The following is a 72,089-nucleotide window of genomic DNA, read 5'->3' as shown; positions in this document are numbered from 1 at the left end:
TAATATGGTTTATCACATTGATAGATTTGCGTATATTGAAGAATCCTTGCATTCCTGGGATAAACCCCACTTGATCATGGTGTATGATCCTTTTAATGTGCTGTTGGGTTCTGTTTGCTAGTATTTTGTTGAGTATTTTTGCATCTATGTTCATCAGTGATATTGGCCTGTAGTTTTCTTTCTTTGTGACATCCTTGTCTGGTTTTGGTATCAAGGTGATGGTGGCCTCGTAGAAGGAATTTGGGAGTGTTCCTCCCTCTGCTATATTTTGGAAGAGTTTGAGAAGGATAGGTGTTAGCTCTTCTCTAAACGTTTGATAGAATTCACCTGTGAAGCCATCTGGTCCTGGGCTTTTGTTTGTTGGAAGATTTTTAATCACAGTTTCAATTTCAGTGCTTGTGATTGGTCTGTTCATATTTTCTATTTCTTCCTGATTCAGTCTTGGCAGGTTGTGCATTTCTAAGAATTTGTCGATTTCTTCCAGGCTGTCCATTTTATTGGCATAGAGTTGCTTGTAGTAATCTCTCATGATTTTTTTTATTTCTGCAGTGTCAGTTGTTACTTCTCCTTTGTCATTTCTAATTCTATTGATTTGAGTCTTCTCCCTTTTTTTCTTGATGAGTCTGGCTAGTGGTTTATCTATTTTGTTTATCTTCTCAAAGAACCAGCTTTTAGTTTTATTGATCTTTGCTATCGTTTCCTTCATTTCTTTTTCATTTATTTCTGATCTGATTTTTATGATTTCTTTCCTTCTGCTAGCTTTGGGGTTTTTTTGTTCTTCTTTCTCTAATTGCTTGAGGTGCAAGGTTAGGTTGTTTATTCGAGATGTTTCCTGCTTCTTAATGTGGGCTTGTATTGCTATAAACTTCCCCCTTAGAACTGCTTTTGCTGCATCCCATAGGTTTTGGGTCGTTGTGTCTCCATTTTCATTTGTTTCTAGGTATTTTTTAATTTCCTCTTTGATTTCTTCAGTGATCACTTCATTATTAAGTAGTGTATTGTTTAGCCTCCATGTGTTTGTATTTTTTACAGATCTTTTCCTGTAATTGATATCTAGTCTCATGGCATTGTGGTCAGAAAAGATACTTGATACAATTTCAATTTTCTTAAATTTACCAAGACTTGATTTGTGACCCAAGATATGATCTTGCTTCTGTTTCTTGGCTGTTGTAAATAATGTTGCCATGAACATGGGAGTGCACATATCTTTTTGAATCAGTGTTTTTGGCTTCTTTGGGTAAATACCCAGGAGTGGAATTGCTGGATCATATCGTAGTTATATTTAAAAATTTTAAGGTACCCTACTGTTTTTCATAGTAGTTGTACCAATTTACATCCCCACTAACAATGTACTAGGGCACCCTTTTCTCCACATCTTCACTGATACTTGTTATTTGTTGTCTTTTTGAAACTAACCATTCCGACAGGTGTCAGGTGGTATCTCATTGTGGTTTTGATTTGCATTTCCCTGATGATTAGTGATGTTGCACATCTTTTCATGTGCTTGTGGCCATCTGTATGTCTTCTTGGGAAAAATGCCTATTTATGTCCTCCACCCATATTTTAATCTGACACATAGGACGTGCCATTTGCAAATATCTTCTGCCATTCCATAGGCTGCCTTGATGCTTTGTTGATGGTTTCATTAGCTGTGCGAGGGTTTTAAGTTTGCTTAGGTCCCATTTGTTTATTTTTGCTTTTGTCTTCCTTGCCTGAGGAGATAGAACCCCCAAAATATTGCTAAGGCCAATGTCAAAGAGCAAACAACCTATGTTTTAAGGTCTTACATTTAGGTTTTTAATCCATTTTGAGTTTATTTTTGTATATGGTGTGCCAAAGTAGTCCAGTTTGAATCTTTTGCAGGTAGCTGTCCAGTATTCCCAGAACCATTTGTTGAAGAGACAGTCTTTTCCCCATTGTAAATATATTCTTGCCTCCTTTATCATAGATTAATTGACCACATAAGTGTGGGATTACTTCTGGTTTCTATATTCTGTTCCATTGATCTATGTGTCTGTTTTTGTGCCAGTATCATACTGTTTTGATGACTGTAGCTTTGTAGTGTAGTTTGAAGTCAGGGATTATGATACATCCAGTTTTGTTCTTTTTTTTTTCAAGTTTACTTTGGCTATTAGGGGGTCTTGTGTGGTTCCATACAAATTTTAGAGTTATTTGTTCTAGTTCTATGAAAAAATGTCATTAGTATTTTGATAGAGATTGCATTATATCTGTAGATTGTTTTGGGTAGTCAGGAGATTGTGACAATATTCTTATAATCCATGAATATGGGATATATTTCCATTTATTTATATCACATTCATTTTCCTTCAACAATGTCTTACAATTAACAGAGTGCAGGTCTTTCATCTCCTTGGTTAAATTTGTTTCTAGGTATTATTATTTTTGATGCAATTTTAAATGAGGTTGTTTTCTTACTTTTTCTGATAATTATTAATGTATAAAATGCAACATTTCTGTGTATTAATCTTTCATCCTGCAACTTTACTAAATTCATTTATTAGTTCTAATAGTTTTTTGGTGGATTCCTTAGGATTTTCTAAATACAATATCATAACATCTGCAAACAGTGACAGTTTTACTTCTTCTCTCCCAATTTGGATACCTTTATTTCTTTTTGTCGTCTTATTGCTGTGACTAGAACTTCCAATACAATGCTAAGCAGAAATGGTGAGAGTGGGTATCCTTGTCTTGTTACTGTTGTTGAAGGGGATGTTTTCAGCTTTTCACCATTGAGTATGATGTTAGTTGTGGGTTTGTCTTAAATGGCCTTTATTATGTTGAGGTATGTTCCCTCTGTATCAACGTTGTCAAGGATTTTTAATCATCAGTGAATGTTGAATTTTGTCAAATGCTTTTTCTGTATCTATTGAGATGATCATGTGATTTTTATTCTTTAATTTGCTAATGTGGTATTGAATATGTCACATTGATTGATTTATGGATATTGCATCATCCTTGCAGTCCTGGAATAAATACCACGTGATCATAATGTATGATCCTTTTTATGTTTGAGAATGATAGATATTATCTCTTCTTTTAAATGTTCAGTAGAGTTCTCCTGTGTAGCTATCTGGTCCTGGATTTTGCTTGTTGAGAGTTTTTGATTATTGATTCAGTTTCAATAGTAACAATGGGTCTGAGTTTTTTTCCTTCAGATATTTTAATTCTTGTTATGGCGTTTTCTTTTTCACTTAAAAAAGACCCTTTAACATTCCTTGTAAGGTAGGTTTAGTAGTGATGAACTCTTAGTTTTTGCTTGTCTGGGAAACTCTTTATCTTCCCTTCAATTCTGAATGATTACCTTGCTGGGTATAGTATCCTAGGTTGTAGGATTTTTCCTTTCAGCACTTAAAATATACTATGTCACTCCCTTCTGGCCTGCAAATTTCTGCTGAAAACTCAGCTGATAGCCTCATGGGAGTTCTGTTGTATGTGACTGTTTGTTTTTCTCTTGCTGTCCTTCAAATTCTCTTTTTATCTCTAACTTTTGCCATTTTAATTATACGTCATGATGTGGGTCTCTTTGGGTTCATATTGTTTGGGACTTTCTGTGCTTCCTGGACCTAAATATCTGTTTCCTTGTTCAAGTTAAGGAGGTTTGCAGTCATCATTTTATCAAATACATTTTCTGCCCTGCCCATCCTCTCTCTTCTCCCTTTGGGACCCCTATAAAGTTGTCTCACAGGTCCCTTAAACTATCCTCATCTAAAAAATTTTATTTCTTTCTGCTGTTCTGATTGGGTGATTTCCACTATTTTACCTTCCAGATTGCTTATGTGTTCTTTCGTATCACCTGATATGCTATTAATGCCTTCTGGTGTATTTTTCATTTAAGTTATTATATTCTTCAGCTTTGATTGGCTCATTTTTACATTTTCTAGTTCTTTGTTGAAGTTCTCACCATGTTCTACTATTCTTTTCCTGAGTTCAGTGAGCACTTTTATTAGTATTGCTTTGGACCCTTTATCAAGGAAATTGCATTTTTCTGGGACTTTATCTTGTTCTTTTACTTGGAACATATTCCTGTGTCTTTTCAATTTGTTTGACTTTCTCTGCCTCTATGAAATTAGGTATAGCTGTTACCTATTCCAGTCTTAAAGGAGTGTCCTTTTGTTGGAGCATCCCTGTGCAGTCTCTGTGTGCCCAGTGACTTTGGTGGGAGAGGTGGATCTGAAGTGACCATGGGCCATGTCTTTTCCCAAGAGAGCCAGAGCCATATGCAGCCAGGGTTTCTCTCCCAGGCTCTGTGGTGGTCACCACCCTATCAGAGGGTGGGGCCAGGACCAAGGGGCTGGAGCAGGAGCCCTGAGGGAGTTGGGCTTCTCCTTGTAGTGATGGCATTCTTCACCTTGGTTGGGGTCTCAGGGCCCGGAAACTCTCTTATGAGCTGTCTCTGCTTTTCCCTGGCATGTGTGTGCATGATGTCAGTGGTGGCCTCTGCCTTAGTGGAGTGCAGTGCTAGAGGAGGAGGGGCTGGAACAGGATCCCAGTGTGGGCTGGGGGGTGCACTGGGGCAGTCCTGGCAAGTAAAGTAGCGCACCAAGCAGTTATCGAACTGATGCCTTTCCTCTGGGACTGGGAGCAGGCAAGTCTGTGCATGCACTCTTCAAGAGCAGTACTGTTTCTTTCAGCCCTTTGGTAAGCCCCCACTGGTTTTCATACCAGCTAAGCAGGCTTGTCTTCCTAGTGCTGGACCCTAGGGCTAGGATGCCTAATAAGGGATTTGAACCCCTCGCTCCTTAGGGATAAGTGGTGATATCCCTTTTCACTTTTTTTTTTTGCGGTACGCGGGCCTCTCGCTGTTGTGGCCTCTCCCATTGCGGAGCACAGGCTCCGGACGCGCAGGCTCAGCGGCCATGGCTCACGGGCCCAGCCGCTCTGCGGCATGTGGGATCTTCCCAGACCGGCGCACTAACCCGTGTCCCCTGCATCGGCAGGCGGACTCTCAACCACTGCGCCACCAGGGAAGCCCCCTTTTCACTTTTGGGTCACCTGATAGGGACGTGGGTCTCAACTAAATCACTTCTCTTCCCCTCCTACTAGACTCCCTGTGGTTCTTTCTTTATAGCCTTGGTTTTAGAAGGGCTGTCCTGCTGGTTTTCATGTTGTTCTCAGGGAGAGCTCTTCTATATACAGTTGCAGTTCTGATGTTTTTGTGGGGGAAGGTAAGCTCAGGGTCTTCCTAGTCTTCCATCTTGATCCCACCTCCACTCCATAAATTATTATTGTTGATAAATCTGTGCTTCTCAAATTGGAGGACACATAGCCTAGGAGGGTGCCCAGGGCAAACTTAATCCGTGTTCTTAAAGCATTAATTTCACTACATGTTAAATAATGTCAAGCATTATTTTTATTAAAACAAACAAAGATGGAGTAAAATTTGTGTGAATTCAAAGATAAAATGAGACATGAAAAGACTTTCAGCCTTGCAATATGCTAATTAGATTTACATTCCAGACCCTCTGAAGTACACACTCTGTTGGGGTTACCTCAGTAGGAAAATAGGGAAAACCTTGCCATAGGTGTTCTTCCCACTTATCCCAGGGTCTGGGGGACCTGCTAAGGCTGCGACAAGAATGATCTGACTCATCCAGCCTTACGAGGCACCTTTCTCTCTGACGTAAAGTCAAGATTTGTACATCAACCGGTTATTGAGAGATGCTGATGGGATGATGAAGAGATCTCAGGAAGTTCCCGTGTCCCTAGACATTGACCTATCAAGCCTTCCAAGAGCCTTAAATTTTCAACATAATTATAAAATTTCAAAGCAGATTTCCAGAGAGAAATATTCCAATTTGCTAATTTCACAGATTAGGAATCCAAGGACCTAAGAAGTGGAGTGATTTGCTGCAAGTCACTTAGCAATATCAAAATAGAATCAAAATGGATTTTAGTTTCCTTGTCCCTGGTCCAAAGCTATTTCCTCTTTGTTTATCTGAAAGTAAGCAATTGTGCTACTGAGGAAGGAGATGTCAAACACACACACACTAACAGCCAAAGCAGAGGAGCCAGGAACAAGGGCATAAACGAATGGGTTTATATAAGGTCAATTTGTGGGAGGGGGGATGTGCAACACGGGGAGCTGTTCGGAAGACAGACCTTGCCCCACCCCTACCAACCTCCCTCAGCAGCCTGGAAGTCTGGAATTGCCAGGGGGTGGGATTCCAAAGGGCTCTGGGTATCAGTAACTGTGATGATAAAGAATAGCAATGCTGAGAGGGAGAGGACCTTCCAGAAAGGGAGAGGAAGAGCGTGGCAAGCCGAACGTGTTCTCAAAGAAGAAATGAAGCCAACTCCCAGCCCCCCTCCTCTGTCTATGAAGTTCCCCAGGGCCTCAAACTCAATTCCTCCCCAGCTTCTTTGCAAAACTAAAGTAAACACACTGAGCACCGTTTACCAGAAGCAGCCAGTGATGCCCCAAGGAGCAGTATCCCCGAACTTGTAACGCTGTCTGCAGAGAAAATGCTGACGCGGTGTTTGAAACCTAGAGTTCAGGGGAGAGAGCAACTGGGCCAGAAAACTAATGAACAGGTATAGCAGTGTTTCAGCGTGAGTCTCCAGCAAGGACAGCACTTTCCGGCACCACCCTGAGATCAGTAATTAGAACTGACATCTAAGAATCACAGTCTCCAGATCTTCCTAAAATGATAAAAGAGCCCAAGGTGACCATGTATTCTGATCCTGGTTTCCAACTATTTGCATTGAGTTGATGGTCTTTTATGGAAAACTTACTACTATTACTAATAATAGCAGCCATGTGTACTTCACTCTGTACCAGGCACTGTTCTTAAGCTTTTACTTTCATTTAACAAATCCTCAGCACAATCTCATGAGATAGATGCTATTATTATTTTCATTATACAAATAAAAAATTGAAGCTCAGAGAATATAAATAACTTGCCCAAAGTTGGTGGCTGGTCAGTAGTAGGACTGAGATTCCATTTTTAAAGTTTGTGTTCTTAACCTGTACCTTCTAGCCAGGAGTCCAGGCAGCAGGGCATCGGTGGGAACTACACAGCATGTAATGGGAACAAGAGGCAAAGCCCCAAACCTGGGCAAGGGAGTCAAGGAAGAGTTCCTGTGCAGAGATGCCCACTTACTCATCTGAATGAGGAGGAAAAATTAGGTTGACAGTGAGTGGGACCCTGCAGAGGGAGCAGCAGGTACCATGACCTGTAGGGGGAGAAGTCTGGAGCATTTTCAGGTAAATGAGTCCATTTCAATATGATTGGAATGTAGAATTTGAAAGCAAAGAGGGAAAATGTGAGGCTGAACAAGTAAACAGGGACCAATCCCCAAGGGGCCTTTAGTTGCCTTAACGTGGGGTGTGGGTGCTCTCTTTCTAATCCTTCATTTAGAATAAATGGATAATTTTAGATGATTTTGCTTTCTTTCCTGCACAGCATATGGAGATAGAATCGTTGACAAATTTGTCCAGCATTGGTAAGCAGTTTATCAGCATGTTGGCATTCTAGACTCTTGTCTCGTTCCAGTGTCGTCTTCAGAAAAACCTTGAAGGAGAAAAATGTTTTCTCTGGCCACCCTCTGTTTCTCTTAATGATTATTTCTGCATTGTCAAGATTACTTCTCTTTCAGATCCTGTTTCAGTCGTAACAGCCCATGAAATAAGTTTAATAGTTGCACTGGATTGATTCTCAGATGTGTAGCCCAGAGAAGCAATGCCAGGTTGACGTGGTTAAGAGCATAGAGTACAGAAACAGACAAGGACTGTCTTCAGACCTAGCCTTTATCACTTCCCTGCTGGAGAACATTAGGCAAAGGCCTTACAAAAGGAAGTGAAAATAGCACCTACTTCTTAGCCTTAGATGATTAAATGCTTAGTTGTATGTGTACGCCTTTGGACAGAGTCTGGCCCATAACAAGTAGGTAGTAAACATCAGCTGTCATTGATATTTGTCCTAGAGAGATGGAGAGTGTGGTATTGGCAAAGTGTTGTGGAAATATAGAAAAAGGAGCAATTTATTGGGAAAGAGAAATTTTCAGGAAAGATGCCACAGAAGATTTGGCATTTTCTACTTTTTTTTTTTTTTTTTGGAGAAAAGACAGTGGTAATACCATCTTTCTTTCCCCCTCAGCATCAGAACAAGTAACCCTTGCCTCTGGAGGAGGCATTTTTTTGCAAACTTCTTGAAAGACAGTTCTAACCTGTAGATCACCAGGTCAAGCCATCTCTGGTGCAAAGACTCAGGACATCATTTATCTGAATCATGTCCTAAAGAAGTTGATGTGTGCTCCTATTTTAAGAAAATCTCATTAATAAAAATCTAAACTTAATAAGCCACAAGCCATATTGTAGCATAATTATTTACTTTATAAAATTCGTAACAAGTTTGTTTTTTTTTAAATAACAGACTCTCCTTGAATGTTAATTTCCAGCATCTTGATTTGTACTTTTCATTGAACTGAAAAGACATCAGCTGTGGAATTTGAATTGCTCAGCTGTGTGGCACCGAGCAACGGGCTCACATTATTTCTAATTTTTACAACAGCTGTGAAATGTGCGATGTATTATTATCTATGTCTTGGAGTTAAAGAAACCAAGACTCAGAGAAGTTTTCATTAGTTGTCTTAGGTTACAAAACCAGTACATCATAGATCTTGGCTTAAAAACTAGGTTCCAGGGCCCATGCTCGTCTCTATGTGATACAGCTTCCAAGGACATAGGTTTAAACATTCTCCAGTAGGAAGCATCATTTACCTGTTACTATAATCTCTCCCTTGAGAAATCAGAAGAGGGCTTTAAATCAGAAGAGGCTTTCAGGTTCTCATTTGTTTGTGCAGAGCCGCCTTGCTGCTTTTGGTCCTCTCTTTAACTTTGGTAGCGACACAGCCATTAGCTTTGCTTCCCTTTCCTACCTAACTCAGCTTTCCACCTCATTTGACAAGAAGCCAGCTTGATGATGGAATTCTCTACTTTCCAAAACATAAGATGCTGAGTGGAAATTTTACTCAATAACCCAATCCTTTAAACTTGAATTAAGCCTATTTCCAGCCTCTGTCTAAATTTGGAACTGACAACTTAATTGGTTGTCCAAGTAGAGGAGGAGAGAGAATACTCTCTCTGACTAGGTTAGGACTTAGGACTAGAATCCTTTTAACACTGGCAGCAAAGACAAATCTCCAAAGTATAAACTGCTCTAGATATAGTAAAGTTGTTCCGTGATGCTCTCAGTTTGGGGGGATCACTTCTGGAGATCATATTTCAGGCATTCATGGGTTAATCCCAATCATTCTTTTCCTTTGTGGTTGATATTGCTGAACCTTTGCCTTGAATCCATTCAACAAATCATTACCTTAACTGCTACCCCCAAGAGAATAAATTCCTAAGATTTTGTCCAGCCTTATCTCTTCTTCCAGATCATGCTGTTCTCGATCTGTCCAACTAAGATGGAGTTACTTCCACACTGCCTAACAGATTACCGAGAGTTGGACACTGTCTGGCAAAACTTCACTATTAGATTCCATGTTTCCTTCAGGCAATAGACTACTGAAAAGCAGTGTTTGTGTGTGTGTGTGTGTGTGTGTGTGTGTGTGTGTGTGTGTTTGCATGTGTACATATATTTATTTGACTGCAGCCCAACAGGTCAGGAGGTCTACTTGGACCTCAACAACACACGTCTCTAAGAAAGGATGAGGAAAACAATGGAAAACAAAACTCAGAATCAATACAAGCTCTCAATCTTGGGAATGTGTAAAATAACCAAGAAATTTTTTGCCTCCTCTCCAAATTAGTCCTCCTAATGATGAAGCTTATGTGGAAGGAACACCAGCAAAGATAAACAAAAATGGCAAACTGAAAGGGGCTTCAGAGATTACCTAACCCACTTACCTTCCTTATTGGTGATTTTACTGAGATTCAGATAGATGAATTTCCCAAGGTCATAGAGGTAGTCAGAAAACCAGTAGTCTCTGATATTTAGCCTATGGCTCTATCCATCAGGATCTAGGTCACGTGTTCACTTTCTGTGGTCTAAATCTGTCATAATTCACTATGATATTCCTTGTTTCTTATAGTCACAGAAGTTAGAAATTACACTCAAGCATAGAGTCCGTGAGAGGCATGGATGCATCAACACAGTAGAAAAATAAGAGGTTGTACAGAGTGGGAGATCATATTCTGGAAATTAGAATGTTTTCTTGTCTTTTAAACTTCTACTATACTTAGATTGGGTGTTTAGGAGCTTTTAAAATATAGTTTTATGAGCAAATTTTTGGTGAATGGATAACATGGTACCTAGAGATGAGAAAACTATTATGGTAGAGTTGAGATCGGTTCACTTCATCCAGTGACCTGCACATTCCTATGTTCACAGATAGACCAAGAAATTTCCTTTTTGCTTTCTCCTTGACTGTCTTGCCGTCCATTTATCACATCTCATGTATGAGAAATCTGTAGATATTAAGTGGCTTCTAATTTCTAGGTTTTTTCCCTCATTCAAATCCGTGTTTCCTGCAGGGGAGATATTTCCTGCAGGGAAGATATCATAGATATTGGACATGCCAGACATAGAACGGAGGTCTAGGAGTCTGTGTTGATGGTGGGTCTTTCTCAGCGGGCTGTGCTGAGTAGCTTGCTCCTGTCAGCGCTGGCATCTTTATAGATGTTTTGTGCCACCCCTGGTCAATTAAAAAATGGATCTAATATCCCAATTCCCCTTGGCTTTGCTTCAGCCTGTCAGAGCTGTTAACGTTTGTCTTTTTCTAGCTCTCTATGAGCAGGGCTGGTCTTAACAAAATTTTAAGGTTGGAAAAGTTGGTCTTGACCTATATCTCCCCTTTCTGTGCTCTTTCATCATTCTTGGCTTTCCCCTGTCACATCTCTGCAGGAACAAGATCTTCAATGAGCTATGAGTTCATATCTAAAGCACTATTTCTTTATTCCATTCATCCAACAGTTTTTTATCGAGCACCTACTATGTTCAAGGAATTAGATATTTGCCTACCATATTCATAATTTCTGTCATAGGCTCGTATTCCTTGTACGCCTTGTCATATCGCCTCCAAAATAATTCCTTGTACGCCTTGTCATATCGCCTCCAAAATAATTTAATATTTTTCTTTGTAACCAATTCACTCTTTACTTAAATTTATATCAAAAGTAGAGTTTGGAGTTTGTGTTACTCACCACGAAGGCAAATGTGCTGACTCTGTCTTCCACATCAAACCCAGCAGACGCTAGAGAAGTTATTGTTCACGTGAGGAATGTGGAGCTTCTCTTAGCAAGTGGCACAAAACTGTATACATTCCTCAGGAGGCTTAAAGTCTGAGTTTCTTTTTAAGTGGAAGAAATGGCACCCTGGAACAACTTGGAAGGGTGGAGGGTCCCAGGTACACTGTTATCTCTCTCTTTCAGGTTGCCTTGAGAAGCCCAGGCTGGAAGTCATGACCTGGTAGGGCATTCTCTTGGCTGTAGCTGAGTGCAGTTCCAACATAGTAATGCAAAATCTGGACGGCACCCACCATGTTCCCAGAGCCCTAAAAAGAAAGGGGTTGGAATAAACATCTACACACTGCCTCAACACCCTACCTTGGATCATTAGATCTGCCCCATGTGTAGCGTGATCAAGAAGGCTATGATAAAATCTAGGCATGATTGAGTCACATAAAGTTGACCCAGAGCCCTGATGGGATACGTGTTTATCCATCCAACGGTTATTTATGGAATGGCTGCTCTACGCCAGGCATTGTTCTAAGTGCTGCAGGTATTAGTAAAGAGTACAAATTTACCACCCCCAGGGATTTACATTCTAAAGGAAATAGATAATAAATGTGTGATAGTTGGATAATTGACCGTGAGCACTTTCTCCTGTGCTCTCTCTTCAGCATGGGCCAGACAAGTGCCGCAAAACGTGAGTATCTCTGGATAAAAGACAGCTTGGGCTGATGTGACAAATGATGTCAAGGGAGAGAATGTAGGTCCCAGAAAAGAGTAGAAATGGTTAAGCAGATTATATCAATAGACAACCTACCTAGGATATAGTTCCCTTCCTTTTAAATCACAGCTAGAAGAACAAGGCTAGGGTTAGATGTCACCCTTCCCAGAGGCAAAGATTATAATTTGAGGGAGCTGACCTTGTAAAAGAAATATCAATAAGACAATAATAAAATTAAAAAGTTTGCACAAAATATTTGATGACAATAATACAAGGCAACAACAACAAATACATAGTAGAGAAAGCAGAGCTACTGGAGCAGAAAAAGCAGGAATTTTGAATAAGCACAATACATATCCTTAGGGAAATAAGGAAATTTATTGCAAACATGAAAAAAGGGCAGATATTTTAAAAGAAGAACCATTTAGAGATATTGGATGTGAAACGATGTAATTATTTTAATAAAGGGTTTTATAAAAAATTTAAATAGCAAAATAGCTACAAAGAATTAATTAATGGGCTGGAAAATCGTGTTGAGAAGATTATCCAGATCAAGGGGATGGCATAAATAGAATGTATCTGAAAAAAACTCAGAGAGATAGAAGATCAAATTACAGTGCGAACATTCTAGAAAGAAACATTTGAAAAGACAATGTAGGAAGGTAATCTTTGAAGAAAAAGTGAGTGTTATCCAGAACTAAAGAAAGACACGTGACCTTAGATTAAAAATGGTTTCAGAGGGTGAAGGAGCACACAATAAACAGATAAAGAAATAAAACCACACATCCAGACACAGCAGAGTGTTATTTAATGAATGGCTTCCACAGTGGAAAAACAAATCACCTATAAAGCCACAGGTAAAACGTAGTACATCAGATTTCTCAGAATCAACAAGACGATGAGATCATGTATTGTTGGGGGGCTGGAGAAGGAACAGATTCTAGATTATCCAGAAAACAGATAGTTCAGATGATTGGGCAAAATAAAAATCTTTCACCTTATCACTCACAGACCTCAACTAAAGTAATTTTTTTAAATAAATTTATTTATTATTTTATTTATTTATTTTTGGCTATGTTGGATCTTCGTTGCTGTGCACAGGCTTTCTCTAGTTGTGGCGAGCAGGGGCTACTCTTCTTTGCAGTGTGCGGGCTTCTCATTGTGGTGGCTTCTCTTGTTGCAGAGCACGGACTCTAGGCGTGTGGGCTTCAGTAGTTGTGGCACATGGGCTCGGTAGTTGTGGCTCGTGGGCTCTAGAGCACAGGCTCAGCAGCTGGGGCCCACAGGCTTAGCTGCTCTGCAGCGTGTGGTATCTTCCCAGACCAGGGCTCGAACCTGTGTCTCCTGCATTGGCAGGCAGATTCTTAACCACTGCACCACCAGGGAAGCCATAAAGTATCTTTTTTAGCGTATTCCCTACAAAATTATGTTAGTCCACAAGGAAGCAATGATTATAAAAAGCAGGAATAAATAAGGGCATTAATAAATATTATTTGTTTTAATAAACAGTGATTAAAGGAAATATATATCCACAACACCTAATCTACAACTTAATGTCACATGAAAACTGGTGAGGTGAATTGTAGTAGAGAACAGAGGGAGTTAAAAGTCGGCCAAGGTTCTTATCATATGAGAGAGGGACACATAGGTATTAAAGAAATTGACGCATTGGCCAGGGAAAGAGAAATATATGCTTTAATAAGAGAATTGTAACCATCAGAAAATGCAATGAAATGCATAAGTTTAAACAAGCAATGGGGAATAAAAGGAGGGAAGGACAGAAGGAAAAAAATAAGAATTGATTAATCTAAGCAATAAAAATTGTTCCTAGGGCTTCCCTGGTGGCGCAGTGGTTGCGAGTCCACCTGCTGATGCAGGGGACACGGGTTCATTCCCTGGTCTGGGAAGATCCCACATGCCGCGGAGCGGCTGGGCCCATGAGCCATGGCGTCCGGAGCCTGTGCTCCGCAATGGGAGGGGCCACAGCAGTGAGAGGTCCGCGTACCACAGGGGAAAAAAAAAAAAAAAATTGTTCCTAGACACAAACCAGAAAGATAGTGGAAATCAATCCAAATTCACACATAGGTATTATAGTAAATAAAATGGATTAAAGACAGATATTTGGAAACATAGAGTCAGAAAAGTTTAAAAGTCCAGTATATCCTTTTCTTTTTTCTTTTACTTAAAACTAGACAGAAAGAGTGAAAATAAAGATAAGATATGGGAAAAGAGATAGTAGACAAACATGAAACATGAAAATAAAGCTGGAATAATTGCACTTTTGATATCAAATAAAATGGAATTAAAAAGTATACACACGCCTATATATTATGCATACATCTGAGTTAGAAAGCAGCATAGAACACAGATTGGCACAGCTCAATAGAAAAGATAGTTGTAATTATCATTAATATTTTTATTATAAGACAAATTATAGACAAATCTCCTAAGCAGAACAATTCCAAATAATCTGTGTAAATATTCTGCCTTTAAGGAGAAGGAGTATAACTCTCTACCTTTAAGTGTGAGAGCTTGTAATGACTTCCTTGCAAAGAGTACAGTATGGAGAAGGGGGCAAAGTGTAACTTGACAGTGGAGAAACTGACAAATATTAACTACCTCAGTCAGGTGATCAAGATTCATATCAGCAGATGAAAGTGGCACGTTGCCCTTGTGATCTTCCTCTCCCAAATCTAGAACCTCAGGTTAATCATGAGAAAAACACCAGACAGCTCCAAACTGAGCAACATTCTATTGATAACAAAATACCTGGCTAGTACCTTTCAAAAGCTGGTCAAGGTAACCGGAAATAATGAAAGTATGAGAAACTGTCAAGGCCAAGAGAAGCCTGAGGGAACTTGATGGTTAACTGTCATATGGAACTCTAGGCAGGATCCTAGAATAAAAAAAATAGTCATTGGGTAAAAACTAAGGACATCTGAATGATGTCTGAACTTTATTTAATCGTAATTTACCAACATTCATTCATTAATTGTAACAAATGTACCATGCCAATGTAAGTTGTTAATAATAGGGATACTGGTTGTTGGGTGTATTGGATCACCCTGTCTTATCTTCACAATTTTTCTGTAAATCTAAAAGTCTTTTAAAATTGTTCATAAATGTTATCTAAAAGTGCTAGCTAACAGGTTTTTTTGTTTTGTTTTTGTTTTGTTTTGTTTCGTTCTGTTTTTTTTTTTAAGGATCATAGTCCTAAATGTAAGAGCTAAGTCTATAAACATTTAGAAGAAAACATGGGAGTAATTCTTGGTTAGACAATGGTTTCTAGATATGACACTGAAAATATTAGCCACAAAAGAAAAAAAATACACCAAAATTAAAAACTTATGTATTACAAACTATACATCAAGAAACTGAAGAAACAACCCACCAGAAATAAGGAAGTGTTAACAAATGATATATATCTGATAAGGGAATTCCATCCAGAATATATAAAAACTTGTACAACTCAATAATAAAAAGAAAACTCAATTGAAAAATGAGTCAAGGATCTAAATAGACATTTCTTTAAGGAAATAGACATTTCTTTAAAGAAAATATACAGCCAACATTTATATCATTAATCGTTAGAGAAATGAAGATGAAAACCACATTGAATTCACTTCACATCCACCAGTTGTGGCTAAAATAAAATGTTGTCTAGGATAGGGAGATTGGAAACCTATATATTATTATTATTTTTAGTCTATAATCCATGATTTTACACTACTATGTATAAAATAAATAACTAATGAGAACCTGCTGTATAGCACAGGGAAATCTACTCAGTGCTCTGCAGTGACCTAAATGGGAAGGAAATCCAAAAAAGAGGGGATATATGTATACATATAGCTGATTCACTTTGCTGTACAGCAGAAAATAACACAACATTGTAAAGCAATTATACCCCAATAAAAAAAAAAAAGGAAACCTGTATATCGTTGATGGGATTGTAAAATGATGCCGCTGCTTTGGAAGTTCCTGAGTTTAGCCATTCATTAAAATGTCAAACATAGAGTTACCATATAATCCAGCTGCTCCACTCTTACGTATTATATACCTATGAGAAATGAAAACACATGTTCACACAAAAACTTGTAAATCAGTGTTCATAGTAGCATTATTCATAAGAGCTAAAATACAGAAACAACAGCAGCCAATGTCTACCAACTGATGAATGGGTAAAAAATGTGGCATACCCGTACAATGGAATATTATTTGGCAATAATAAGAAATACTGATAATGCTACAACATGGATAAATCTTGAAAATATTATCCTAAGTGAAAGAAGCTAGACGTAAAAGACAACATACTGTATGGTTCCATTTATATGAAACGTCCAGTATAGGAAAACTCATAGACACTTAAAATAGATTAGTGGTTGCCAAAGGTTGGTGGTAGGAGAAAAAGAGGAGTAGCTTCCAATGGGTACAGGTTTTTGGGGGGTTAAGAAAAATGTTCTAACTTAGTCGTGCTGATTGTACAAATCGTGAATAAACTAAAAACCATAGAAGTGTGAACTTTAAAGGAGTGAATTTTATGATTTGTAATTACATTAGAAAATTTGAAGACCATAAATACCACGCTTGTTTGAGAAAACAGAGCACATTTCTTCTTTGGCACACGTGAATCATTCTTCAGAACCAACGATGTATCAGACCACAGAGGACTTTCAATAGATTCAAAGACTCAGCACCTCACATTATAGTCTTTGACCACCATGCTGTAAAATTAGAAATGAATAACCAAAGAACACAGTGTTCCCATGTGAATGGGAGCTATAATAATCGTGCCTCTAAATAACTCATGGGTTAAAAAGGAAATAAACAGGGAAATTGTAAACTATTACAGCCAAATAAAATGAAAGTGTATTTCAAAATGTATGATGTGCTCCTAGAGAGTAACAAGAAGGAAATGTATAGCTTTGAGTGTAATTATCAGAAAACGAGTGAGGCTGGAGATACACGAGGATCAATTCAATAAGCTAGAAAAATAGAAACAGAACACATTTCAAGCAACAAAAAGAAATGAAATAATAAAAATGAGGCCAGAAATTGTGGAGTACAGGACAACAGAATAATTTTTAAAGTTCTCTGAAAAATGAAATGTAGCAAATAAACATATGGCTAAACAGAAGAAACAAAATAAGCAAATTAAAAAGAAAAAATGTGAAAATCTATAAAATATAGCAGATTGTATAAAAGCACAAAATGTAATGAACAATTATATGCTAACAGATTGGGTAACCTAGATTAAGCAATACATTTTTAGAAAAACACGGTGTCAAAATACAAGAAAATATAGTAAAACATGCAAGAACAATAGCCATCAAAAAATTGAAATGGGAGTAAAATCAAATGCATCCCTGCACTCATACTTCCTCCCCATCCATCATACATTTTCTTGCTCGTTTCTTGGGCTACTGGTTCTTCTCCCTCCACTTGCCAGATTGCTCCTTGCCTGATCTTTTTTAATAGCAAGTAGGATTACAACCCACCTTGCTTATCACTATGAGCTAGCTTCCTAGAGGTTTAAGTGAAGTTCATAATCTTTGGCTTATTCTTTGCCTAATCATTTTAAACTATAGTTCTGGGATAGGTTACCTCTCAAAGCCTTTGCCCATCTTTTTCCCTCTCCCTGGAATGCCTCTTTTAACTTTTCCACCGTCTTCTATTTCCTATCTTTTAGAACTCAGCTCCAGTATTATCTTTTCCTGGAAGAGAGAACTCACCCCCCATCTACCTGAATTTTACTCGCTTTGCACTCCTGATGCAATCTGCACATAAGTAAGTAGCATTTGCTCTCATAAATGTAAAACCAGCATCACTTGCTGTAAAGAGAAGGTAGGTGAAAAAAATATTTTTCAACATTTTATTTTAAATGGGTGCTGCAGCCTGCTCTTGACTCTCTGCCTGAGATCTATTCTCAGTTTATTAAAAGGATATTACCACCTGTTGGACAAGGAGTAAAAAAGCAAGCATTAAACCAAGATTTTTCTCTTTAATGTTACAGAAAGACTGAGAGAGAAAATTATAAATGGAATAATTGCCTTAATTTCACTGGACATCATATTATGTCTCATACATAGGCGAACAGAGATTTGCCTAAGATAGTATTTCTGCCCTCGGGGAGTTCCTGTAAGGTGCCAGCTTTGCTATGGTATTTGTATTCACTTGTGAGGCTTTTAAAGGCAAAAAAAAAAAAAAAAAAAGAAGCAAAAACGACAATATGGACTGCCCAAAAAATCATGGGCGAATTTCAGTCAGGAGGGAGCCAGTTGAGGGCGAGTGGTGCCACTTAATGTGTACCTTGCAAACAGGTTGTTGGCTTCCCGCTCCTGCAATTGTTGCTGGCTGTTGATTCATGATTGTGGATAGCGCAGCACCTCTAAAGTCACCATGTGAGAGCGAACTTGCTCCGGCAAGTTTAATACTGAACAGAGATGAACTTGGTTGATCTGCCCAGGCAGGCATTGTTCTTATTTTTCTTCCGGACTCCATGCAGGTCTCTCATGAAGTTGAACACTTGCTGAAGAGAATTATCATTTCCAATGAATGGTGTGTGTATGTGTATGTGTGTGTGTAATTTATTTATGGATTTTTTTAAGCTATATAACATGTAAACTTAAGCATGCATTACGTTTTGAGGTTCCTACATTTCTTTTGATGGTAAAAATTAGTTTTAAAGAAATCGTTGAAATACACTTGATTTTCAGATCAAAAGCACCTCCAAATGTTATCATCTTTCAGACATGATAGATTGGTTACTCCCATTTAAGTTCAGGTGATTTCTCATTACTATATGGAACATTGATTTTACAGAAGCTCTAAACCTTAATAAGATAAAAATTTTGGCAAAATATTTCCTTGCGCTCAAGTATCTCTTTAATCTGAAAAGAAGTTTAATTAAACCTCTAAGCCACTAAGAAACTAAAGTAGTCAAACATTAAATCAGATGGCCTGTCTTGACAAATGATAAAATCTCAAAGTTAAAAACCCATAGAAGTCATCAACATGGTGTGGTAGAAAGAAGGTGAATCACAATTGTGGAATTATTTCCATGGACCCTACCCTTCATAAGCAGGATCAGGATATAGAAGCCCAGAATGCATATTTAATGTCCAAGGTCAAGCAGATATAAATGGTGGAACAGAAACCAGGATGTACATCTGTCTGTCTCTAATACGTTTTTGCAGTGCCACACTGCTAATTTCATCCAGTGGTAACTTCAAAGTTGGAGCTGGAGATCTTGCTCTCCTTAACAAACTGCATGGGACATAAAACATAATTCACCCATTCTAAGTTCAGTGAACTCTGACAGTGTACTCAGTATTGTAACCACCTCTATAAATCAGAATGTAGCTGTAAGCACCAACATTCCAGTAATTACCTTAAATAAAAGTATCAAAATACACCAGTCAGAAGACAGAGATAGGCAGAGTAGAGTTTTAAAAATGACCCCACTATTAAGCACTTATTTTTTAAAAACTCACTTTAAATTCAACAACATAGATGGGTTAAAAATAAAAGAATGGAAAAAAGGTGCACTGTGCAAATATTAATTAAAAATTAAGGAATGATGTTTAATGTTTAATTAAAAACTAAACAATGGTGAAATATCTGAAAAAGTAGGAAAGGCAAGGGAATAATACAAATTTAGAGCAAAGACAATAGAGAAAAAGAGAGTTATTACATAATGATAAAAGGACAAATCAATAGAATGATATCTATCCTAAATGTGTACACATCAAACAATGGAGCCTCAAAATACATGAAACAAAGACAGAGGGACCTCCCTGGTGGTCCAGTGGTTAAGACACTGGGCTCCCAATGCAGGGGGTGCCGGTTCGATCCTTGGTCGGGGAGCTAAGATCCCGCAGGCTGCACGGCATGGCCAAAAATAAGTAAATAAAATTTTTTTAAAAAGAGCTGACAGATAACCTTTCTGGCTTTATCTATAGCTAATTCACTTAACTATATCTATATCAGGTATCCTTCCTTTTTGCCTTTTTACTAGTTTCTAAACTTCTCAAGCAATTACATAATTTTATGCAACAGTATTTTTTAAAATTTATGTTGTTCCCTCTATTTTTTATTGAAGCATAGTTGACGTATAATATTATATTACTTACTGTTGGATAACGTAGTGATCTGAAAATCACATTTTGAAATAATTGCCATGACAAGTCTACTAACTGTCACCATACAAATTTACTACGGTATTATTTACTATATTCCTTATGCTGTATATTACATCACTGTGACTTACTTATTTTATAACTGAGATTTGTATCTCTTAATCCCCTTGACCTATTTCACCAAGTTCCCCAACTCATTTCCCCTCTGGCAAATATCAGTTTGCTTTCTGTACTTATAAGTATGTTTTGTTTTATATATTCTACATACAAGTGAAATCATACAATACTTGTCTTTCTCTGTCAAACTTATTTCACTTAGCATAATACCCTTTAGGTCCATCCATGTTGTTGCAAATGGCACAATTTCATTCTTTTTATGGCTGAGAGATGTTCCATTGTGTATACATACCACATCTTCTTTATCCATTTATCAATGGGCACATATGTTGCTTCCTTATCTTTGCTATTGTGAATAATGTTACAGTGAACATAGGAGTACATATACCTTTTTGAGTTAGTGTTTTTGCTTTCTTCTGGTAAATACCCAGAAGTGGAATTGCTGGATTTTAAAGTAGCTCTATTTTTAATTTTTTGAAGAATCTTCATACTGTTTTCCATAATGTCTGCACCAATGTACATTCCCACCAGCAGTGCCTGAGTTTTCCCTTTTCTCCACATCCTCAGCAACACTTGTTGTTTGTTGTCTTTGTGATGATAGCCGTTCTGACAGGTGGGAGGCAATAAATCATTGTGGTTTTGATTTCCGTTTCCCTGGTGATTACTGATGTTGGGCGTCTTTTCATGTGTCTGTTGGCCATCTGTATGTCTTCTTTGGAAAAATGTCTATTCAGATCTTCTGCCCATTTTTAAATTGGGTTGTTTGTTTTTTTGATATAGAGTTGTATGAGCTGTTTATATATGTTGGATATTAACCCTTTATCAGACATATTATTTGCAACATCTTCTCCCATTCAGTAGGTTATCTTTTCGTTTTGTTGATAGTTTCCTTTACTGTGCAAATAGCTTTTTAGTTTGATGTAGTTCCTTATTTATTTTGCTTTTGCTCCCCTTGCATGAGGTGACATTTCCAAAAAGATATTGCTAACACCAATGTCAAAGAGGTTGCTGCCTGTGTTTCTTCTAGGAGTTTTATTATTTCGGGCCTTAATCTTTCTTTAATCTTTTTAAGTTCATTTTTGTATATAGTGTAAGAAAATGGTCTAGTTTCATCCTTTTGCATGTAGCTATCCAGTTTTCCCAAAATTATTAAATGAAGAGACTGTCCTTTCCCCATTGTATACTTTTGCCTCCTTTGTTGAATATTAATTGACCACATATTTCTGGGCTCTCTATTCTGTTCCATTGATCTGTGTCTGTTTTTGTGCCACTACCATTACTGTTTTGATGACTGTAGCTTTGTAGTATAGTTTGAAATCAAGGAGCATGATACTTCCAGCTTTGTTCTTTGTCAAGATTGCTTTGTCTCTCTAGGGTCTTCTGTCGTTCCATAGAAAATTTAGGATAATTTGTTCTAGTTCTATGAAAAATATCATTGGTATTATGGTAGGGATTGCATTAAATCTGTAGACTGTTTGGGTAGTATGGACATTTTAACAATATTAATTCTTCCAATTCATGAGCATGGTACATCTTTCCACTTATTTGTGTGATCTTAATCTCTTTCATTAATATCTTATGGTTTCCAGAGTATAGGTCTGTCATTTCTTTGGTTAAATCTATTCTTTGGTATTTTATTCTTTTCAATGCAATTACAAATGGGATCATTTTCTTGCTTTCTCTTTCTGATAGATCATTATTAGTGTATACGAACACCACAGATATCTCTATATTGATCTTGTATCTTGCAACTTTACTGAATTCATTTAATAGTTGTGATAGTTTATTGGTGGAATCCATAGGGTTTTTTAAATGTGTAGTATCATGTCATCTGCAAACAGTGACAGTTTTACTTCTTCCTTTCCAATTTGTATGCCTTTTATTTCTTTTTCTTGTATGATCGCTGTGTCTAGGACTTCCAATGGTATGTTGAATAAAAGTGGTGAGAGTTGGGATCCTTTTCTTGTTACTGATTTTAGAAGAAATGCTTTCAGTGTTTCATCATTGAGTATGATATTAACTGTGGGTTTGTCATATGTGGCCTTTATTATGTTGAGGTATGTTCACACTAAGCCCACTTTTTGAGAATTTTTATCATGAATGGATGTTGAATTTTGTCAAAAGTTTTTTCTGCCTCTATTGAGATGATCATATGATTTTTTATCCTTCATTTTGTTAATGTTGTATATCACATTGATTTGCAGATATTGAACCACCCTTGCATCTTTAGGATAAATCTCTTGATCATAAATCATACTTGATCATGATGTGTGAGCCATTTAATGTATTGTTGAATGTGGTTTGCTAATATTTTGTTTAAGATTTTTGCATCTTTATGTTCATTAGGGATGTTGGCCTGTAATTTCCTGTCTTTGGTTTTGGTATCATGGTAATGCTGGCCTTGTAGAATGAGTTTGGAATAATTTTTTCCTTTTCAACTTTTTTGGAATAGTTTGTGAAGGATAAGTATTAACTCTTCTTTAAATGTTTGGTAAAATTCCCATGTGAAGCCATCTGGTCCTTGACTTTTGTCTATTGGAAGTTTTTTGATTACTTATTCAATTTCATTACTAGTAACCTGTCTTTTCAGATTTTCTGTTTCTTCTTGATTCCAGTCTTGGAAGATTGTATATTTCTAAGAATTTATCCATTTTACTCTATGTTGTCCAAATTTTTGGTGTATAATTTTTCATAGTAATCTCTTATCCATTATATTTCTCTGGTGTTGGTTTTCTCTCTCATTTATAATTTTATTTATTTGGACCCTCTCTCTTTTTTTTTCTTGATGAAGCTGGCTAAAGGTTTATTAATTTTGTTTATCTTTTAAATAACCAGCACTTAGTTTCATTGTTATTTTCTATATTTTTTAGTCACTATTTAATCTATTTCCACTCTGATCTTTTTTATTTCCTTCCTCCTACTAACTTTGAGCTTTGTTTGTTCTTCTTTTTCTAGTTCCTTTAGGTGTATTTATTTGGGATTTTTCTTGTTTCCTGAGATAAGCCTGTATTGCTATAAGTTTCCCTCCTAGAACTGCTTTTGCTCTGTCCCATAGATATTGGAGCATTGTTTCCATTTTTTATTTTTCACATAGGATTTTAAAATTTTATCTCTGATTTCTTCAGTGACCCAGTAGTTGTTTAATAACATGTTGTTTAGACTCCATAGGCTTATGATTTTTCCATTTTTTCTCTTCTAGTTCTTTTCCAGTCTCATACCCTTGTGGTCAGAGAAGATGCCTGATAAGAATTCAGTCTTGTTAAATGTATCGAGACTTGTTTTGTGGCCTAACATATGGTCTTTCCTGGGGAATGTTTCATGTGCACTTGAAAACAATGTGTATCCTGCTGTTTTGGGATGGAGTGTCCTGTATATATCTATTAAGTGTATCTGGTCTAGTGTGGCATTTAATGATATTGTTTCCTTTTTGATATTCTGTCTGGATGATCTGTCCATTGATGTAAGTGGGGTGTTAAATTTCCCTACTATTAATGTATTGTATTACATCAATTTCGCCATTTATGTCTGTTAATATTTACTTTATACGTTTAGGTTCTCCTATGTTGGGAACAAATATATTTACAAATGTTATATCTTCTTGTTACCTTTATCATTATGTAATGTCTTTCTTTGTCTCTTTTTACAGTCTTTATTTTAAACTCTATTTGTCTGATATTAGTATTGCTATCCCTGCTTTCTTTGTGTTTTTTATCCATTAAGCCACCCTCTGTCTTTTCATTGGAGTGTTTAGTCCATTTATATTTAAAGTAATTATTGATAGGTGTGAACTTATTGCCCTCTCCTTAATTGTCATCTGGTTATTTATGTTGTTCTTTCCTTTTCCTTTCTTCTTATCTTGCTCTGTTCCCTTTTGATTTGATGACTTTATTGTTATGTTTGCACATCTTTTTCTTTATTTTTTTGTGTGTCTATTATTGGTTTTTGGTTTGTGGTTACCATGAGGTTCTTATACAACAACCTATGTATATAGAAATCTATTTTCAGTTGATGGTCACATAAGTTTGAACACATTCTAAAGGCATTACTTCTTTATTACCACTCTGTCATGTTTAATATTTTTGACATCATCTTTTACATCTTTTTTATTTTGTGTATCTGTTAAGTAATTATATCTATCTATATATATATAGATAGATAGATAGAGAGATAGAGGGATAGATAGATCTATCTATCTATCTATCTATAGACAGGATTTTACTAGTTCTTTCCTTTAACATTCATATTAGCTACACAGGTAGTTGATCCACTATTTTTATTATATTTTTACATTTACTGGTGACTCATTTCTTTCATAATTTTCATATTTCTACCTATGTTTTTTTCTGTTTAAACAAGTCCTTTTGACATCTCTTGTAGGGTCAGTTTAGTAATGCTGAAATACCTTAGCTTTTGCTTGTTTGGGAAGCTCTTTATCTGTACTTCAATTCTGAATGATAACCTTCCCAGATAGAGTATTCCTGATTGTAAGTTTTTTTCCTTTCAGTACTTTGAATATGTCCTGCCACTCCCTCTGGCATCTTAAGTTTACACTGAAAAGTCAGCTGATAGTTTTATGAGGGCTCCCCTATATGTAATTAGTTTCTTTTTTCTTGCTGCTTTTAAGATCCTCTCTTTAACTTTTGACATTTTTAATTATAATATATTTTGGTATGAGTCTCTTTGGGTTATCTTGTTTGGGACTGTCTGTGCTCCCTGGACTTGAATATGTTTCCTTTACCATGTTAGGAAAGTTTTCAACCACTTTTTGCTTCAAATAGGTTTTCTGTCTCTTTTTCTCTCTCTTCTCCTTCTGGGATGTGAGTGTTAGTACACTTGATATTGTACAAGAGGTCCCTTAAACTATCCTTATTTTTTGGTTTCTTTTTTCTTTTTGCTGTTCTGATTGGGTGATATACCCTAGCCTGTCTTCCAGAGTGCTGATGCTTTCTTCTGCACCATCTAATCTTCTGTTGGTTCCCTCTAGTGTATTTTTCTTTTCCATTATTGTATTCTTTACCTCTGATCGGTTCTCTTTTTTATTTGCTATCTCTTTGTTGAAGTTCTCACTGGTTCTTCCATTCTGCTCCTGAGTTCAGTGAGTATCCTTATGGCCATTATTTTGAACTCCTTATTTGACAGGTTGCTTATCTCTGTTTCATTTACTTCTTTTTCTAAAGTTTTGACAAGTTATGTTTTTGGAACATATTCCTTTGTCTCCTCATTTTGCCTAACTCTCTGTGTTTGTTTCTGTGTCTTAGGTAAATCAGCTATGCCTCCTGGTCTTGAAAGAGTAGCTTTGTGTAGAAGATGTCCTGTGGTCCTCAGAAGTGTAGTTCCCCCTGGTCACCAGAGCCAGCTGCTCTAGGAATGCCCCTGTGTGTACTGTGTGTGTGCTCTTGTGGACAGGCCATGCTTGCTGTGGGTGTGCTAGTGTGTGAGGTTGGCACCCAGTGTGGCTGGCTGTAAGGCCCTGTTGCAACTATTGTGGGTGGTTGGGTGTAAGGAGCTAGCCCCTGGGGCAAGAGCTGCTTTGGGAGGGTGCAGGTGCTGGCCATGGCCATCCACTGGGTTTGGCCATGTTGGGGAACTACTTTGGAGGGTCTCCAGGGCTGGCCTATATTTCCCACAATGACTTTCAAGGGAGGGGGCTCTTTAGAGGTGCTCTGGTGGTAGCTAAGCATTCCTGCTGGGACTGGTGGGACAGGGGGCTTCTTTGGAGAATTGTGCTAGCTGTGTCAGGTCCACAGGTGAATCTGGGGCAGAGTAAGTGGTGATAATACGTTAGATGGGGAGAGTCAGAAATGGTGCTTGCCAGTGCAAGGCCAGCTAGAGGGTGAGCCTCAAATATACAAAAAAATCAAAGTTCCAATAGATCCCTGACTCTCAGGTATATGCTCTAAAATTATTTAACAAATCTCCTTCATGTAAGACTTAGGTTAAAAAAAAAAAAATTCAGAGAAAACTTCTAACTCTCTCACCCGAGAATATGTCTGTGAAAGGAGCCAGATTTGAAAAACGCTGTCCCAAATGATTTTTCAGACTGCTGCCTCTGCCCTGAGACTTGGGGAGTGACTTTCTGCATGCGCCCTTTTAGAGTAGAGTCTTGGTTTCCTACAGTGCTCTGGCTCTCTCAGATGTAAGTCCCTCTGGTTTTCAAAGCTAAATGTTATGGGGCCTCATCTTCCCAGTGCAGGTCTCTTAGGGTGAGAGGCCCAAGGTGGGATTCAGAATCTCAGCGGGGACTGCTTATGTTATGCCCTCCCTCCCACTTTTGGGTCACAGTGCTGGGGTATAGATCCCGGCCAGACTGTGTCTCTGGCCCTTCTACCTGTCTCAGTGTGGTTTTTCCTTTTTATCTTTGGTTGGTTGTGGAAAATCTTTTCTGCTAGTCTTCAGATCATTCTCAGAGATAGTTTCTCTACATGTAGTCAGAATTTTGGTGTGTTTGGGGGAGGAGACAAGCCCATGATCTTCCTATTCTGCCATCTTGTCCCACCCTTACTCTATTCCCTCTATTTTTTATTTATTTATTTATTTTTTTGAGGTACGCGGGCCTCTCACTGCTGTGGCCTCTCCCGTTGTGGAGCACAGGCTCCAGACGCGCAGGCTCAGCGGCCATGGCTCACGGGCCTAGTTGCTCCGCGGCATGTGGGATCTTCCCGGACCGGGGCACGAACCCGTGTCCCCTGCATCGGCAGGCAGACTCTCAACCGCTGCGCCACCAGGGAAGCCCCCTATTCCCTCTATTTTGAACACCCATCATCTTTCAATATCCAAATGAAATACAATTTTAATATTTCTCTGTACAATTTACCAATGCCAGCAACAGGTGTATTTGTTCTTTGCTTTGTTGTGAATGTACTTTATGTGTGACCCTACTGAGTAACTGTAATTAGCCTGTTATTTTACAGGCATCTGCTTTGGGAGGGATGCTTTTCTGCTTGACTGTGAGCAGTTCCTGAAGAAACGGGAGCTGTGTCCTATTTTTTTTTGTGCTCCCTAGGACATAACATCAATATTATTTGTTAAATTTAATAATCTTGATTTTGTTGTTTTGCAATATCTAGGAATGTTCTCTGAAATCTTAAATATAAAAGTTATTTTCAGTGCTGTTTATCAGTGTTGCAGGTTGCGTGTCTTGGAAGCAGATGCTTGAGGGGATCTTTGGCAGGTGTTTCTTACATTGTTCACCATGTGCTAGACTCCTTTACCTCTAAGCCAGTGTTTCTGAACTGAGTTTATCCCAAGTCTCCTAGGATGAATCTATAGTTGGTTTTCTGCTACAGCCCAACAACCAAATTATTTTGTTGATGTTGACTTTATAGAGTTTATATCATGAAATCAATAGATATTAATACTTTGAATGTGCTTTTTGAAACTACATGCATCCCCTGGTCACCATCCCCACCCCGCCTCATCCCGTCTTGAGAGTCACTGCTGTGAACCTGTGTTCTCAATCTTGACAACTCAGAGATCTCATAGGAAATGTTCAACAATTCTGTGAAAGTTTTGAAAACCTAACTTGAGAAATTTCACATGAAAGGTTTAAGCATGTTGGCCTTCATTAGCCACAGGGATCAGAGGTACAAGTTCAGATGCTGTGATCATATGGTGACGCTGTTATATAAAATGGTCATCCTGGTAATCATGAACAAGTGTGTACTAATTTGATTTAGATCATCAACAAAAGTAAAATGCAAAATTTAAAACATTCAGAGAAAACTTCCAACTCTCTCACCCGAGAATATGTCTGTGAAAAGAGCCAGATTTGAAAAGTGCTGTCCCAAATGATTTTCTCTTCTTTTTTCTTCACTTTTTGAAGACTTAGGAATCTCTGACTATGAAGTTTGTTCTAGAATTGCAAGATTAAGTTAATTTCCTTCTGCAGTCTCTAGTGGGAATGGTTAATTTCTTTTCTAATAAAGAAGTATAGGTAATGAAAGAAAACAATAAAAAGAAGGAGTTTGATGTGCAAAGTATTTATTAGGAATCAGTAACATCGGAAGGGAGAAGGATGTGGATCTGCAATGATGTGTTACAAGAGCCTTCACTAACTGGTCAGGGTTCGCTCCAGAACTGTCCCCTTTTGAGCTGAAATGGCTGGGTCTTCTGCTCAGTCAGTCATCTGGATGTGGGCTGATTCCAGAAGGGGATGACTTTGGGTGAGGCAACTCTGCAGGTGAAGCACATGCTACAGGAGTTGATAGCTGGAGGCTGTCTGCCCTCAGGTAGAGTGACAAGTCTTTCTTGGAAGGGGGATTTGGGTGGCACATCTCCAGGTCTGCCACAATTAGTAACAGTAGCTAATATTTATTGTTCACCATATGCAGGAATACTAAAAAAAAGCCTTTTATGCACATCATCTCATTAAGTCTCACCTTCTCCCCCTAAAGTAGGTATGATTATTCTTCCTATTGTACAGATGAGACAACAGACTAAGAGCGGGTAATTGGCTTGTTGCAAGTCACACCACGACTTTAAGTGGTAGAACCTAGATGATAATGTAGGCAGTCTGACTCCAAAGCGGAAGCATTTAACCACAGTGGTATCCTGTGAGATATACACGGTACTTAACTGCGACTCCTTGAATCTTAATAATCAACATACAATGAATACTTTTCTATTAAGGAAAAAAGGAATGTCCACTTGCCTCACTTTCTAAATACATGCGGTATATTTTATTTAGCAGAGCCTTATTGTCTGTTTGTTTGAGCCAAGTGTGGTGTAGCCTGATATAAGAAGGATTTCCTTTCCTGTCTCCTGCAAATTCCATAAATGGATATGTCACTGGACCAACATTTGAGGTAAGTCACGAGTTAGTCCCACCTGCCTGCCATGTTTGTATTAATGTAACACACTGCTAGAAGTGCTGAGAAGCTGTGGGAAGCCAAAGTATGGCCATCAGCATTTCTAGGCTGTCCAATTTATAAACTTCCAGGAACTCAGATAAAAGTACAGCAGTCACAAAGTTGCTTTCAGCTGAGAGCTTTTCAAGATAATAATTCACCTTTAGATTTCTGTGCAGCTATAGGTAACAGCATCAATTAGCACTGACAAATTCAGTGGTGGACCTCATTTTCCCTCATTTATCTTTCGATAGATCTTTATTAAATAACCAAATAACTTCGAACAGGTGTGATTTAAAAAAAAACTTTCCTTGTCCTTCTCAATCTTATATGTCTATTGACAAGGTAATAAAATATATGTGTATTTTTTTATTTTACAGATTTCCAGTGATTTGATATGCATTATCTTTTTTCTATGGATAACATAAATAAAATAAAGATAGACTGTCCCAGTTATTATTAGAGGTGATAATTTGCAGTCTAAGTGTGTTGCCATGGATACCTAAGAACCTCCCCCACCAAAGACTCAGGCCTGGGAGTCAGGCCCTAATCCTGAGGTACTTTTCAATAGCACCAGCTGTCCAGAGCCTGAAAGGCGTGGCAAATTACACCATTATTAGAGTGAAATGGTATGGCTAAGCTAATTATTTGTGGGCTTTAGACACAGGTGTTCATGAAAGACTGAACGTGCACTCCTAATCAAGTCTGATTGGGCCAGAACAACAGCCCAGCATGGGACTATCAAACAATTGTTTATAGTGTCTTTCATTTAAATAATAAAAGAGACCACTGTAGGCCTTCTGTTCAGTACAGTTTTTAATGTTGCTCTGAGTTTGTCATTACAGGTAATCATATTTGGTGTTTCCCTTTGACTTAGTTCAGTCATGGAGATCTGTTTTCTAATAATAATTTACTTGATAGTCACACAATAATTTGATGTATTACACCCATTCCATGACAGTTTTGAGTTAATGCTGCCTTTAGTGAATGTACCTTAATTTTACAGAACTGAAGACTAGAACTTTATTACATTGTGTTTTGGCTATTTACTCATTCAGAGAGTCATTAATTCCCTGCGTATTTCCATTTTGTTATCTGTAACACTTCTCTGATAATTTTTGTGCTCATAATATAGTAGCAAGATTCAAAAGTATACTTAAAAATTTCCCTCTCTTAATAGTGTTTGATTCATCTAAAATTTGAGTATCATCAGTTGGCAAAATGCATGTTTGGTGGCAAATGTTATATGGATTCATTGTAGCTTGATATTGTACTAAGTATGATAAATCACTCTGCTTAACAAAGCAGACCCAAATTTCCCTATCTTTGCTTTTTTAAAATAATGAAAAGTATACTTCTTTGAAGTGCATAGACCATAAAGGAGTTTACATTCAATAGTTTAAAAACAACACTTATAGAAGTAACATAATGACATAGTAGATTCATTACCCTGACACTATTTAAGGAGTCAGTTGGCCTACTTTAGTTACTATTGCTAATACAGCCCATGGGTATTTTATTTAACTATTATTATTTTTGCGGTACATGGGCCTCTCACTGTTGTGGCCTCTCCTGTTGCGGAGTACAGGCTCCAGACACGCAGGCTCAGCGGCCATGGGTCACGGGCCCAGCCGCTCCGCAGCATGTAGGATCTTCCCGGACCGGGGCACGGACCCATGTCCCCTGCGTCGGCTGGCGGACTCTCAACCACTGCGCCACCAGGGAAGCCCCCATGGGTATATTAGAAAGTGATACGGTTAGCACTGCAACATAATAGTGCTGGAAGAGCAAGTTGGTATTTTGTTTTATTTTCATTCCACATTCTCACAAATGCTTGTAAATTCATAAAATGTGAAAACATACTTCTTTAGAGAAGTAGCCTCTGCTATCACAATTGGATGAAAATGTACTTACCCACTCTCTGGAAGCAGAGAGTGAACTATTAAGAGAGACAGATGATCTCACAAATGTGTCTATGTGCAGATCAATATGATGGAGCCTACCAAGAGTATAGATATATTTTCAGATGATTAAGAGCACCAAGTTTTATCTCTGAATCCATTCAGTTAGGGTATTCTTCCTCCATACATGGGAGGAAAGTGGAAGTTGGTAGTTTCTGGAAATGATTATGTAGCATATAAGGACAGTGAGTAGTAGCTTTTAAAATATCTTATGCAAAGGCACAAGACTTCCTATACACAGGTAGAAAGCGAATATATCACTTACCTACCCAGATCAGTAAGTATTACACACAAGGAAGAGTATTCTCAGAGGCCATTGGAGGGAAACCTTGGCAGTGGCCACAATGAACGTGCAATGATTGTATGAATTATCACTCAGTTAAAATTTAACAATCATCTTCCAAACACCTACCATGCTTACAACTCTTCAAGAGGAAGGACTGGCCTTAGACACAGTTAGGTGGCTACCAGCCATATTTGTTCTTATATTTTCATCTAATAAAATATATGTTTCTGCTTTCATCTCTCATAATACGGGGACAAAACTGTATCTCGACTTTTTGTGACCCTAGGGAGGGAGAAAAAGCCTACTCATTTTTTGTGAGAGTAACATCCCTAGTGAAGGGTGATTCAAGATCGCTGACTATGAAAAGGAGTTTTGTGAACACATGTATCAATTAGGAGTAGCAAACTCCCAAACTCTTATGGGCAAAACACTTAAGATTATTTGTGTCCATATAACATGCTCATGTAAGGTGAGCAAGTGATTCTGCTCATTTTAGTCTTTAGGGGCCCAGGCTGATGGAGGCTGCATCTTGATTCCTGCTTCTTTAATCACCATAGTAGAAGGCAGGTAAATCATAACTGGCCCTTAAGGTTTATGTGCTAGTGACACAAGATACTTCTGCTTACTTTATATTAGCCCAACAAATCACATGGCCAAGCTTAAATTCAAAGGGCAGTGTTCAGAAAGCAGACAGCAGAGAAACATTTAGTGATCACAAATAATTCCTGCTACAGCACCCTCTAAATCACTTGTTGCAAGTGAATTCTTGACAGACTAGAACAGCTCAAGAGCTACATACTTAACTAGTTCCTAATTAAAATGGGAATTCATCCAAAAGAGAGTAGGAAAAGAAATTGTATCAAGATATTAGACATGTATTATCTACCCTTTCTTTATCAAACAGCATGACAGAAATACAAAAAATATATATATATTACATGTAGAATGGGGAGAAAGTTTCTTGGGAAAATTCTTAATTGCAAATATCTATATTAGAAACAAGAAAGTTTAAAATTAAATTATTTAAACCTTTAACTAAGGAAATGAGAAGGAATATTATAAAACAGTATCTGAAAGAAAGCAATTAAAATATATTTAGAATAGTAATAATGAAATTGAAAATACTTAACCAGTAAATTTAATCTGTTAAGAAATCTAGTTCATTTAACACATCAGTAAAATAGAAAAGCCACTGGTAACTGTGATCAAGTAAAAAAGGAAAAAAACTGTGATACACAATAAATATTAGCTATGAGAATAAGTACATATATAGACATAAATACAGAGACAGAAAATTTAAAACTATCAGAGAATAATATGTACAAATCTATGCCTCTAAAAACTGTCAGTTACTTAAATTAACTCTTGAAAAGATAGAAAAACTGAAACTATGGGAAAAAAATGAAAAGATAGTTGACACATAACATTTTATTAGTTTTAGGTGTACAGCATAATGATTTGCTACATGTATACATTGTGAAATGATCAGCACAATAAGTTTAGTTAACGTCTATTACCACACCTAGTTACAATGTTTTATTCCTTATGATGAGAACTTTCAAGATTTCCTCTCTCAGCAACTTTCAAATATACAATACAGTATTTGTTAAGTATAGTCATCATGCTGTAGGTTACAACTCCAAGACTCATTTATCTGATAACTGGAAGTTTGAAACTTTTGACCATCTTTACCCATTTCACTCACCTCCTCCACCCCCAACTCTGGCAACCACCAATCTGTTCTTTGTATCCATGAGGGTTTTGTTTTTGTTTTTGGATTCCATATATAAATGCAATCATGTAGTATTTGTCTTTCCCTGTTTGGCATATTTCACTTATCATAATGTCCTCAAGGACTATCCACATGGTTGCAAATAGCAAGATTTCATTAACTTTTATGGCTGAATAATATTCCATTGTTTATATATGCCACATTTTTAAAACCATTTCTCCACCTGTGAACACTTAGGTTGTTTCCATGTCTTGGCTATTGAAAATAATGCTGCAATGTACATGGGGGTGTATATATCTTTCTGAGATAGTGATTTTGGATTTTTGGAGGGTAAAACCCCAAATTGCTGGAGCTTGTGGTGGCTCTCTTTTTAATTTTTTGAGGAACTTCCATACTGTTTTGCATAGTGGCTTCACCAATTTACATTCCTTCCAACAGTACACAAGGAGTCCCTTTTCTCCACATCCTCATCAACACTTGTTATTTCTTGTCTTTTTGGTAATAGCCAGGGGTGAGGTGCTACCTCATTGTGGTTCTGATTTAAATTTTCTTGATGATAAGTAATATTGAACCACTTTTCATGGACCTATTGGCCATCTGTATGTCTTCTTTGGAAAAGTGTCTATTCAGATTCTCTGCCCATCTTTTAATTGGATTTTTTTTCTATTGAGTTGTATGAATTCTTTATATATTTTAGATATTAACCCCTTATCAGATATATGATTTGCCAATATTTTCTTCCATTACATAGATTGTCTTTTCATTTCGTTGATGGTTTCCTTTGCTATGCTGAAGCTTATGTAACTCCACTTGTTTATCTTGCCTTTGTTGTGTTTGCCTTTGGTGTAAAATCCAAAATATCATTGCCAATATCAGTGTCAAGGAGCCTACCCCTTATGTCTTTATCTAGGATTTTTATGGTTTCAGGTCTTACATTCAGGTCCTCCATCCATTTTGAGTTGATTATCGTGTATGGTATAAGAGAGTGATTCAATTTCATTCTTCTGCATGTGGCTGTCTGGTTTTCTCAGCACCATTTGTTGAAGAGACTGTCCTTTCCCTGTTGTACTACTTGATTCATTTATTGTAAATTAATTGACCATATATGTGTGGGTTTATTTCTGGCTTTCTATCCTGTTCCATTGATCTATGTGTCTGTTTTTTGTGCCAATACCATAGAGTTTAGATTACTGTAGCTTTGTAATATAATTTGAAATCAGGAAGCACGATCCCTCCAGTTTTGTTCTCTTTTTCATGGTGATTATGCTGACTATTTGGGGGTCTTTTGTGATTCCATATGAATTTTAGGATTTTTGTTCTGTGAAACAGAATTTTAGGATTTTTATTTCTGTGAAAAATGCCACTGGAATGTTGATAGGGATTGCATTGAATCTGTAGAATGCTTTGGGTAGTATGGACAGTAGTCAATGTTTACAATGATTCGAGGTTACTGACATTTTAATTCACTGTTGGTGGGAATGGAAATAGAGAATACACTTTAGGAAGGCATTTTACAGTCTGTTATTGTGCATGTCTTCAAACCCAGCTATGTCAAATTCTAAGACTCATCTTTAGCACAGAAGAAACTCTTGTACATTTTCACAAGGACAATTAATGCTTCATCATTGGTAGTAATGAAAAATTAAAAGTGACCTACATGTCCACCAAATGAAAAAGGTATATATAAAGCCATATGTAATGAAAAAAGTAAATCACAAAACACTATATTTGGTATAGGTGTAAAGCAAAAAACAGTAGATAGATAATAGATATACACTTAGATGATTGAGATCAAAGTACCCTTGGTAATAGTTAAAATTGCATGTTTTATCTAGAAGGAGAAGACTGTGACATCTACATGGTTGGTCTTTAATATCCTCTTTACCACAATAAGTCAAGATTTGCCCAGGGTTTTAATTGTCTCATAATATCCCTCCCTAGGAAATTTTCATTTTAACAGGAAAGGTGAGGGAAGGGATAATAAAGGTGATCTTGATAACCTTAAAAATGTATTCCCAGGCAGTGAACACTCAAGCCCGTGGAAAGGTTAGTCCTGATTGGAGGTGATGAGCAGAACATCAGAACCCATGGGGAGAAAGCAACAGTTAATAGAGGGCCTCAGCTGTTAAACAGAGGAGTGAAGTTTTTAACTGTCAGGTGCGCACAGAGTCACTGGATGAAAAGTAGTTGAGGTGAGTAGTTGTAGGAATAATAATTTTTTCAGGTCTCCACGAGGGCATGAAGATAATAAGGAGCTGGACAAAAATAGCCAAAACCTATATAGCAATGATTTTGAGCCAGGTTTTAATCTAAGCACTTCACTTTTATTTAACTCATTTAATCCTCACAAAAGTCCTTTGATGAAAATACGGTTTCTGTAGCCGCCCCCCCCCCCGCCCCCGCCGCTTTGCAGATGAAGAAAGGAAAGCAAGATCACCGAAGCAAGTAGGTAACAGAGCAAAGACTTGAACCCAAACATACTGGCTCCGAAGTGTCTACTCCTAGCCACTGATGGAAGTGGGAAAGTCGGGAAAACCTAGGTAGGGAGTTGATTGAATCTTTCATTTAAGATCTTGCACAAAAGGTCAGAGGCTGAGACGTGTGGAGGTAAAAAAGCACACCTCTCAGGAGACAGGGAGTGGTCACTTGTGATTCCCTAAATATCATAATTTCATGCTTCGGTATTTCTGCTGATGTTGGTTCTATTTCCTTAAATATTAATATTTCCTTTTTTAAAAAAATTCAATTCTGTGTATTTTCTCCCTGTGAAGACTTTCCTAACTTTACCCCTTCTTCAACAGATAATCCCCCAGGCTCCATTATACTCCCAGCATACTTCTGGCCTGAAATGAACAAACATGAGTGTTTTCATTGATTGCCACATCTGTCTTCCCCCTGGACTCTGATGTCTGATCTCCACTGAGGCAGTGGCTATACCATTGAGTTAATCAGACTCTTTCCAATGGTGAGAAGCAGAACCACACTCTGGCTGGCTCGTTTCATGGGGTTCGTTATACAGATAAACAGAGAAGTAAGAAGAACAGAAACTACTCCCAGGGGCCACCTGATATACTAGACTATTCTTCAGGACATAGCTCCTCTGTTGCTTTTTTTGGCCCCTTTGCACTGGGTAAATGCTTCCTCCTTGATGACAGTGCTGGTCTTTCTGATGACTCAACTTCTGTCTCTCTTACTGCACCTGTTTATTCTGCTGCTGACTTAATTTTTTTCTATGCCTCTCATATGCATATTTCCCAAGAGATTTAAATTAGCCACCCCCCATAATAATGAACTGTTATCGAACAGCATTCATGTACAAGGACACCTCAGAGATTACTGGCCAATATATAGCTAGTCATATTTGTACCAGGCACTGATGCCTACCATGACCAAAGTAGTAATGTATGGTATGTAATGCCATATCATAGTGATTCATGAGTAATAGACTATTTCTGGTTAGTTCCATCAAAGACTTATTTAGCCATGGGGACATTAAGATCACCAAGTCCTATACAATCATATAGCTATTTGTGTGTTCAAAGACTCTAACACAGTGCTTTTCATTTATCAGATACTCAATACATGTTGAGTAAGTGTGAACAAAGATGTCTTGAAATGACAAAAGAGACACCAAAGAAAGCAGGAAACCAGGGGATTTCCTGAGTTCTTCATTCGTTCCGTCAAACTTAGCAGTCATTTATGAAATGTGTATTAGGAAAAATAGAAATCAGACAGTGTGCTGGGTGTGAGGGATGCAACATTGAAAAGGATAAGGTCCCAGACTTTGAGAAGTGGTCTAATGGAAGACACTGGCAAGTAAACCAACTATCACAATATAGTAATATTGTAAGTGATGGAGAAGAAGTTTATCTCCAGCTTGAGAAGACAGGTCTGGAGTAGTTTGCTTCCTAAAATCCCAAAAGAGAGGTGATCAGGGTGAGGAATTGGGATGTGTGTAGATTTTGCAAATCCTCTATACAGGAGTTTACTACAAAATCACTGAGTCGTGGAGCTGAAAGAGATTTTTTTAAAGTTTGCATTAAATTACTGTTTTCTAATTACTCTCCCTTGAACAATGGCTTCACATTAGGAAAACTCTTAAGTGAGCTGAAGGCCACCAAAGCACAATTATTGGAAAATGATCAAATGGCAGTATGTGAAAGATTAAGTTGCCTTTTTCCTTTTTTTCAAGTTAGTTAGCAGAACTGTGGAACTAAGCTCCACCTCGGTAGTTAGTAAACCGTATGGATTTCAACGTATGTGCTGTAGGGCATTTAACTGAATTATCAAGATGTTCCAGTTTTCTTTTAATTTATCATTTCCAGAAAGATGGGGCTTGGGACTGATATAGTCTATACACCAGAGAAGCTTCAAATGCTTAGAGCTATTTTTTAGTACTTCTATTAGGACAGGTAAGATAACATCATCTTCCTAGCTGTAAAGCATACTTGGAGAGGGGATAGTAAATGGAGTTGATATTACTATGGCTGGTGCAAGGTTCTCCCTGTGTAGAAAGTTACTAAGGATTAGGGGGGGAAAAGGAGTATGTGGAAACACCAAATCTCTTCTAAAACAGTGGGAAGAATGATGAGGTAACTGAAGGCCATTTCACATAACCAAAGAAGGTGCTAAGGATGTTTAACTAAGACAGAAGTTTAAGGGAGAAAGGGATGGAGGTATGTCCGAAGGACTAGTGCATACAGCGGGGAGGAGATTAGTCCTGGAATGTTCAAGAAGGCAATATTAGGATCAGGGGCAAACAATTAGAGCTTTCCTATAGTTCATTGGCCTGCCTTTAGGGTAATGATCTTCCTGTTCTGAGAAGCAAGAAGGTGACAGAAAGTCATCAGAATGAATCAGAAATGCTATAGAAGAGATTTCTGCATTGGTGCATGTAATTGGGGGGAGGGGTGAAGGTGAGGCTGTTGAGATGCTCTCTTAATAGCCCCCTCCGAATATATGATTTCTTTATTGGAGTTAAGTTAAAAGCTTTGTCTTCCATAAGCTTAGCTCCCAGTGACTGGTCAAACTGCTCGATATATCCACATGTATTCATTTGTTCATGTAGATTCTGACTTGTTTCAAAAATATTTCCATCAGAAATATCTACCCTTATTGAGTAGGGCATTACTGTCACCTCCTGGAGGCCCGGTTAAAATGCAAACATGATTATAATAACTCTTTAATGATCTCATTTGACCCCCTCACAACAACCTCAGTGAAGGAGGTAGATGAGATATTATCCCTATTTTACAGATGGGGAAACTCATTTCAGAGAGACTATGCTACCTGGAGAATGGAAACAGGGCTCATTAGGAGATCATGAGACATTAAAGTAGATGGATGACTTCTCTCATCAGAGAAGCTGTAGACATGTGTTAGAAATCCCCACCAAACTGCTGTGACTGGACATGGGAACCTTTTTATTGGTTTGAAGGACAAGAAAAATCCTGAGGATCTAGAGTCCTATGGGCTGGGCCAGCACAAGACCACTAAGTATTTAACACTGGTCAAAACCAAATTTTACCTTCTTCCCAAATCTTTATGGGGAGTGTTGAGAAACGTACTCTATGAGAGTTTACTGTGCTAGTAAGTTACATGTGTTTTCTTTTTTAAAATTTGCAACAATGCTCTGAGCTCCATATTAAATGTAAAACTTCAGTTTATAAAAGGAAACCATTAAAAAAATTAAGAAGACAAGCTCTGAATTCAGAGATTTTTTGAATCACATCCCGCTGTCCAGAATATATAAGGAATCACAAATCAACTAGAGAAAGAGGAATAACCCAACAGAAACGTGGGCTTTAAAAATTCCTCCAGGAAAACCTGTTTATTGAGCAAATCTGAAGGTATTAAATTTCAGGCTGCCAGGGAGAAGGTCACCTTGACAGTCTTCATGGCACTGCAAAAGGAGGAAGTTAGGAAAGGGTGTTTGTAGGGCTTTGAAGTCTGGGCTTAATGGTTTAGGTGGGTCTTTCACAGCAAGAAAATGCTTGGGATTGGGCTAGGTTTGATCCACAGTAATTTAGAAGTACTAGAGAGAGGGCAAGGGTCTGAAGACAAGTCCTTTTGAGTAAACCACTGTCCTTATAAAAGAGTCGTCTTTCCAGATGAACGAACTGTTTGCTCAGATAACTTGGCAAGCAAAAAGCCCCGCAAGCTAACCCTGCAATTACGCTGACCCAGGCCACCTTGTCTTTTAAGCGTGTTACCTTGGGCCATCTCAACGGTTTTATATTGGGAGGTCTCAGTTTCAGCTCCACCACTGTGGTCGTTCTCCAGTCTAAGCTGGGGGATAGCTCATTACCCGTTCAGGACATGGTTAGTCCAGATCCATGCCATTGATTGAGGTACTGTGATCACATTTCTGGTAGTGGCCATTTCTACTTTTATAAGTATTAGGTTTTTCTGTTCTTTCTGTTGGTCGATCATTGTGGGATCACTTGACAGGGTAGGGGCTGAGCATTTGAAACTGGAGATTTGAGCAACACAGGGGAAACACCAAGAGAAAGATTTTGGTCAGTTTGCAGTTCACTTCTAAGCCATTCATCAAGGCTGCTCAAATTAAACCGGATTCTATCTCCAATCTGAAACCTCCCTTCCTGCCCTCCCTCCTCCTGTCTCTGTTTCACAAATCTTCTTAATAGTATTATAAATATCAAGATGTAAACACAACATTCTTCCCCTTAGATGGCATCTCTTCTACCTTGAGAGGCCAAAACCATATCTAGGCCTGCTCTGTTTTGAATTATCATGTGTTCAATTTCATGTCCTCTTCAAGTGAGGTGTCCTTTCGCCCTCAAGCATTTAGCTAGCTCACTGTTCACTATGTGAACCAAGTAAATGTAAGATGCTCCTCAATTTCAGTTTTCTTGTAAATTATGAAATGAAGAAACTTGAGAAGAAAGCGGCTCAGAAGTCAGTCTCAGAGGTTAAGGTTTTACATCTTAAATTGAGAACAAATTTTTCTCCTTGTTGAACTGTAACCTGGAAAGCTCATTTGCTGAGAGGGCAAGCAATTGAGCCAAATGGACCACAGATGCTATCAGGAACGAACTAATCTAAAGGCAAGCGCCAGTTTACCGAGGTAACAAACCCCTGTCCCTGTTGTAGGGAGTAGGAAATAGGCTGCGTGCTTAAACTACTATGTTAAAAATTCTATAAGCTGCAAGTATTCTTAATTGATAAATAGTTCTATGGTAAACCAACGTCCTGTGTCATACTTAAGAGTACAATATTTGATGCATCCCTATCATAGTCTAAGGTAATTCAGGAATATCCACTAGTAATGTCCTCTACTAATAATACAAATAACTAATATTTATTGAGTATTTACTATGTACTATGAGTACATAAATACTATAATAAATACTATATTTACTATGTAGCATTTATTAGTACTACTGTACTAATCATTTATTTTACTCAATCTTCACATCGGTCCTTTGAGAAACAGACTACAGTCAGCAGGTTCTGCATCCACAGATTCACCCATTCCCTTCTCCCCCCAAATCCAGAAAATTCCAGAAAGCAATATTTGAATTCACAGAGCACAGACAACTATTTACATAGTATTTACATTGCATTTACAACTATTTACATAGCATTTACATTGTATTACATAAGTAATGTAGAGATGATTTAAAGTGTATGGGAGGATGTGTGTAGGTTATATGCAAATGTTTCGCCACTCTAAATAAGGGACTCAAGCATCTTCAGGTGGATTTTGGTTATAGGGGTCCTGGAACCAATCCCTCCTGGGGCCCCGCCCCCGCCCCCCCTCAGGGTTAAGGTAATTTACTCAAGCGAGTTAGCAGTGAACCACGGTTTGTACTCGGGCAATCTAGTTGCAGAGGTTTTCTCCCTGTCGTCTCGGCCCATTTATTTGGTCTCCAGCACACTCAGGCCTACATCACCGGCGGCGATTTGATTTCTCATCTTGCAAAGCCGGTAGTGTCCCTCTGCAGCCACCATATCTGGTTAGTGAGCTTCCTTCCCGTCATTGCGTCCATCACGTCCTTCTGAATCAGCTTCTCCACTGCACTCAAATGTGACCGCGGCACCTGGAGGGCTGCAGGACTGCGCAGGCGTGGCGTTGTTGGGTTGTCCTGGTCATGGTGCGTGGCGAGCCCCGCATGGTCCACACAGCCTCCCGGCGGCGTGAAGCGCAGGGCCGTCAGGGCCGTCGTGCATAGCAGCTGCTGCGATGTGGGGCAGGTCACTGTACATGACAGCTTCTCCAGCGTGGTGGCCTTGGCTTCCGGGGTCAGTGACTGGATCCAGAAGCTGGGTAGAACTTTGCCCTCGTCCTTGCTTGCAGGGCTGCGCTTGCCCCCCGGGGTCAGGCATCATTTGAGCGATTCCCCGAGGCAGCCCTGGGCGTGAAGGGGTTGAGAGGTCGGCTCACGATGGCCACCCCCTCCAGGAAGCCCCGCACCTGGTCTTTCACCCCGGCCACTGCCGCTCTTTGTGCTTTTGGCACCGCAGGTGGCCCAGCTGCTTCTGGCCGGCCTTCATCTGCTGGGTGTTCTCCTTTTGGTGCAAAATGTACTCCAGGATTGCTTCACTCATCCAGGAAGCCGTCTGGTGTGATGGTGAGATCGGGGCAGGGCTGCAGAGTGACGCCGCAGCAGTCGAAGTCCTGGACGGCATCCCGGCCCAGTCGAACGTTCTGGGTTCCGTAGCCCGAGGCCTCTGTGTTCTCCTTGTCATGGTGAGTGTGCGGGCCCTGCAGTGCTGCTGTTGCAGAGCTGTGTCTTCCTTACAAACGACTCCTTTTTTCTTCCTGGCTTCTTCAGATGTGCCCTTAAACCAGAAAGGAACCAGAGAATTGCATCTTAGGTTAATTTAGCCAGCTTTCTTTTGACTGGTGTTTTCATGCTATATCTTTTTCCATCCCTTTACTGTTAACTTATTTATTCTTTATATTAAAAGTTGGTATTTTGTGGATGATGATTAGTTCTTGATTTTTACCTTGTTTGACCGTCTCTTTTTTACGTTTAGACAATTTACATGTAATATTATCATCGACAGGGTTGGATTTAAATCTACCATCCCGCTAGTCGTTTTCTATTTGTCCCATCTTTGCTTGGATCATCCTCCCCTATTTTCTTGCCTTTGGGGTTAATAGAGTAATTTTTTAAATGCCTTTGTTCTGTAAGCTCATCCTGTGTCCAGATGTTCAGACTCTTGTACTTTTAAAAGAGGTGTTTTTCCAAATATGCAAATTATTTGCCTGGATAAAGTGAACTGCAAGAATTTCCTGACGATACTAGTGAAGCTGTTTCTCAGGTTGTAGTCTTATCTTTCTGCACAAGGCTCTTCTTGAGCAAACAACTAATGTTATGTTGTCTCAGGTCATCCTAGCTCTCGGCCCAAATAGCTAGGTTTCATTTATTCACAGAGTAGGAAGATGGACAAAGTATGGCATTGTTATACACTTGAATATTATACAGCAGTGAAAACTAATGTAGCAGTGTGAATTAGCATGAACATGATAAATCTCAAAAACGGGAAAAAAGCATATTGTTAATGCCTATAGTATGAAATCACGCCTGTTAATTGGAGAACATGTAAGTGATAAAACTCCAAATAAAAACAGAGGAATGATGAAAATAAAATTCAGAAGAGTTCCTTGCCCTTTCCTCCATAACACAAAATGAGAAAAGGGTGTCATCAGGGAGAGTCAGAGTGAGAGCTTCCAAAGGTGAGTGGACTAGTCAAGGTTCTTCAGCTTATACTTGTTTAAACTCTGTATGCTATATATTTTTGATTTCTTTCTTTTTTTTTTTTTTTGCGGTACCCGGGCCTCTCACCGCTGCGGCCTCTCCCGTTGCAGAGCACAGGCTCCAGACGCGCAGGCTCAGCGGCCATGGCTCACGGGCCCAGCCGCTCTGCGGCATGTGGGATCCTCCCGGACCGGGGCATGAACCCGTGTCCCCTGCATCGGCAGGCGGACTCTCAACAACTGCGCCACCAGGGAAGCCCTATATTTTTGATTTTTAAAGCTATTAATTAAGAAGGCAAAAATGCTAAACTTGTATAGTACTCAAAACATACTCTGTCACCTTCTCCCCTTTTCTATTCAAGTATCACCTGGCATTCAGTCCCCAGCAAATCTGGGCATTTTCCAATTGCTTCCACATGTTAGCCCTCAGTTTTATCCTGCAAGATAAGGAGAAATTGTTTTTGTGACCACTAAAGTTCCTTACAGAAATAAGTTTTGGTTTTATAACTCTGTTTGAATCTACCAAATGCAGACTTCTTATTTTCAATTAATTGGAATGTGCTAATGATTTATTTGTGATCCTAAGACTTCAATTAGGTAGAGTCTTAAATAGATTGGGTGTGATTTTCAGGTAGGTGGTAAGAATAAAGGTCAAGAAACACCTCTTTCTTTTAGTGGGTGGGTGGAAATACAAGCCTGCTAACCTTTTTCTTCCTATAAAAAGCTTCCCCTGCAGTTGAAGGTTTTTCACGTGTGTCATTTTTGGTGTTCTTCCTGGAAGATTTGCCTTCGTAAGGATTACAGGTTTCAGGATACTGGAAACTGGATTAACTCTCTTTCCTTTAGTGCAGGAATTAATTAGTCTTTGGTTTCTCTGTGTGTAGTCTGCATTTATATTTGACACAGGAAAGATTTTCACAAGTATCTTTTTGGCAGACTGTGATTTGCTATGATTTTCCACAAGCCAACATTTCCCGTCACAGAGATACTGTTACACCCATTAATCAAAGGCAGCATGTGTCATATATGAAATCTTGTACACACAGCTGTGGGGAGCTGGAGATAATTGTTAATGAACTTCAGTCACTCTGCCAGAGCATACAGCCTCTGACCGGCAGGAGCCTTGCTCCCGTTTTCCCTCTCATTCCCCCTTACCCTAAAACCTCACCCAAGACCCTTTTCTGAAGACAAGCCACCAGGCCCAGACTGCTCATTTCTTAGGATTTGTATTTGCTGGCAAGGCAACTTAGAGGCAAGGCTATTGCATCTGACTTAGAGCGTTACGTCCCCAAAGACACAAGGCCTCCAGAAACCCTCTTCAGATGCTAATATTCACACAAAGTGCCGCTGGCCCCAGCTGGCCTTCACCTGCAGCTCTGACAGGCAAGAGCCTCAGAATGAGGTCCTGGTTTCCATAAAAATAGGAAGGGCACACATGGTAAATGGCAGAGATCTCAGCCCAAGCTATAAAATTATTTAAAGTCAGATTCCAGACAGTTAAAACTAATTGCTGTGAACACAAAGCCCAGGCAGCAGCCCCCTTTCTCCTTTTTTTTTTTCCAGTAATTCGCTTGAGACAGGGTAGCTTGAATCCTCTACTAATGCACACACCTAAAATTAAATGATGCCACTAAATTTAAGATGCAGCTGTTATTGTTAATGTTCAAACATGTTTTAAGCACAGGAGAAATGTGCTGTGTGGTAGGGCGAAAATATTAATGGGTCATTTAGAATTGTCCCTCTGTTTCTGTGGCTTTATGGGGGTACCTTGCTTAAATGTAGCATTATTGTTATTATTGCCGGTCTTATGGCTGATTTTCTGTTCCTGCTGGGTGTAGTTCGCAGCCTATCATTCTTTCTGTAAAACAGATTTGTAAAGGAAAAGACACTTAATCCACCAACATATTCCGGGCATTGGTAAACTGAGTACAAACCAGGAGAACTCCTTGCCTTATGGTCTTTTTTGGAACTAGCATAGAGAAGAGCTGTAGAATCCTTTCCCTGTCTTTCTTTTCACTGGCGATAGTACATAGGATATCACTGGCAGCAGAATGCTGACTAGGTTTCCCTTACCAGATACCAACATTCTGCTCCCGCTTCTCCAGGTGCTAATTTGTGAGCACCTTTATTTACAGAAAATTATTGGTTTACAGAAAATTATTGGAACACGGGTTCCCTTGCTTTTTAAGTTTAGAGACCCTCTTTGACACTAAAAAATGTATTCATTTAAGATTTCCAGTGCCTTTTAGTTCGTATTGCCTTTGTAGGGGAGGAGAATTTACGACCCTACAATGTGTCTCTTTGGCATATTATTTGAAACTGCTTGTTTTCTAAGATACAGCGGACATGGGAAAAACTGAACACCAAGTAGGAGTTACCCTTTTGTAAGAAACGTTTACATTTGTAAGGGAAATCTCCACTTGTAAGGGTGTCTCCCTCTTGGTACCTGGAAGAGGAGAATGACCAAATCTCTAGAAACTCTTATCAGTGGGGAAGACGCGGACCTAAATTCATGTAACAACCTTACCCTTGTTTACTGGGCTTCTCCTCCCATAACTGACTCATCCTCAGCATCCTCTTTTGTCTTCAGCTGAGGATGGTATTTAAGGTGAGGGCTTCAGCCAGATTGGCCAGTTACTTGGTTTTCCTGGGTCTTTCTCATGTATACATGTTGTTAAACTTTTGTTTGGTTTTGTTCCTGTTAAGCTGTCTCATGTCAATTTGATTCTTAGACCAGCCAGAAGAATCTAGAAGGGTAAAGGAAATTTTCTTCCTCCCCAACACCTTGGAATGTACATAAGTAATAGGTATTCAGTAACATCTTAAAATGAACTTATATTTAGGTGATTGAAAATGCACGTGTGTGTGTGTGGGTGTGTGTATGAGAATGGCTGTACGTACATGTGCGAGATGTTTATTAGGTCTTCAGACTGTGATTAGTACTTCTATGTGTGGATTCCAGGATGCCTCTCAGAATCCTTATGACCTTTCCAGGAGTCCCCTATCTCCTCTCTTGGTTAAAGAAATAAGAATCTAGATGGAGAAAACTCTAGGTGGGGAGTCAAGAGGCTAGAGTTTGGTCTATATTCAGTTGTTTGTACTCCTTTTGGCATTTTAACCTCTCTCTGCTTCTGTCCCCATTGTAAATTACGATGGCTTATACCTGTCATATTCATCTCATGGTTATAGTAAACGTGACATGCAGTTACCCAGTAGCACCCTAAACCCACTATTCAGGGAGCTACTGTCTACTCAGTTAAGGCTTCCTACTTTGACAGAAGATAATGTACTTATAGGTATTCTCATATTGAACCAGGTAAGGAAAGCTTTGGGATTCTTAAAAAAAGAGAGAAGAAAATATAATGTTAGAATCAAGAATTGGAGGAAATCTCAAAATACCTTAAAAGTGACAATGTTATTTTCCCTGAAATTCGTCAGACCTCAGAAGAAAGATAATTCAGAGAAGAGGAACCAAAACTACTTTTTTTCTTCAACTTGCCGGTAGTCAGAAAACATATGTTGAGCACATGCTTCCTGCCAGGATAGTGCTTGGTTCCTGGCACTCAGAAACAGTTGCATTTAAATCTGCCTGTAGACTAGATAATTCCTACACCCAATATTTCCCCTTTGTTCTTGCTCTCTTTCCCTCCCTTCCTTTTTTTGCTCCCATATTTTTCTCGAGGAACAGCTTAACATTTATGAAATTAGAAGTATTAAATTTGACTACTTGTTATTTGTAGATCCAGGTTTTGTAATTTCCAGGATTAGTAATGCTCCTGTTAATGTAGTTTAGCCTTGAACATCTTTTTCTTTGGGGTTTTATATCATCATCATACACTAGAAGGAAAATATGTTACTTTGCATGTTAAAATAAAGTTGTTTCCTTATTAACACCAATTTTACTAAGTAAATAAATAGAGAAATACATAGGAAAAATCCATATCTTCTAGCAGATTCAGCTTAAATTGACTCTTAAATAGCGCCTAAAAATAATTTTGGCATAAATTAATAGCTTTCTTAAGCCAAAAATGTTACCATTATATATTTGCTTTATGCTTATTAACTATTAGTCTTTAATCCAGTGTGCTGTTATTAATACGACCTCGCGTTTTGAGAAACTGAGGGATTCTGTAAAGTTGTAAGTAGATTTTCTCGTTGGTTGGTTGGTAAATTAAATGTTCTTTTCCCTTTGAGATTCCAAAGTTGTTTTACTTCACTTAAGATTGATCTTTAATCAGCTTCTTGTCCCCCAAGTATTTGTAGTTCTGCAGTGGGCAGACTGCAAAACGAGGCAAGCCACTCTAGTTCTTTGTAATAAAGTTTCCAGTGGTTTGGGGGAAAAATGGAAAAATATTAGAGGGGTAAGTAGGTGGTTACTTAGCACTGGCGCAAAGGAGTGAATTATACTATAAACAAGAGTTAAATATTTGGTAAATATGGACAACAATATCATTTGCTTAGAGGGAGAAAGCAGTTGGGCTATATCACGGTGCTCTGTGGCATACTAGTGAAGAGGTTAAAACTTCTTTAGCAATTGTATGGTTAAGTTATAAAGACCACTTCCAGGAACATGGAGTAGATGTTTTTTTTTTTTCCCTATTCTCATATGAAATACAACAAAAAACCCTGGACATTACTGTGGTGTAAGTCCTGAAATTAAGATTCAGTATTATCTGCCTCAGCATCAGAAACCAGGAGGGCCTCAGGGTGATGAAAGAAAGCAAAGAGCTAAATAAATGGAGATTGGAAAACTCAACATAGTAAAGGTTCCAGTTCTTCCCAAATTGATATACAGGTTTAATGCACTTTCTTTTAAAGTCCTAACAAGATTTTGGGGGGGTATGTAGAAAAAAACTATGAAATTTAAATGGAAAGGTAAGGAACTAGAATGGCTAAAACAGTTTTAAGAAAGAAGAATAAAGGGGAAAGAATGTCTACTCAATTAATAACAGCTTGGTGATCAAAGCTACTTGGAGAAGGGATAGACAAGTGAATCAGTGAAACAGAAGGGTTCAAAAATAGACGGAGACAAATAAGCCCAGCTTTGACAAATTTGCAAAAGCCATTCAATAGGGGAAGGATAGCCTTTCCAACAAATGGTACTAGAGCAATTGGACATCCATAAGCAAGAAAACAATCATAAAGCTTCAACATCGTACCTTATAAAAATTGAAACCAAAGTGTATCATAAATGTATCATATAAAATGTAAAAGTGTAAGAGTTCTTTTCAAAAATATAGGAGAAAATCCTTAGGATCTAGGGTGAAGCAAGGAGTCCTTAGACGTGACACCAGTGGAACTACGCATAAAAAGAAAAATTGGTGTATTGGACTTGATCAAATTAACAACTTTTGCTCTATGAAATGTGCTGTTAAAAGGCTGAAAAGAAGCTAAAAATATTTGCTAACCACTATCCAAGATGAGTATCTAGAATATATAAAGGACTCTTAAATCTCAGTAGTAAAAACAAACAAATAATTCAATTAGAAAATGGGCAATAGACTTGAAGAGACATTTCTCCAAAGAGGATGTACACATGACAGAAAAGCACAAGAAAATATATTTAACATTATTACCTATCAGGTAGATGCAACTTAAAGCCATAATAAGACATAACTACTTACTATTAGAGTTATTTTAATAAAAATTAATGATAACACCAAATGCTTACAGGGGTGTAGAGAAACTGCGTCATTCATACATTACTGGGAGGAATGTAACAGTATAGCCACTCTGGAGGACAATTTGACGGTTTCTTAAAAAACTAAACATCCAACTACTGTATGATCCAGCAATTGCACTCCTGGATATTTATTCAAGAGAAATAGAAAACTTATGTTTACATAAAAAACTGATAAAAGTTTTCATAGCTTTTTTGGTAATAGCCAGAAACTGGAAACAACCTAACTGTCTTTCAATTGATGAACAATTAAACAGACTGTGGTACATCCATACCATGAAATACTTCTCAACAGTAAAAAGCAACACCCTATTGATACACACAGCAACTTGGATGGATCTCCAGAGAATCATGCTTGGGCCAAAAATCAATCCCAAAGAATTGTACCAGGTATGATTCCGTTTATGTAACTTTCTTGAAACGACGAAATTACTGAAACGGAGGGCAGATCAGTGGTTGCCAGAGATTAAAGACAGTGGAGGAAGGGGGAGTAGAGTGTAGAGGGGAATGTGAGGGAAGTGGGTGTGGCTATAAAAGGGCGAGATGAGGAATCTTTCTTGTGATGGAAATGTTCTGTATCTTGACTGCATTAACGTCAGTATCCTGGTCGTGACATTGTACTAGAGATTCGGAAGATGTCATCATTGGGAGCATCAGGGTAAAGGGGACATGGTATCTCTCTGTACTACTTTTGTAACCAAACCCAGGTTCGGCCACTCGCTGCTCATAAGCCAATCATTTGAGAGGCAAGTGTCAGTAGAAAGGAAAGGTGCTTTGATAGGAAAATTCGGCAATCTGGGGAGATGGTGGACTCGTGTCCAGAGACCGACTCCAAAAATTCTGCTCAGCCATGACAGTTTCTAAAGGGAAACATGAGGGGGAAGAATCTCAGTGAATCATCGAGGCGGGAGGTTGGCTTTTGCATCATTCTCCATTTAGTGCAGACTGGCTGACTTCCTTCACTTGTTATCTTGCCTGCGTGATCTGCCCGCAGGACTACTGAGGGGGCTGTTGCGGGGTGGAGAGCAAGTCAGTTTTTAGCCACTTAATTCCTCATTCTTCCTTCTTTTTATCTAGGAAAAGAATCAATAGGTTAGACAAGGCATGGTGTGCCTTCAGGAGAGCATAAGTCCAAGTTAGTTTCAATTGTTTAGTGATCTCATTCCTATAATTAAGTTCTTTTAAGGTTAGAGGGGAACAGAAATGGGCAAAGGGGGAAGGGGCATAAGAGCTGCTTTCACTTTTTCAAACTGCGTAGGAATATGCAATTGTCTCAAAATAAAAATTTTAAGTAACTATAAATATCTGGTTGTATTCTCCTATAATTTTTATATAAACGGCTTTATGATTCCACAAAGATGCCTGTGAAATTGGAGAATGGTTTTCACTATGTCGTATTAATCCCAGGTGTACAGTTTCTTCATGATCCCAGTTTGTAATTGTCTTGGGTACCTCTTTAAAATTCATGTTTCTTCTGGTTTCTTAAGGTCAATGCTCTCTTTCTTACAAAGGATAGGCTCTTGATGAGTCAACAGTGCTTTCAGCGGACACTGCACATTAGAGAAAAGCCAGCAAAGTTCTCCCAGGCTGGGCAGCCTTTCACCTCCACACCCCTGGAATGAGTCTCAGTGGGAAGTAATGTGGCTCATTTGCAACCATCGTTTAATAGTCATAATAAAAAGAATGCTCAGAGGAATGGAGTTTAAAGCCCATTCGTCATATCAGTAAACAACATTCGCCTTTAAAAGGGACCTCCTGTTTTTGCCCGTTAAGTGCAGAGGTTCTGGTAGCTTTTGATTTATCACCTCACATTTTCGGCCTGCCCTTTTCTTTAAATATATAGCACGTTCAAATCCCAAATCAATATGCGTGGTGTTGTATTGAATTTAAGGCGAGCAGCGACAAGAAAAAACATAGTCATGAGACAATTTTTTAACCTTTTATGGAATGACAGTCTTACTAACAGGCTAGAGATAACAAGGTGCAAGTTTTCCTATTTTATTTCTCCTCCGAAGTTTAGCACCAGGAGTTTCAAAGTCACACCCACAGATAAGACCACAAAAGTTTGGCTCAATGAACCCCTGTGATGCCATTTCATGGCTCTATGGCTTTGTTTATTCTGCTTCCCTGGCCTGGATGACTGTTAACCTTTCTCACCTGGCTAACTCAAACCTGTCCTTACCTCAATTAAATTACCTCTAATAAATCATTCACCTCTTCCTCCAGGAAGTCTTCCTTGACTGCTTGAGGATGGGGTAGAGGCCTTCCCTGTCTCTTTGTACCCCAGGTAATATGTAATATCAGAGCATTTTTCCATATTGTGTGGAAAATCTCCATTAGGCTAAACACTCTGAAAAGAGGAGCTGTGATTTATCTGTTTATCTAGTTTTCCCCAGTACTTTACACAGTGTGCTCAGTAAATGTTGGAGGAATCTGGGCAGTGGTGAGACATTGACATAGTAGAATTGACAAAAAAGTGGGAGCAAATCACACAAGAAAACCAAATGAGTTTATTAGATTTTTTGTACAGGGAATCTAGTTTGGACACAATGGATAACACAGATGTGGTTTAGTGGGTACCTTCCGTGCCTGAGCTTTTCTGAATAAGGAGAGTGACTTTGATATTTTCATTATTACTGCAGGATTGAAAGTGCCATAAGGACAGGAACTCTGTTGCTCCTGCTTTCAGAATTGGCCCTCAAACAGTGTGTCTTTGCTTCCAACTATGATTATTTCCTTATATTTTAGTGAGCTATTTGATTACTACAAGTAGAATTGATGACTCAGAGTGTGCACAGGGAATATTTTTTTACAATTTAAATATTCTCTGGAAAGATTTTAAGAATTTGTACCTACACTATCCATCAGATTTCATTCTTTTTTCAATGCTGGCATTGTAACTTTAAAAACTGGGTGAAAACTGTAATTTTCATTCATATTATAATTTTCACTCATATTTAAATATGGATTAGAGGTTAGTACCTATCATGGAGTCAGACACACCTGGATTTGAAATGCAGCTCCATAATTGCAAGCTGAATGACCCCAGGAAGTTTATTTAATAGCCTCATCTCTAAAGTGGATTAATAAATGGTACTCACCTTGTAGCAAGGTTGGGGAAATATTCAGATAATGTGTATAAATTGTAAGCACAGTGCCTGACACAGTGCAGTTATTCAATAAGTATTAGCTTTTATTTTTACACGTACTGTATCAGTCTTCCATTACCAGTGAGGTTGAGTATTTGGCTGTATCTGTTAAAATATTCTCTCTCTGCTTTTCAGTCCTTTCTTTCCAGGCCCTTTATTCAATCATATATTGGAATTAACGCTCTCTCTCTCTCTCTTTTTTTTTTTTAATTGAGTTCTAAAAGTTTTCCATACATAAAGGATGGCAAATCTTTGTGACGTGTGTATTTTGAGTAGTTTTACCTAATTAGTCCTCTGTCATTTAACGTTATCTGTAATATTTCGCTTTTTACCCAGAAAAGTAATGATCAGGTCTGCTCCCCAAACATTTTGAGCTCTCTGCACTTTCCTACCCTCTTTGAAGTTAAGCACAGTCCTATGACTCACTGTAACGTGAGCAATAGCCATCATGTTATTTGTGGGCACATAAATGCTTCAGCAGCCACTGTGCAGCTCCCTCTTCTGCATTGATCGTGGCAGCGTGTGATGATGGCAGAGATGGAGACAATGTCAGCCTGCGTCCCCAAGTGACAAAGATGAGTGGTACCTCCTACTTGCAAAACGTGTAAACAAAATAAACCTTTGTTGTATTGAACTCCTAAGATTTGGGGGTTGTGTATTACTGCAGCATAACCTAACCTATCCTTACAGATGCAAGGATATTTTTGCTAGATTTATTATTATTTTTAAAGGTAGTCACATTTAGCTATCTGTTCCTTAGAAGTACTGCCTTTGGTATTAAATGGATATTATGCTGAGAAAGTCCGGAAAGTCTGTTCTAACTATTGGAGTGCCCAAACATGGACTGAATGGCTTTTTGAGGTAGTAAGTTTCCTGCTTGTGAATAATTTTCAGCAGTTATGGCTGTGTGTCAGGAGTGCTGTGTAGTTATTATATGTTATATGAGTGATCAGAATAGTTGACCTTTAAATTTCCTTCCAGCTGTTTGGATATTAAGAGTGATGCAGAGTTACTACTCAAGGAACTCGCCATGTACCTTAGTATTTGCAAAGATGAGGTAGAATCTGGGGAAAAGATTCTTCCATCTTTTTCCAAATAATCAATCATAAATCTACAGATAAAATAATCCCCAATTTTAAGATAGATCTAAGTTTCCCTGTATATTAAAGCTCTGTGCTCTTCACAGTTTCTTCAGTGACTCAATTTCATCCAAACGTACAAAATAAGAAACACTGCCTTCTTATACATCTTGAGCAGATGCCTTACTGAGACCATATTTTACTGTTGTTCTTGAGTTGTATAATACGTCAAGACAGGTATACGGGATGTAGAATCCTACTGGCTCCATGAAAGGGGATTGTTTCAAAGCACCAAAATTAAAGTGAAGAGTATTTCTCCCCTACTCTGTCCAGGGTAGCACTTTAAGACATTGACACAGCGGAGTAGGGCAGCATCTGAACCACTAAAAGGTCTCACAGCAGCTTCCTTTCTTCTCCATGCCACCAAATGACCCTTGAGTAAAGAGCAAACTCTCCCATTCAGATGGGCTCCTGGAAGTTATTTTCCCCGTGTGATTGCCACCCCCTCCCTTTATTCCTCTGGTTCTTGAGTCTTGGTGGAAAAGATTCAGTAAGTTCAAGACTAAACAAAGATAATTTGAAGAATTGTATAAAAACACTCTTCCAAACTAATACTTAGGTTCTTTGAAGAGAAGCACCAGAGGATGAGCTATTAAGAAAATGATACCCTCCACATCTTGGCTATTGTAAATAGTGCTGTAATGAACATAGGTGTGCATGTATCTTTTCAAATTAGTGTTTTCATTTTCCTCAGATAAATATTCAGAATTGGGATTGCTGGATTGTATGGTAGTTCTGTTTTTAGTTTTTTGAGGAACCTCAATGCTTTTTTCCATAGTGGCTGCAGTAATTTACATTCTCACCAACAGTGCGCGAGAGTTTCCTTTTCTCCTTATTTTCACCAAACCTTGTTGCTTCTTGTCTCTTTGACAATAATCATTCTGACAGGTGTGAGGTGATAGCTCCTTCTGGTTTTGATTTTCATTCCCCTGATGATTTGTGATATTGAGCACCTTTACATGTACCTGTTGGCTATCTGTATGTCTTTTTTGGAAAAGTGTCTATTTCAGGTCCTCTGTCCATTTTTAAGTTGGGTTATTTGCTTTTTTATATTGAATTGTATGAATTCTTCATATATTTTGGATATCGATCCCTTGTCAGATATACCGTTTGCAAATATTTTAACCCATTCAGTAGGCTACCTTTTCATTTTGTTGGTAATTTCCTTTGCTGTGCAAAAGCTTTTTAGCTTGATGTAGTCCCTTTTGTATATTTTTGCTTTCTTTGCTTTGCCCGAGGTGACAGATCCAAAACTATATTGCTAAGGCTGATGTCAAAGAGGTTACTGCCTATGTTGTTTTCCAAGATTTTTGTTGTTTCAGGTCTTATATTCATGTCTTAAATCTATTTTGAGTTTAATTTTATATGTGGTGTAAGAAAGTGGTACAGTTTCATTCTTCTGCATACAGCTGTCCATTTTTCCCAAAACCATTTACTGAATTTCCCCATTGAATATTCTTTCCTCCTTTGTTGTAGATTAATTGACCATATGTGTGTGAGTTTATTTCTGGATTCTCTATTATGTTCTATTGATCTATGTTTCTGTTTTTGTGTCAGTGTCATACTGCTTTGATTACTGTAGCCTTGTAGTATAGTTTGAAGCCTGGGTACCTGTCTGTTGGTTGATGAATGGATGAAAATGATGTGGCATGTATATACAGTGGAATATTACCCAGCCATAAAAATAGTAAAATCTTGCCACTTACAGCAACATGGATGGATCTGGAGGGTAGTATGTTAAGTGAAATAATTCACAGAAAAACAAATACTGTATGATTTCACTTGTATGTGGAGTCTCAAAAACAAAACAAGTGAAGAAACAAAACAGGCTCATAGATACAGAGGACAAACTGATAGTTTGTAGAGGAGGGGAAGGTGGGATAGAGGGATGGACAAAATAGGTGAAGCAGATTAAGAGGTATAAACTTCCAGCTATTACAGTAGGTAAGTCACAGGAATGTTATGTATACATAGGGAACATAGTAATATTATAACAGCTTTGTATGGCGATGGGATGGTAACTGGGCTTATTGAGGTGATCATTTCATCATGTCTAAAAATATCGAATCGCTGTTTTACACTTGAAACTAATAAAAATTAAAAATAAATATAGGCATTTATAGCTATAAGTTTTCCTCCACACTTCTTTAGCTGCATCCCATTATGTTTGGGTTTGTTGAGTTTTGTTTTTATTTGTCTCCAAGTATTTTCTGATTTCCTTTGCGATGTCGTCCTTGATCCCTTTAGGGTATATTGCTTCACATGCATATGTTTGTGAATTTCTCTAATTTCCTTTTATTATTGATTTCTAATTCTGTTCCATTTGTTCATAGAATACATGGTGTGATTAAATTATTTGAAATATATATTTAAAAACCCTAGGCTCATTAAATCATTAACTTTTAGTTAGGACAGTTTCTGTTTTTGTTAATATCACATACTTTTTTAAATGATTTTTTCCTTCATTGTAGTATCTTTTCTTCCCCATCTCTCAGCTTTTTCACCTGTGGCACCCTGGCGTGGGTGGGTGTTTGTTGCACCTGGAAGATGTGTTGGAGAAAGTGGGAGAGATATGCAGTTGAGTCCTCGGCTACTGTTGAGGTTACAAATATCTGAACTTGTAGCCTTTGTAAAAAATACCCTCTAACTTCTACCTTTCAACAGTGATGTTGGGTGGCTAATTTTATGCACTGGTTTTAAAATCCTAGGAGGAAACATTCTGAAATAGATAACATTTTCTTCAAAATCAACCTTGACTCCCATTCTAAATGCAGTTTTTGAAATTTAGGTGTGAAGAATTTCTTAATCTTTTCTCTCTGTCTCCTATCCCATTTTTATTACAGTCTCTCGACTGAGTCTAACATGCCCTGTGAGAGCCCCTCTGTTTATCTTCTTCAGAAATTAAACATCTAGTGTTCTGTTGGTGTTGAGAGAGATAATTCCCCACTGATGAAGGGATCTAATGATGTAGCTGCTCTGTAAACACCCTTTAACTCCCTCCTAACCTTCAGAGGCAGTGGGTACCACTATTTCTGGAGGAAGTAAATCGGGTTGGTTATTGATTGGCTCTTTCCATTGCTGGCCTAGAATTTAACTTTCTAGGGGTTTGTGTCTTAAGTATCTACCTCTTTACTACAGTTTTAGCAGTGTTTTATGGGCAAGAAAAGTGACATATGTGGATTTAAATAGCCTCCTTCTCGTGGAAGTTCTGTAGAATCTATTTTAACTACAGTGAGACATGGTTATATAACCTTTAACTTTGAGACTGTGATGCGTGTTTTCCTGTTTATCGTAGGGAATATGTTAACTTGTCATATACGTGTTACAGGAAATCAAATTTGAGTTTACATCAAACTTGTAATGTTGAATCAAATGATTATAAGTTCACTTCTTATTAACTCAAGAAGTATAAAAACAATCAGATGCTCCTGAACTAAGGAAACAGCACCTGTTCTCCCCTTTCTTCAAGCACAGGGAAAGTCGTTCTAAGTGTTGATTTTAGCAGTAACATTTAAAAACACTATGAAGAATCTTGACTTTATTCTCAGTGTAGTGATTTTTAAACTAACTTCTAATGCTGATTGACTAAGGTTTGCTCTTCTTTGGAAATGAAGGGGAGAATATCTATTTTTTTGTCCTTGATAAGTTTGTACTTTGATTCGAAAGATAAAAAATAATTATGGAATAGGTATGCAATTAGAAGTAAATTGGATAGCACAGAAAATAAAATAGTAGCTTTTCATTTATCTGTAATATCCTTAGAACTACGACTGTGTATACTTTGACTCCTATTTTTATGTCCATATTTTTACAGCTTTGCTGCTAAAATTTAGATATATAAACTGTATTTTTAAATTATTTTCTTCAGATTGTAAGTCTCTCAAGAAAGGGAAATTATCTTTTGTGTTTTTAATCCTATGACTATCCTAGCACAGTGCTAAGACAGTACCAATTTCTGGACACTGAATGAAGTTATGGCTAAACTTTTATTACCTGGAAACTACCAGGTAAAATATTTAATTATCTAAAGAGATAAACCAAATTTAAGAGAAATAGACAAAAATCAACAAACAACTTTTATTTAAATATTTCATTTAAAAAACAAAACACCTGCTTTCATCTGGTTTCCTAGGAGTTAGTTCAAGGCTCAAAAATCGCTTTCACATCTACACCTGTTGTCCCAATCTGTAAGGAATTTATTCTCAAGATGGAGGCCCTGAGATGCAGTCCCACACAGGAAATAACGTTCTTGTTTTACTTGTGGGCTCTACTTAAAAATGGCAAATTATTTTTGAAAGATTATCTTAAAGTAAATCATCTTTATTTACTGAGCTGTTACTCTTTACAAGGCGTTGTGGTGGGTTCTTAGAGAATACAAAAATAAGACATAGTCCCTGTTATTAAGGACTAGAATTAAGTTAAAAAACAAAATAGGGCTTCCCTGGTAGCGCAGTGGTTGAGAGTCCGCCTGCCGATGCAGGGGACACGGGTTCGTGCCCCGGTCCGGGAAGATCCCACATGCCGCAGAGTGGCTGGGCCCGTGAGCCATGGCCGCTGAGCCTGTGCGTCCGGAGCCTGTGCTCCGCAACGGGAGAGGCCACGACAGTGAGAGGCCCGCGTACCGCAAAAAAAAAAAAAAAAAAAAAAGCCATGAATAAAGATTTAACGAACAATTGAAGTGTCACGTGAGGATGCTATGTGAGTTCAGGTAAAGAGAGAGATCGTCGGTGTTATTGCTACTGATGAAGTTAAACATTTATTTAGCGTATGTTAGGTTCAGGGCGCTAATCTGAACACTTTACATGTATTAACCTCTCTTAATTTTCATAACAAATCCATGTTGTAGATACCCATTATGTCCACTTAAAAGATTAGGAAACTGATACACAGATAGGTTAAGTAACTTCCGTAAGGTCTTGCAACTGGCAACAAAATAAAACCCAGGGTAGCGACATTACAGAACATAATGAGGAGCTGTAATGTAAATTGGAACATTAAAGGTGTTAATCACCAGAAAGAAAAAGAAAATGAGGAAGAGAAATTCAAGTTCATGTAAGTCAAAATTTGAAAGTAAGATTAAACAAAACGAGTTCAGTCTTGTGGGAGCTGAGGTATTATCTAAATGTAAAATGAACGTATAACTTATTTTCCAAATGTGGCCACTTTTGAGAGTGGCAGGGCTACTACTGGATGTGAATGCTCCATGCAAACTGAGACCCGTGGTCATCCTGGTCGTGCCCCTTGCCCTCAGATCCTTAACTCCGTTCCAGCTGTGGTAATTGTGTGAGCAGGGCTGGCTCCCCCCCCCACCCCGCCCCCGCCATCAGGCTGTGGCAAGTGTAGAGGAGAAAAACTAGGCTTTAGCTCAGTGTCTGCACTTCAGTGCAATTATCTTAGACAATCTGACCTCCTGAACTTTGGACTTTGCCTTTTTAGAGCTGTTTTGCTTCCTTCACTCTTTGTATTAGTGAAATTCTATGGACACAAACTCTGACCTGCTTCAACTTATACAGTGCACTTGATCACTTGCGGTATGATCAACAACTGCAAAATCTGACATATGCACTGTTTGACTCACGGAACTAGTCAGACTCTTCCTGCAGAGCCAAAATTCTGTCTTTGTGTAGTCCTTGCTACTCTTAGCTAAATCTGCCTCTTTACCACCTATCAAAGCAATGATTTTTTAATACAGCTTAGTTATGAAACAAAAGTTGGAAAGGGTCCTACATGGAGTGAGGACATTTTCCTGGAGATGGGGAATGGGGATTGGAGAGTAGGTTATTAATGGATTTTGAGCAGAAAGATGACAAGATGAAAGTAAAACAATCTGCTGAGATATGTCAGATGGATCACAGTGGGAGACTAAGGACAGCAAAGTGGTCAGGTGGACACATAACTGTCCATAAATAAAGTATTGATAATAGAAGTTAATTACAAGGGGGCAGCAATGGGAACCCAAGAAAAACAGGTGGAAAAAATATTGCAAAAGGAGAATCTTCAGAAGACAACATTCCAAAGACAACATTCCAAACCCTGGAAAGTAGCCTAGAGTTCTTTGGGTTCAGTGAATCAATGAATACTCTCGTTGATTCATTTTGTGTTAGATTGGGTGAGGGAGAAGGTGCTAGTGTTTTTTCTTTATGCTCCCACAGACTACATCGTATTAGAATGTATCTTCTATTTTTTTTTTTTTTTTTATGTCTGTCAACCACATTTTACACAGAATCATCTCCTCCAGAGCTAATGGGGCATTCAGCTTTTCATCTTCAAGATGTAGCTCACTGGCTGGCACAGGAAGGGGCTTTAAGTAGTGGTTTTGTCATCTTGGCCAAGGGGGAACTGAATTTCCACGAATTTTCTTCTTCATATGGTTCCAGGTTAGGAACGGGAGAAATTGACATGAGTTTGGGGAGGCAGAAGTGAAGCAGCAGCCATGTCTGCTCTGAAGGTCAGTGGTACGTGAGCTGGGGTAGCTTACACGTGTTATTGTTCCTCTGCTAATTCACCTTGTTCATCGGACAGCATGTGATAATCCGGTGCCTGTAGAAGCAAGCCTTTGAGTGACTAGGAATCTGGCATGGAATAACTTTAATGAAAGTAAGGACTATAATGGGGTTAGCTGGTTGCTTTTAAGTGTGGTGGAGAACTTAGGGGAAGAAAATTATGAGCTCAGGGCTTTTAAATTTGCATTTCAATGTCTGGGAAGAAACCAGGAAGCTCTAAGACCACCGTGAAGAAAACCCTTATCTCCTGTAGCCTCATGGCTGAGATTTCTGAGTGTTAAATCCAAGGTCTAAACCTGTGTCAGGCTGAATTACAGCACAGTTGAATTACCAGTGTCACCGAGTCTCTTATGTTAAAGTTAAGGCATTTGTTCAGAAGGAATGGTATCCTGGAACCTGGATTCATATGTGCAGATTCCAATAAATCTGGGGTTATTGGACCCGTAAGTTTTACTGAGCTGCTTTTACCAGCAGAAGCAGGCGTCTGTCTTCTCTTCCTGGCAGAGGAGGTTAGCACCCCCTTGGCTGAAGAACCTGAAATGGGCCTCGAAGATATGTTCCTTGCCGGGGACTACTGTTCCTTCTCAATCCCAGCACATAAACCTTCCATTGCTTCTAGACCTATAACCAAATGCAAGTCCAGACAGTGCCTGAGAGGATAAGGCACACAGGATGACCTATGAGCATGTGCAATATAAAGAAGAATGGCAAGGCTTTGCTGCTTTATACTGAAAGTAACCTGGGGGAAAATTAGGAATGGATCCTAAGGATATTGGGGGAGAGTGGAAGGAATAAACTGTTGGGTTTGGATGGCTTACTAAATGGTAATTCTGGATTCAGTATGTTACTTTGAGCCACTGGGAGTCTCTTTAAAAGTCAGCTTGGTTGTTTGAAAGCTGTACCCCCAAATCTCCTATGAAGTTGAAATGCCAAACTGAAAATGAAATCAAGTAGAAATGCCAGAACTTCCTGGTATATTGTAGAGGATGAAATCCAGAAGCTTAGGGAGAGCTGAATGCTGGAGTACATTTCTCCAGTAAGATCTGCTTATCCACCCCCCAGCCATGTTCCCCGAGACGGTCCAGAAGACAATTCCTTCACCAAGGCTGCGATAAAAACAGTTGTGAGGAGAAGTATTTTTAAAGAGTTCTTTGGTGGAGAGTCTCTGAATTCCTGCCAGTAATAGGAACGAGCTTGGAAGAGGATCTTGAACTTAACACGAGAATGCATGTCAACACACTGATTTCAGCCTGAGCAGAGAAGCCGCCCATCTTGTGCCAGACTTCTGACCTACGGAACTGCAAGCTAATAAATGAGTGGTGTTTTAAGCCAATAAGTTTGTGGTCATTTGTTATGCAGCAGTGGAAAACTAATACAGGTAGCAAAGGGCAAGTGGAGGCCATTAAAATTCCCTCTCCCTACCAAAAGAGTTTAATAATAGTGACAATACCACCTTCCTAAGGGAATTGTAGAATATTGTCATCAACAAGGGCTTAAGAGATGCAGGAGTGGTGATTCCTAATACAACTTTTTGTTTTTAAATTGAAGTATAGTTGATTTACCATGTTGCGTTAGTTTGAGGTGTACAGCACAGTGATTCAGTTATACATATATATATTCTTTTTCAGATTCTTTTCCCTTATAGTTTATTATAAAATGTTGAGTATGGTTCCCTGTGCTATACAGTAGGTCCTTGTTATAATACAACTCTGTTCAATTAACCTTTCTGGCCTGTGATGAAAACAGATGGATCTTGAAGAGTGACAGGAGACTATTGTAAACTTGATTAGATGATGAGCCCAATTGCACCTGTTGGTCCAGATGTGGTTTCATTGCTAGGCAAGTGGATACATCCCATGTCATCTGGTATGCAGCTCTTTATCTGGCAAATGCTGTTTCACCCATACCCATTAGTAAAGACCATTAGGAGTAGTCTTCTTTCAGCTGGAAGGGTCAGCAATACAGCTTTACTGTTTTAACTCAGGGCTCTATCAACTCTCAAATCCTGTCATAATCTAGGCGACCAGGACTTGCCTCAGTTCCAGTCCATCAGGCATCACACTCTTCCTTTACATTGATTATATCCTGATACGTGGATCTGATGAGCAGGAAGAAACAAAATCTCTAGTTATTTGATTTCGACATTTAGGAGGTGGAAAATAACCCCCCCCACCACAAATTCATTGTCACCTAATATTAGTTTCACATTGCCATTGTAATACATTGCCACAAACTTAGGGGGCTAAAACCAAAACAGGTTTATTATCTCACTGTGCTGGAAGTCAGTGCACCTTGATTACAGGTGCTGTGAGGACTGTGTTCCTTTTGAATACTCTGGTGGAGCATCTGTTTCTTCGCCTTTTTCAGCTTCAGAAGGTTGTGTGTAGTTACTGTCCCCTTTCTCCAGCGTCAACACCCACAGTACAGCATCTTTAAATAAGCCGTCTGCCTCCATCTCTCTCTGATCTTTGCTTTCATTGTCACATCATCTCTGACTTGAACCCTTTGTCTCCCTCTTATAAGAACCCTTGTGATTATATTGGATCCATGAGGATAATACTGTGTAATTATATCAAGGTCCTTACTTTAATCACACTTGCAGTCCTTTTTTTTTTTTTTTTTTGCGGTACGCGGGCCTCTCACTGTTGTAGCCTCTCCCGTTGCGGAGCACAGGCCCCGGCCGTGCAGGCTCAGCGGCCATGGCTCACGGGCCCAGCTGCTCCGCGGCATGTGGGATCTTCCCGGACCAGAGCACGAACTCGTGTCCCCTGCATCGGCAGGCGGACTCTCAACCACTGCGCCACCAGGGAAGCCCCTTGCAGTCCTTTTTGACAGGTGAACATATTCACAGGTTTGGAGCATTAGGACGTGGATATCTTGGGGAAGATGTTATTTTGTCTACCACATATCTCAATGAAGTTCCTTTGATCTGAGGCTGTCGGGATATCCTTTTCAAACTGAAGGGCAAGTTGCTGCATCTGGTGCTTCCTACCACTAAGAAATATCCGTAGCAATTGATGGGCCTCTTTGTATTCTGGAGGAAACATATGTCTCGTTGCGGTATGCTACTACAACCATGTACAGAGTAAGCTGAAAAGCTACCAGTTTTCAATTGGGTTCAGACAAGAAAGAGAAAGAAAAGTCTGTAATAGGTCCAGCGGGCAATGTGAGCTGTCCTTCCTCCTGGATATATAATCCTTGAAGTGTCACATAGGGACGCCTTTGGAAGGCTTTCACAGGCAAGTCACATTGCAGACCCTCAAGATTTTGGAACATCATTATGCTTTTCTCTGCAGGTAAAGATAATCATTTTGAGAGACTACTTCTGGCTTGCTATTGGGCCCTGGGAAAGACTGAACACTTGGTCATGGACCACCGAATTTTCATGTGATCTAAGATGCCCATCATTAAATGGATACTGTCTGATCACCATGTATAATCTGGGCATACAGATCAGCACTTTATCATAAAATGGAAGATATATTTCTATATATGTATATGTATATATAATTGGGCTTAAGCAGATCCTGCAGGCACATATATGCTGCGTGAGTCAAGTAGTCGGGATGTCCATGTCTCATACTTTTGCTCTATTCCCTCCTCCCTCCCTCACTTATTGTCTCCAGGGGATTTTCCTGTGATCAATTGACTCAAGAAGAAAAAAGGACAGGGGTGAAACAAAACTGTTTCATTGGGCATAACTTCAAGCAGTGCCACCCGGCTTTTGCCTGGAAGGAGACATGGCCTGAGGGGTGGACCTACGGTGATTCCTGTGAAGTATGATTTGGTCAGGTAGTCAGAGATTTAGAAGAAACACAATTGGAAATTGGTAACAAGGAACACTGGGTAAACTTTATGCTGATACATCTTTCCAAATTTGCAGCACTTGTGAAGATATTTGTGTGTTATGTAAATGCTTATGAAAGAGCAACTTCAGCAGAGGAGGATGTGATTGGGTGGAGAAGATAACCTCTGCTATGGACATCAGTCATTCAGTCTCCCCAGTTACCTCTGCTCTTACCTAATGGATTCATGAATGAAGTGGCCAGGATAGAAGGTTATACATGAACTCAGTAATGTAGACTTTCGTTCATCAGAGGGGATCTGACTGTTGCCTGTCTGAGTGTTCAACCTGCCAACAGCGGAGACTGGCACTGAGCCCATGATAAGGTACCATTTTCTCGTATCCTCTTATACAAGTCAATGAAAAATTACTACAACCCAATATAGGCAAGACTGCTAATGGCCCAAACCCTTCAGGAACAAAGGTTTGGGTCAGCCTACCAAGCACAGAATCACAAGGGGCTGAGGTGGTTGCTGAGGACAAAGGAAATATGGAATGAGTAGTTAAGAAGGTGATTCTAAAAACCGTATTTAACCATGCGACAGGTTACAGAAATGAGTATATCTTTCTTGTTCTGATATGAATATATTTTCTATATTAACCAACTCAATTCTTTTTTCCTCCCCTCTCATATCTATACCACCTAACATAACACATGTTAGTAGTATCAACTTTATACCTCACTATTTAGTTACAACATATCAAAGGTGAGTAGGGGGTGTATCACACCCAGAGGAAGAATGAGCGTTCTCAAAGATGAATAAAGAGCCTTGTATCCTCTTTGGGGAAAGTAATAGCATGTTTTTAGTTTTATGAGGGACAGTTGGAAAAAGTTAGGGAAAGCATGATTTTTCTCTTTTGTTTATTTGGAAGTTAAGTATGATTAAAAGTGGATGTGTGGATGCCTAGTTGATAAGGGGTAAATTCTAGCAGGTATGTACTCTGAAATTAGTTAAGCTGAAGTGACCTTTTCCACAATTCCCTTCCCTGTCCTCTCCTAGATTAAGGTTGGTCACAAGAAAAATTTTTTCACTCTTTGGGAAGTGGAAATAAAGCAGCAGCCATGTTTTGTGCTCTGAAGGTTGGTGTAAGACACCAGGAACTGTGGAAGCTCATGCACTTGTTACTGATCTGCTGGCCCACCTCTTGTTAGTGTGGGGCATCGCCCAAGCCTGCACCTTGTCGGTTTGCTGCATATGTCTCTCTAGCTTCTCAGTGTCCTGGTCCATGTGTGAGGATCTGTCATGAAGGGCATCAGGCTCTCCTGAAGATCGTCCGCATCACTGACGTGAGAGGCTCTGAAATATGGATGCAAATACCAGGTGGTCCTCGTGGGATCTGGTTTGTCATTGTGAGCTGGTTAGCCTGACGTGACTTCAACCCCAAAGCAGCCTCAGAGGTGACAGCCTTGCATAGACATCTCCACCTGTTTCCATAATAGCATAACATATAGTTTTTTAGAAGTCCCTTATTTTATATCACTCATAGTTTGAGTGTCTGATCAACCTCTGACTGCTGCACTTTGAATGAATTAATAAAGAACTCTCAGCCTAACTTTGGAGATAACACCTGTTGTATTCTATTCAAAAGATGAAAGCTTATGAAATGTGCCGGGGAGGAAGGGAATAATGTTGACACTCAGGGACACAGTGGTTACCCAGGCGAAGGGGGTCAAATAGAGCATACGTACATGTGCACAAGGAATTGAACTTGAAGAATGTCGAGATTCTCATGGCCAGTTCCAGGTTTGGATAAGAAATATCTTATTGCAGGTTGGATCATAAGGACTCAGGAACTAATACGAAGAGGATACCACTGGCCGGGTGGTAGGGCAATTTGAGAAACGATGACGATAAACTCAAAGGATTAAAACATTTCAAGTATTTTAAAATCTACAAATTACATCAATAAAAAATACTGTTCACTATTGGACAGTGCTTGGAAGCTAACTCATTACTTCGAAAACTGTTAAATAAAATAAATCAAGCATTTTATCCTGGCTTTCCTATATAAACTGTACCAGTGGGTAACTAAATAATGAGTTGGGGAATAGTGCTTTTTTTATGACAGTTTTTCAGCTGATAAGTGAAGGAGAAATGATAGATTTAGAATATTACCATTTTGCAACCACTAATGGATTAAAAGAGGCAGGCATTCATCACCCACTGCTGGCATCACAAGAGGATGCATCCAGATGAAATACGCACCACCGTCTATGAATATTGTAGCTAAAGGTAGTACTTCATACCAATGATGCCAACTATCAATTTATGGTAAATAATGAATTTCCTAAAAACGATAAAAGTTATTTTAATAAAATTTATAAAACTAAATTTATAAAAAATTAAAAACTAACAATGAAAAACAGAGAAACATATAAAACTATACAGGGAGATGAGCTCAATAAGATAAAATCTGGGAATCTGTGGAACAAATGACCCAGTTTCTACAACAAATAAAAGGAAACAGAGATGGAGGGGAAACCTATAGATTAAAAGAGACAATGTAAAGTTGCTAAAGTCATCAACGTACATTTGCAATGAGTAAATGGTATGGTAAATTAAATTTCTATTCAGGTGGTTTAAAATATGAAGAGATTGAAAAATCATATTAGTGACTAGATCATTTTTGGATCCTGTTTCAATCAAACATTAAGCAAGAATTGATATTTAACACAATTAGAAATTTAAATATTTTACAAGATATTTGATATTAACACATTTTTGTTAATTTTATTCTGTGTGATAATGATATTGTGGTCATGTTATAAAAAAAGGAAAAAAAAGTCGTTATCTTTCAGAAATGTATACTGAAAAATGAAATGACTAAAAGTTTGATTTCTAAAATTTTAAATGTATGTGATGTCACTGTCTCGTGCAGTTCCAGAACGTCATGGAGAATGAGTACAAAGTAGCATTGATTTTTAAGAGATTTCAGTAGGAAGCTTCCTTTTCTGAGGTTTAAAGACTTCACAGGCTCCTCACAGGCAATTTCACTATGACACCAGTAGGCAAGATTCAGTCCTTGCTGTGCTGGCTTAATTGTGATGTGTCTTGTGACCTCTGCCTCAAGGCACTGTTCCTACCTGTTAATGCAAAGATCCATGGCTAGTTCAGAAACGTATCTTAAAAGTAACACACACGTATCACCTCAAATAGAGACCTAGATCAAATACACAGTACAGAAAATAAACATATCATTTATTTAGGGTCACCTTATTTCCTCTTTGAAGCATTTTCCTAATTTGGGTAATAGCTAGGCTGTTCAGTCATTTCCATTTCACAAGTGTTATTTTTCTCTTTCTTTTTTTTTTTTTTTTTTGAAATTTGTCTTAAATGGAATGCAAATTTTGTTAGGGGACGTTTATTCCCTAGAAGCTGGGAAAATATATTTTAATGTACTTGGTTGATGTGTGATCGGAACTGCATAACTGTGACCGAATTTATATCAGAGAAGTAGGTAATTTTATGATCATTAATAACAGTTGTAGCCATGCGGGCCAAGATAATCATATGGGTAACTGAATCGCATGCTTCAGAGCACAAGGTGATTGCCATGAAGAAATTGGAGAGGATGTCTTATCCCATGTAGAGCGCTATACATTTGAATACTTAGGTAAAAAGAGATGGAGAATGAGCATCTTCTCCTAAGGCCTGAGGGGTTTTGTGCTGAGGAACATCTCATTGGATAAAACAATGGCATTAGTTCTGCACTAAAAGGCATCATAATTTTCTTTCAAGTCACATGGTATGTGGAACGATGGGGAGGGTCGTGTCAAACCTATGGTTATGCAAATTATAGCCCACGTCTGGCACATTGAACAGGCAAAGAAAACAGTGGCCTGAGAGATATATAGAAATAAGGAAAGAAAGAAAGGAGAAGAGGAGGAAAAAAGGAAGAGGAGAAAAGAGATGGAGACAGTTATAAAGTTACAGCACCGAAGAAAACTGAGAGAGACACTTTGAGCTCCAAACTGCTGACACTGCCACAGAGAAGTGAGACCAAGACAGCTGGTCATTTGAAATAGGACCACTAATTAGTAGGCAGAAACGTAGTGCTTTTCTCTGACTGATGGCAGCTCCTACAGAACAACATCTTGCCTTTGATTCCTCCCAGCAAGGAATGGCAACAATACCTGCACTACCAGAGCAGCTGTTCTCTAGAAAATACGGCCATCCTCGCTTCTCAGAAAGCTCAACAGACAAAATGTTTACACACATTCCATTCACTCAACAGACACTTTTGGAGCATGCACCGTGCCTTTATGCTCCAGCAGGGAGAATATGGAAGGATCACTCCCAGTTTCCCTTCACACCTTCATTCCTTTCTTCCTGTAGGAAGTGAATAGGCTTTCCAGTAGGAAGCCAACTTCGGTCACAAATACAAAGTCACCTTGTTTAATCAGCTTTATCAATAACATGGATGCCATTGTGATCTGCATCTGCCCATCTCCTGTGTCTTATTTCTCCAGTGATTCCAAACTTGGGAGGACAGAAGGGTACGCTAAATTCCCAAATCTGAGAACTGGAAGAAGTAACAATAATCAGTATAGTGTCCACCTCACAACACTGCCCACCTCACAGTTCACTTTTATAAATCATCCTCTTTTCCCATAGTTCAGGCACCATGTGCCCATGAGGTGTTTCCTGGACCTCAGCCTTCTTCAGCAGGTTGGGTTTAGGGGCTAAAAGGTAGATTGAGTCCAAAAGTTGAATTAGATCTGAGATGCTCTTTGGTTCTTTGCTTTGCTCTATTTGGTGCTTTGCTCTGTTGCAGCACTAAGTGCGTTGTGTTAAAACCAACTGTTTACTTTTCTCATTTTCACTACTGGTAGTGAGCCACTTTCAAACAGAGATTAAGTTTTTGTATGCTCGGCTCCTGACACACCTTTGAGGTGCTTGGCCTTCAGAGAGTGTTTTCTCAATTGAAATCAATTTTCCTCTGAAACTTACCTAGAATCAGGGTAGTGATTATGTTTGACATGATAGGTGTCTGGATTTCATATGGCAGCTGTTCCACGCTGCTCACCAGCAAGGGCTAGTAAACATGGTGGTGTCTTCACCATACCAGAGAATTGTAGGAGAGCCTCGCTCTTGTCTTTCTTTTGTTTTGGAGAAAAGGTTGAAGTGACGCTTCATGGCCCCAGACAGCTCTGTGAGCGTCATAAGGTGTTTTTCTTGACCTTGGTCTCTAGAGCTAATCACTGGCCCAACAGAGTTCAGCTACAGCTTCCCTGTTTGTCCTGGCTCCTCTATGGCCACCTCCTAATCGAAGCACTGGATTATCGCAGTATCTTCTTAACTGTACGCCCCATCCTTGCTTTTTTTCTTCTCCAAGTGGGGAGTGGTTGAAGGAGGCCTGGATGATGAAGGGCATGCCTAACTGTTGGATACTGATCAAATCCTTTAACTCTTGAGGATTGGATCCTTCTTGAAGGAAGTGGGATGAATTCTTGGCTTCTTTATCTCTGAAATGATGAAGTTGGAACTAGAGATGTCTTAGGATTCCTATAAGGTTTAAAAAAATAAATTGAGGGCTTCCCTGGTGGCGCAGTGGTTGAGAGTCCGCCTGCCGATGCAGGGGACACGGGTTCGTGCCCCGGTCCGGGAAGATCCCACGTGCCGCGGAGCGGCTGGGCCCGTGAGCCATGGCCGCTGAGCCTGTGTGTCCAGAGCCTGTGCTCTGCAACGGGAGAGGCCGCAACAGTGAGAGGCCGCAACAGTGAGAGGCCCATGTACCGCCAAAAAAATAAATTCAGTGTAATATTTTTAAGATGGCTTTCTTAATTTATTCAGCTCACGTATGCCTCCCTTCTTTAAAGTCCTAAAGCGGTTAATATTTTGTACCACACTGTTTCTCAGTTGATTGCATATATTGTTTGGTAGTGTTCGCTAATTGTTTCTTATATAGAACTCTTATTTCTGTAAATAGATTGTATAATCCTTGGGTTTAGGAAACATGTCTTCTGCTTCTTCATATTCCCCACACATCAGCTCTTTCAGAATCTCTGCTCCAAGGTAACTCCCTGGCCTCTTTGTCCTCTCCTTCAGATCAAACGGAGAAATGCTTAGCTTACACTGTTTCATAGCTTACCATGGTTTTCTTAATGCAGTAGGACATTTGGTTCATATCTAAATCCTAGCAATTAAATATTACTATTATTCCGATTTTTGTAGATGAGGACACACTGAGTCTCAAAAGTTGAGATTTTTTTCCTCAGTGTCTGCTCACCTAGTTAAGTGGTAGAACTGGAAGTGGAATTAGAGCCTTTCCCTTAAAAAGTTGTGTTTTAACCGTTTATCTTGCCTTATGGTGAAAGCAGATAAAAACAAAGACAAGAAAAAGAAAGAAAAATAAGGTAGAGGGCATCCAGGAGTTTTCCCTGTATATTAAGTTGTTGTGACGGAGTGGAAGCAGTGCTGTAAAATGCTTGCAGACAAGGGCTTTTATTGAACTCTTATTAAAGAATGCAAAAAGAATGTATGAGATGCTGAAGAATATACACAGAAGTTTAGACAGCATTCCTGCCTTTGAGGTGACACCCCTAGACCAGGCCAATAGCATCAGTCTTTAACCAGTACGCATGTGAGTGTGATAATGTGTGCTTTATCTCATGCCTCAGCCATCAAGAGCACAGATGAGCACCATGCAAGCAGAAGGGCTTCCAAGACACAAGACTAACTTTTAAAAATCACACGCCCTGAAAATCATGTACTTTTTTCACAGTGTTTTCAAAGTCCTTAGAGCCTATCTACTTGCACGTACCTTTACTAACTTGATCATGATCTTGATTACCTGGGATTTCCCATCTCACAGCAGAATATAAATAAACAGGGTAGTGAAACTGTAGGAAGCACTGGTAGAAACAGGCAAGACAGTCAATGGTGAGGATTGATTGCATGACAGTAAAAGATGGGAGAAAAAAGCAACACTTCAAAACTCCAGTAATTCAGGGTCATTCACAAAAGGCCATCAATGTTAGAACCCTTATAAAAGCTAAAGTTGTTCCTCCACTAATCCGTCCTTCCATTTAGTCACCAATTTAGCAAGTATTTATGTGCCAGGCACTGTTGCAAGTCTACTCGTATGAAGATGGGTAACCCATGGTCCCTGCTTCTACAGTGCTCAGAGTCTTATTTGGGGCAAGAAATAAGTAAACCAAGAATTACAATAAAGTTAGGGAAAATGGTGAGTAAAAGAAGAATGTAGTGTGATAAACACATTGGGTGCCTTGGGAGCACAGAGAAACTATATATCACCCAGCTGGTGAAAAAGGGGGAAGGAGCGTGGGTGAGGAAACTGGTAGGAGAGAGTGTTGTCAGTCAAGGAAATGAATCATGCACTACATCAGAATCAAGATGGGAAAGAGGATACTCAGATCAAGCCATAGTAGCGACAGATTCTGATTGGTGTGAATAGCTAAATAGGAACAAAAGTGGAGAGCATAGGAGATACAACTCTTCTCAGTGTGTATCTGAATAATGTTTTCTGGAATTTGTCTTTGTGGAGTCTTTCAGGCACTAGGAAGTAACCTCGAGGAAGTTAATAAAGATTTGTTCCTTCTTTAAAGGCTCTTTCTGAACAGAATTGGCCGCCTGGGTAGAATGATTAGAAAATGTCTCTAACAGTAGTTCTGCCTCCATGTCTGAAATCCCAGTGGTAATGATTCCATAAAATATTGAAATCCTTTGTTCAGATTCATTGTTTTCTAGTAGGTTTAACATATTAATCTAGGAGTGGTAGTTAATACAACCACTAATTTAATTTATCAGAACCCCGAGGTAATGAAATGACTAGCAGGTGTGTTTTGGTAGAGAGAGAAAGAGAAAGAGAGAGAGAGAGAGAGAGAGTGAGTGTGTGTGTGTGTGTGTGTGTGTGTGTGTGTGTGTGTGTGTGTGTAGGGAAGAATTAGGAAGAAAAAGTAATGATCATCAGGGATGCTATTAGATTCTGGTAGGGCTTCTGAGCAATTATGAGGACTTGAGGGTGACTGGTAGTGAGGACTGTAATAAAAAAGAGAGACCCAGAAAGGAGAGAAAAGGTGAAGTGTCTATATGAGCCAGGACACCACGTATACATTAGGTGTATGCTTGTCCCCTCCAGGCAAGAATCCAGGTTAACTCAGTGCCCTGGAACTGAGACCTCAGTCCACACACTCTTCGTCTTTCACTGTCATCAACGAGAAGGAAGAGGGAGCAACAGAAACTCACGTCCGCAACCCTCACCAACACGTACATAATTTCATGTATATCAGTTAGCACAAGAAACCCACACCTTCTGGCCATTCCTTGTCTCCAAACTCTAATTCCGGTAAGGATCTATACGTGGCCTATTCTCTCTCTTTATTCCATTCTTCCCCAGCTCTTAAACCCCTCCCACTATGCCTTCAGTAATTCAGGTTGCAGGACTGGCCAAAATTCCCTGTCTCCTCAACCCCTTCTCTCAACTTCCTTTCACCTTGTTTTTCCAGTGACGGGTTTCTCAGCCTCAACGCTATTGACATTTGGCCCAGGTAACTCTTTGCTGTGGGGGGCTGTCCTGTGTGTTGTGGAATATTTCATAACATACCTGGCTTTTATCCACTAGATGCAGGTGGATCAAACTCCCAACTTCCAGACCTTGCCAAATGTCTCAGGGGACGGAGAAGCTGGGTGATATAAAATCGTCCCCCATTGAGAACCACTTGCTAAGGGAACTGGCTTCCTCCCAAAGATACTGCTTCCCTTGAAACGCTCTCAAGGTGTAGCTGTTGCCTCCCCACCCTGTCACTTCCCTTAGCTCTACAATAATTGGGACTGAGATGGAGTCTTTGTGACTATTGTCACATCAGTCTGTTCTCCTTCCTTTGCCCTCCACCTCCCAAACATTTTAGCTGGGAATAGCATGTCGTTAGATTACATCACCCTCTATTCTTCATTGTGGTTTCATCTACAGGTATTGTATCACTTTCCCCTCATTTTGATTACTTTAGCTGCTGGCTTACGGTATTATTTGCAGTTTCAGAACACATAAACATGATTCTTCCAATATCCTGGCCCTTAGTATCTTGGAT

At 38.9% G+C, this 72,089-nt stretch overlaps 1 pseudogene; it reads right to left on the bottom strand.

Annotated features, from left to right (window-relative positions):
* Positions 1-40,929: 40,929 nt before the first annotated feature.
* Positions 40,930-68,202, bottom strand: LOC136132504 (nitric oxide synthase-interacting protein pseudogene; annotated as a pseudogene).
* Positions 68,203-72,089: the final 3,887 nt, after the last annotated feature.

The sequence above is a fragment of the Phocoena phocoena genome, chromosome 13, assembly GCF_963924675.1.
Source record: "Phocoena phocoena chromosome 13, mPhoPho1.1, whole genome shotgun sequence".
In the NCBI taxonomy this organism is placed as follows: Eukaryota; Metazoa; Chordata; class Mammalia; order Artiodactyla; family Phocoenidae; genus Phocoena; species Phocoena phocoena.
Note: the sequence above shows the minus strand (reverse complement) of the source record. Positions and strands in the feature narration are given on the sequence as shown.